A 71382-nucleotide genomic window follows, 5' to 3' on the forward strand; every position below is an offset into this window, starting at 1 on the left:
CAATTTATTTAACCAGAAGAAACAGAATTGAGAACAGAGAAGGGCAAAACGCGAAGAGCATGTGGCAGGCCAAGCTGAGAGCTAGACTGAAACTAGAGTTTAATTTTTATAAACAGACGGGGGATTTAGAAGGGTTTGATAGAGTGTGGTGTTTTAAAAAGATTTTATGCTCGGTAAAAGAAGACAACTTGCATCTTGCACATTTTTTATGAAATCATTTATTTTATTTTGAAGATTTTGCACATAAGCACTTTATTGTAACTACAGCCAATGTTTTGAAATGAAAAAAGTGTAAATAAAGTGTTTTTGTAAAAATCAAAAAAAATCTCTCACTCTCTCTTTCTCTTTCTCTCTCTCTCTCTCTCTCTCTCTCTCTCTCTCTCTCTCTCTCTCTCTCTGTGTGTGTGTCTCTCTCTCTCTCTCTCTCTCTCTTTGTGTCTCTCTCTCTCACTCTCTCTTTCTCTTTCTCTCTCTCTCTCTGTCTCGCTCTCTCTCTATTTTTGTCTCTCTCTCTCACTCTCTCTGTGTGTCTCTCTCTGTCTCTCTGTCTCTCTCTCTCTCTCTCTCTCTCTCTCTCTCTCTCTCTCTCTCCCCCCTCCCTCCCTCCCTCTCTCAGTCTTGTCACCCAGCATCATAAACAAGAATGAGAGCGCTGACCTACGCTCATGTTATACCCTGCATCTCTGAGATAATGACAAATGCAATCCAGGAATGGAGGAGGGAGAGGAGGGGAGGGGAGGGGAGGAGGGCTCATTACTGTTAATTCAGGCCGGGATTAAAAAAAAACAAAAGAAAGAGGAGGAAATCTTCTTCTTCTTCTTCTTCTTCTTCGGTGGTGGTGGTGGTACATTCACACATGAGTAAGGTGGCAGCTGTGGTCAGGCAGCCAGGTCGTTTATTCCACACAGATGAACGCTCCTCGCCTCATCTCAGCGCTAAATTGTGTGGGTTGATCCGCTTAACGGTCTGACGGAAGCCAGGATATTGGTATTAATTGCACGCCAAGGCTGCACACACACACACACACACACACACACACACACACACACGTAACCACACACACATTCATTCAACTTTATTGTCTTTAATTTTCTTTCTCTCGTACAAAACAACCAGAAGATACTCAGAAATCTTCTCTATTGAAGGCGAAGAATAAAAGATTTATTTTTATAGTCTGTCATTATGTGTTATCCTCCTCCTCTCTCTCTTCCTCTCTCTCTCCCTCTCTCTCTCTCTCTCTCTCTCTTTCTGTCTCTCTCTGTCTTTCTCTCTCCCTCTCTCTCTGTCTCTCTATGTCTCGCTCTCTCTCTCTCTCTCTCTCTCTCTCTCTCTCTCTGCCTCTCTCTCTCTCTCTCTCTGTCTCTCTATCCATCTCTCTCTCTCTCTCTCTGTCTCACTCTCTCTCTCTGTCTCCCTCTCTCTCTCTGTCTCTCTCTGTCTCTCTCTCTGTCTCTCTGTCTCTCTGTCCCTCTCCCTCTCTCCCTCTCTCTCTCTGTCTCTGTCTCTCTCTCTCTCTCTCTCTCTCTCTGTCTCCCTCTCCCTCTCTCTCTCTCTGCCTCTCTGCCTCTCTCTCTCTCTCTCTGCCTCTCTCACTCTCTCTCTCTCTCTCTCTCCCTGCCTCTCTCTCTCTCTCTCTCTCTCTGTCTCTCTCTCTGTGTCTCTTTCTCCCTCTCTCTCTCTCTCTCTATGTCTCTCTCTCTCCCTCTCTCTATCTCTCTGTCTCTCTCTCCCTCTCTCTCTCTCTCTCTCTCTCTCTCTCTCTCTACTCTCTCTCTCTCTCTCTCTCTCTCTCTCTCTCTCTCTCTCTCTCTCTCCCTCTCTCTCTCTCTCTCTCTGTCTCTCTCTGTCTCTCTCTCGCTCTCTCCCTTTCTCTCTCTCTCTCTCTCTCACACTCTCTCTCTCTCTCTCTCTCTCTCTCCCTCCCTCCCTCCCTCCCTCCGTGGTTGACTTTGTTCTGGAGGTGAAGGTTTCCTCTCGTCTCATTGTTTGTGAGCAAAGCGCCTCGTGGATAAACGATCATTACAAACCTCTGCTGCAGTTATAATTACACATATTTACAGTGTTGGGTTTTTTTGTACTCTTGTTTCTCTCAGTCGGAATAATTGCAATAACAGTTTCTTTGCAGGCAGAAAATAAATGAATATAAATGCTGGATTTACAGTCAGATGTGATGCAGAGACTAAAATATTAATGTACAAGGTCGACATTTACCAACATGTAGATAACAACTCTTGTTTTCTCAGTCCGTGAGGAAGGGAGAAAGGAAAAGAGGAAGGCAGGAAAGAAGGACAGAGGAAAGAAGGAAGGGAGGAAAGAGAGGACGGAAGAAGAGGGAGAGAGGGAGGAAGGAAGGACAGAAGGACTACATCTGCTTTTAATCCATTTTGAGAGAATATATTAGAGGATTATGGTAAAAATGTCTAGCTCTAGGGACGTGGAACGTCACCTCTCTGGTGGGGAAGGAGCCTGAGCTGGTGCGTGAGGTTGAGAAGTTCCGGCTAGATATAGTCGGCCTCACCTCGACGCACAGCAAGGGCTCTGGAACCAGTCTGGAACCAGTCTGGAACCAGTCTCCTCGAGAGGGGTTGGACTCTCGTCCACTCTGGAGTTGCCGCTAGTGAGAGGCGCCGGGCAGGGGTGGCAATACTTATTGCCCCCCGGCTTGGTGCCTGTATGTTGGAGTTTACCCCGGTAGACGAGAGGGTAGCCTCCCTCCGCCTTCGGGTGGGGGGACGGATCCTGACTGTTGTTTGTGGCTATGGTCCAAACAGCAGCTCAGACTATCCACCCTTCTTGGACTCCTTGGAGGGGAGGGTGCTCCCCCTGGGGATTCCCTCGTTCTGCTGGGGGACTTCAACGCTCACGTTGCCAGCGACAGTGAGACCTGGAGGGGTGTGATTGGGAGGAACGGCCCCCCTGATCTGAACCCGAGCGGTGTTCTGTTATTGGACTTCTGTGCTCGTCACGGATTGTCCATAACGAACACCATGTTCAAGCATAAGGGGGTCCATATGTGCACTTGGCACCAGGACACCCTAGGCTGCAGTTCCATGATTGACTTTGTAGTCGTGTCGTCGGACTTGCGGCCACATGTCTTGGACACTCGGGTGAAGAGAGGGGCGGAGCTGTCAACTGATCACCACCTGGTGGTGAGTTGGCTACGATGGTGGGGGAGTCTCCTATCAAAGAGAGTTTCAACTCCCAGGGGAAGGGAAGGATGAAGCGTGAGATCGACAGGCGGATCGGTGCGGCGTCTGCAGTAATGCGGACTCTGCACAGATCCGTTGTGGTGAAGAGAGAGCTGAGCCAAAAGGCAAAGCTCTGGATTTACCAGTCGGTCTTGGTTCCTACCCTCACCTCTGGTCATGAGCTTTGGGTCGTGACCCAAAGAACAAGATGGCGGGTACAAGCGGCTGAAATGAGCTTCCTCCGTAGGCTGGCTGGGCTCTCCCTTAGAGATAGGGTGAGAAGCTCAGTCATCTGGAGGGAGCTCGGAGTAGACCCGCTGCTCCTCCGCATCGAGAGGAGCCAGATGAGGAGGCTCGGGCATCTAATCAGGATGCCTCCCGGACGCCTCCCTGGTGAGGTGTTCAGGGCCCGTCCCACCGGTAGGAGACCCCGGACACGCTGGAGAGACTATGTCTCTCGGCTGGCCTGGGAACGCCTCGGGATCCCCCGGGAAGAGCTGGAGGAAGTGGCTGGGGAGAGGGAAGTCTGGGCTTCCTGCTTAGGCTGCTGCCCCCGAGACCCGACCAGGATAAAAGGAAGAGGACGAGACGAGAGACGAGAACTTATTTATTTCATAAAGGCTTTTTAGTGACATACACACACAGTGTCTGACAAATATGAACCGACTTAGTGTCTACCTGGTTTCTGCTAAATATTTTCTGTAGATCTTTTTTTAAATTTCTTTCTGTTCTCTAAACTGCAGCTCTTCAAAGTTCAGTGTTTAATCAGTCAAATGAACAAAACAACACAACATCAGCAGAGACCAAACATTTCTCTTCCAGCGTCTAAAGAAAACAGACGCACATAAAAAGATAATTAAAGTGCTTCTGGAGTGACATTTGAAAAGGAAACTAATTTATGAGGTTACATGTCAGGTCTGCTTCAGCTGGATGACATGTAACAGTCGCTCTGCTGTCTTTACATAAGCTACGCCAATTATGCACAATTATCCCTCTGGGTCATGCATTACTCAGTATTTATCTTTGCTCATTTATTGCTTTGGCTTCCTGTTATCTCAGCCTCGGCCAAATCCACCTGATTAAAGGCGAGTGCAGCAGCCTTGATGCTTTAACACTGAGCTGGGAGCAGACACACGTTGGAGAGTTTAAATTGATGTTTTCATTTTGCTTCACAGACTCTCTCAGCTTTCTCAACACTCCGCTGATTTCTGTGAAAACTTTAAGAAAAACCTCAGAGACCAAGAATGTGAGTTACTCTGTGAGGATGTGCTTAAGACAGAGCTGTGCTTCAAGCTCAATAACAACATGATGATGTTTGCATTAGAGGGAAGAGAGAGAACCATGGTCACTATAATCTAGCTGCTCATCAGCAGGTCTTTGTAGACATTTGGTCATAATGGAGCTGAACCTGGTCTATTAAAAGCATGACAACTGATTAACCATCCTGTTGTCCTTAGGTCAAGGAAGGAAGGAAGGAAGGAAGACAGGCAGGCAGGCAAGGAGTAAGGGGAGAGGGAGGAAGGCAAGGAAAGGAAAGGAGTAAGGAGGAAGTGAGGGAGGGAGGCAAGGATGAAGGAAGGAAGGAAGGAAGGAAAAAAGTGAGTAAGGAGGGAGGGAGGGAGGGAGGGAGGGAGGGAGGAAGGCAATGAGGAAGGAAGGAGTAAGGAGGGAGGGAGGGAGGGAGGAAGGAAAGGAAGGAGGAAGGGAGGGAGTATGGAAGGAAGGAAAGGAGTAAGGAGGGGGGAGGAAGGGAGGGAGGGAGGCAAGGAGTAAGGAAGAAGGAAAGAGTAAGGAGGGAGGGAGGAAGGAGGGAGCAAAGAAAGGGGAAGGAAGGAAGGAAGGAACAGTCAAAACAGACGGGGTCAATTTGACCCGGAAGGACGACAGGAACAGAACAGTTTCTTTCTCTCAAACAGGCATCGTGCACCAGGAGATACCGACTCTTTTTCCTTGAACTTGTAGAATTGAAGCTTGTTCTAAACGTTTTACTTTGATAGAAGTGATAAAAATCAGTTTGGAAACTAGTATTTATGATATTAATGACAAGGTAAAGCAAGAATGTATCACTTCTCTTTATCACATAAAGCATTAAATAGTTTTTACGATTATGGCCACAGGTATCCTGGTGGAGATACAACTCATAAAATCCAAAATATATTAAAACTATCTCTGGCAATGTTTTACTTTAGGTATATTTTTTACATTTCATTTTCCACTCTTGTCTCTTTAAGGGTTAAAAAGTATTTGTTCCAGGCCTGCGTGGCTCACTGCACATGGCCCACAGACTTTACAGTGTGATGATGTCACTGACTTTTTAAATCTCTTTTCTCGACTCGAGTAATGTCTTACAAATATAAAACCTCCATGGATCAATAATGTATAATATAAAGCGTCATAATTTACCTTGTCGACAGTTTTACAGATGTTTTTTTTACTGTATTGGGTGGTCGATAGGGGAAATACTTTTAGCTGCAGTACCGTGAGTGACCATTTACTGAGTGGGGGCGCCCTATCAGTTCATGTAAGGGCCCATTTATGCTCAATGGACTTTTCAAACCATGTTACCGTCACTGCTCACATACTTCCATGCGTCCTTTACGTTGGCATGATGTTAACCAATACATCCACCAGGGGGCAGCACAGAGTCAATACATCCACCAGGGGGCAGCACAGAGTCAATACATCCACCAGGGGGCAGCGCAGAGTCACACAATACATCCACCAGGGGGCAGCGCAGAGTCACACAATACATCCACCAGGGGGCAGCACAGAGTCACACAATACATCCACCAGGGGGCAGCACAGAGTCAATACATCCACCAGGGGGCAGCACAGAGTCAATACATCCACCAGGGGGCAGCGCAGAGTCAATACATCCACCAGGGGGCAGCACAGAGTCAATACATCCACCAGGAGGCAGCACAGAGTCAATACATCCACCAGGGGGCAGCGCAGAGTCACACAATACATCCACCAGGGGGCAGCACAGAGTTAATACATCCACCAGGGGGCAGCGCAGAGTCAATACATCCACCAGGGGGCAGCGCAGAGTCACACAATACATCCACCAGGGGACAGCACAGAGTCAATACATCCACCAGGGGGCAGCACAGAGTCAATACATCCACCAGGGGGCAGCACAGAGTCAATACATCCACCAGGGGGCAGTGCAGAGTCAATACATCCACCAGGGGGCAGCACAGAGTCAATACATCCACCAGGAGGCAGCACAGAGTCAATACATCCACCAGGGGGCAGCGCAGAGTCACACAATACATCCACCAGGGGGCAGCACAGAGTTAATACATCCACCAGGGGGCAGCGCAGAGTCAATACATCCACCAGGGGGCAGCGCAGAGTCACACAATACATCCACCAGGGGACAGCACAGAGTCAATACATCCACCAGGGGGCAGCACAGAGTCAAACAATACATCCACCAGGGGGCAGCACAGAGTCAATACATCCACCAGGGGGCAGCGCAGAGTCAATACATCCACCATGGGGCAGCACAGAGTCAATACATCCACCAGGGGGCAGCACAGAGTCAATACATCCACCAGGGGGCAGCACAGAGTCAAACGTTATGAGACAAACATGGCGACTGTGGAGGAGATATTAATAATGTTCCTCTTGTTCCATAAAAGACAAAAACGATATGTTTAAAGTTTCTAACCAACTCACACAACCTTTTCTCAAAAAAGTTCCTCCATTGTTATTTCTTCTTCGTTTCTCACTAGAGCTACGTATGGAGTAGTGACAGCAACACTGCCCCCCCATGGTTTCTGGTGGTACTGCTCCGTATCCGTAAGCTTTATGAGGTACTAGTACTTTACTGTAGTATTTCCATGTGATGCTACTTGCATACTACATCACTATAATACTGCAGTACTTTTACTGTAATACTGCATACTACATCACTCATAATACTGCAGTACTTTTACTATAATACTGCATACTACATCACTATAATACTGCAGTACTGTTACTGTAATACTGCATACTACATCACTATAATACTGCAGTACTGTTACTGTAATACTGCATACTACATCACTATAATACTGCAGTACTTTTACTGTAATACTACATACTACATCACTATAATACTGCAGTACTTTTACTGTAATACTGCATACTACATCACTATAATACTGCAGTACTTTTACTGTAATACTGCATACTACATCACTATAATACTGCAGTACTGTTACTGTAATACTGCATACTACATCACTATAATACTGCAGTACTTTTACTGTAATACTGCATACTACATCACTATAATACTGCAGTACTTTTACTGTAATACTGCATACTACATCACTATAATACTGCAGTACTTTTACTGTAATACTGCATACTACATCACTATAATACTGCAGTACTTTTACTGTAATACTACATACTACATCACTATAATACTGCAGTACTTTTACTGTAATACTGCAGTACTTTTACTGTAATACTGCATACTACATCACTATAATACTGCAGTACTTTTACTGTAATACTGCATACTACATCACTATAATACTGCAGTACTTTTACTGTAATACTGCATACTACATCACTCATAATACTGCAGTACTTTTACTAATAAGTAATAGGATTTTTCATGCAGGACTTAACATGGAGTATTTTTAGGTTGGTACAGCAGCTGAGAGAGAAGTATGTTATATAAGATCAGATAATTGAAGTGACATCCATGAAAAATGCTTTTACAGACAATGGCGGCAGATTATGACTCATCAGAAAACCGGGCCATTACTCGGTCACTTCTGGAAAACCTACACGTTACCCTCCATGACGTCGTGAGTGAGGAGAGAGCGTTAGTCTGTCCTCACATGAAGAACACACCGTGGTTGAGGTCGTAATTGAGGTTCTTTCTTTTTCATTTTTGGACAAATATTAGTTTTATGATCGTGTTTGAAGTCATTTTGCAAAACAGTGCAGCGGTGTGAAGTCTGCAGCAGAGAGGAATGAGATGTCAGGGTTTGGATTTATTCCCCACAACATTATATATACACACAGAGAGACACACACATACAGAGACACACACTATATACACACATACACACACACAGAGAGACACAAACACACATACATATATACACACACACACACACACACACAGAGAGAGAGAGACACACACACACACACACACACAGAGAGAGAGAGACACACACAGATATATACACACACACACAGAGAGAGACACACCAAGAGACACAACCACACACACACACACACACACACACACAGAAAGAGAGAGAGACACACACACAAACACACACACAGAGACACACACAGAGAGAGAGAGAGAGAGAGAGAGAGAGAGAGATACACACACGCACGCACACACACTATACAGACACACACACACACACACTAAACCCTAAACATTAGTGGTTTAAGTTATGGAGACTCGCTGTCCTCATAAGGTGTGTATTATTTCTCAACAACATGAAAAACACATCTACAAACACACACACACGTAAACACACACACACACACACACACACACACACAGAGAGACAAAACTGGAAGTGTTTGCTTCCCCCTGCTGACCCTTTTGGTGTAATATTACTGAGAAAGGAGCGTGACAGGCATGTGTGAATGCACTGCGGTGTGTGTGTGTGTGTGTGTGTGTGTGTGTGTGTGTGTGTGTGTGTTTACGTGTGTTTACGTGTGTGTGTAGGTGAGCAGTAATACATTTACAGAAAACATACAAAATATGCAGAAAAGACTATTTTAGAAAAACACTGAACTGAGTTTGTGTGTGTATGTGTGTGTGTGTGTGTGTGTCTGTGTGTGTGTGTGTGTCTGTCTGTCTGTCTCTCTCTGTGTGTGTGTGTCTGTGTGTGTGTGTGTGTCTCTGTGTGTGTGTGTGTGTGTGTGTGTGTGAAAGAGAGTGAGAGAGGGTGAACAGACAGACAGAGACTTGACATGTTCAGACAAGCTACAGCAGCTGTGGTGTCAAACACAAAAACACAACACACACGCTCAGACACGTACACACCCCATACACACCCCCCACACACACACACACACACACACACACACACACACACACACACACACACACAGGCATGCAGAGGTTCCACATACAGTACATACTCAGACACACACACACACAGGCTCAGCAGTGTCTTGTGATTTAAATATGTATTCCATGAAATAGACATTAGAGAGTTCAGACAGTAATAGACACACACACACACACAGACACACACACACACATACACACACACACACACACACACACACACACACAAAGGACATCACATTGAATAAATTTACCTTTACACCAAGTCTTAACCTTAATGTTAAGCAGACTTGGCTGGACCACACACACACACACACACACACACACACACACACACACACACACACACACACACACACACACACACACACACACACACACACACATGCACGGTCAGCAGAGAGGAGGGGTGAAGCTCTGTGTGTGATTGACAGCAGCAGGTTTTGCAGCACAGTGTGACCTCATAGAAAACTCCAGCGTGTGAAAATGTTCTGGGCAGCGAAGCCGCGTGAAATAAAAGAAGCTTAAACATCGAGGTTGAAACCAAACATGGAAACTAAAGTAGAGGAAACTTCAGGAGGTGTTGAATAAGTTGTCAGTCAATAAGATGAAACACACACACAAGTTCTTCTCACATCCCTTCCTGTGATTACTGTGTTTCTACAGCAGGCCGGGAGTTCCAGTCCTCTGAAATGAGGCCAACCAGGAAGTAACTTAGAGCTGCATTCTATCAAAAGGCCACCAGGGGGCGACCGTCTCTATACAAGTCAATGGAGAATTCACCAACTTCTCACTTGATTTCTAACCTCAGTAAACATTTTCAAAATGTGTTTATGGTCTCAATCGCTAGTTTAAAGCCTTCTTCAATGCAGTATGATGTTCATTTGGGACATTTTGGCCTCCCTGATTTTATATGTGACGATAAAGCAGGGTATGCATTAGGGCGTGGCTACGTCCTGATTGACAGGTTGATTGACCAATGTCCTCGAGATCCAGCCCTCGTAACCATAGCAACCTCCCCACTCCGCCCCGTGGCTCCGCCCATGGCCCCGCCTCATGCGCATATAAGTAGAATCCGTGTTTTTATTTTTCCCAGCATGCACCTGAAATTTTCAAGATGGGTTAGGGTTAGCCTCGGAGTTGCGCATCCGTGGTACTAATTAAAGAAAGAGGAAGGAAGGAAGGAACAGTCAAAAGACATGGGGTCAATTTGACCCGGGAGGACGACAGGAGGGTAAAAAAAAAGCCAGACGTAGACGTACTGTTTCACTTTATTCTTGAATATGATTTTACTGATTTTAAAAACAGTATTCATACAGCAATTGTCAAAAGCAGGGATTATACAGGATAAAATGAAAATAGAAAAATAAAATAAACATTCAACATACATGTTACGTTATAATTTTCACACATTAAACAGAAAAATGTACCCAATCTGAATATATTAATTAGGGCTGTCAAACGATTATTTTTTTAATCGAGATTAATCTCAGAATTTCCATAGTTAATCACGATTAATGGCGTTTTGAATTGCATGTTTAAAATCCTGTTATTTTCCATTTGAAGGCAGTTTTAAGCCCATAATGTAAAGCATTTCTTACCAGAGTGTCTTAACTGGGAATCAATCACGGCTCTGCTGCGACTCCCACACTCCAAAATGGTCCTTTGGTGGAGATGAGGCTGGCTTGGCTGCACCTGGGTGTTTAGCGTGGAGGTGCTAACTCAAACTCCACATACTCCGGTGGTAGTTAAACTCCGTTTGACACAGGTTGCATTTTACTTTTGACTTGTCAACTGAAGCGTCTGGAAGTGTTTTAAAGTTAAACAAGCCGTTCAAAAGTCCAGTAGCTCTCTTACTTTCCATCAGCGCGGTAGGTTTACTGCAGGAGGCCACTTCAAAGCATAGCGCTACAGCTAGAGGAGCCGTCTACGGGGGAGTAGAAGGGACAAAAAGGCTTGACACATTAAAATGCGATTTAAAAAAATTTACGCGTTATGGATTGCATTAATCTGATCGTGATTAACGCGTTAACGCTGACAGCCCTAATTACAATATAAAAGCTATTTGTTATATAATAGGTTTCAGAAGTGGATCCTATTTAACATTTACACTCTGCTGCAAAACCTGTATTAGTTTCAGACAGAGGCTGAACTGAGCGGCTGCATAAAGGACCAGTAGAAGATAAATAAGGAGTTTTTAACTGGAAATCATGTAAAGATATTCCAGTAGAGACTCACAATATTAATATAGAAGCTGAGAGATGTGCAGAATACAAAAGTTGTGTTTCCTGCTCTAAAAGAAACTATTTACTGCATTTAGTCAAAGGTGAAGCTACAAAGTGCAGATTGTGTTTTTTTTTACCTGGATTTTCTTTAGATTTGTTCATTTTTCATATCTGGACTGGTGGTGGTGGGGTTTTTTTTTTCTAACAGCAAAGCGGGCAGGAGCTTCAAAAAGAGCAGACACTGCCCTATATCTTTACAGTCAATACTAGCAATCAGACTTCATTATTGACTCAGCGTGGTGCCGGCAGCAGAGAAAGAAGTGTTCTTTAAGTCCTTTTTGTGCTTTGTTGCTGTGGCTGAATGTCCTCTGCTTTTATTATAGTTTCATTATCAGATTTTTTTTTTTTTTTTTTTGTGCCACTGGTTTTTTTCTGTGAAGTCAGTTGGGGAGAAATCTGTGCAAAAAAACACCAAACCCTGCTGTAAATACTAGTGATGTGATTTTAAAAGCCTTTCAGATATGATAATAGGGTTTGTACACATTTCATCTCAAAACTTTGATTTCCTTTCTTTTTGTACGTAATAAACAATAATGTGTGTTTGGCTTCATTTTGCATTTGGTCAACCTCTAAAATGTATAAGTGAGAATATGACTGTTTGCCACATCATGCACAACATATTCAACATATTCCTTATAATAATTAGTCCTGCTCTCAATTTATCTATTTTTGTTTTAGATTTACAACCTCATAAAGGATTTATAAATGTTTGTAAGTTATTAGATTGTGAACACTTTATAAACATCATACATCAATGTGGAGTCACTATTTGGGGAAATGAAGGTCGGCTATACTACTGCATTTTTATCCATCTAGGTTAAATAGGCTAGCAGATCTGACTGTTTTCTATTAGCATTAATTTATGAGTTATAGATATTTATAACTGCTAAAAAGAAGCTTTATAAAGTGTGAAACACATAAACTCTTATATTTTAAAATAAGTCTTCCTATTGGCAGTTTCATATATTTGTCCATTTATTTATTTATTTTTTGAGATGAAATTCTGAACTTTTTATTCATGAATGAAAATGGTGATGTCTTTTACACGCTTTACAATAAGGCTCCTTTTTAGTGTTAAAATAGTTTGTGACTTATAAATAAATGTTCATAATTGGACGCTAAGAAACAAATCAACAAACAATGGAAACCAACTCCTCTCATTAACTCAGGTAACTCACCACAGGTGCCTCGTTGGTCTAAATGAAAAACTGAATAATTTTGGTTTCATTACATCAAATGGAAAAGTATACAAATATTTAAATCATTACAAAGTTTATTTAATCAAACAGAAATATATGTTTAATGTTTGTAAACTTTATAATCTGAACTAGAGTTTAAAATAAAGAAAACATCAGAAAACATTTAAGAAATTTAAATGACACAGTTTCAAAAAAAAAAAAGTTCCTTTAAGAAATAAATGAGAGTAAATATAACAATCATCATCATCATCATCATCATCATCATCATCATCATCATCATCATCATCATCATCATCATCATCTCACAGAGACCTTCAGTGGAGAAATCTTCAGTTTACTCACAGTCTGAATGTATGGAAACAGTGTGTCAGTGAAAGTGTGTGTGAAGGTGTGTATGTGTGTGTTAGTATCAGGATCAGAGAACGACAGATTTCCTCTGTTCCAGTCCAGATTCACTCTGATCCTCTGGAGCTTCTTCTTCACTGGGAGATCAGTGAAGGGAGCTGGTGGTGAATATGCTGAGTATTTATCATTATAGAACTGTAATCTCCATAATCCAGACTCTATGCGTCCCTTCCTCTGAACAGACTCTGATAACACACCCAGTGACCAGTATTTATCGTCTCCAACCTCGACATCCCAGCTGTGAGTCCCTGAGTTAAAGCCCTCAGAGCCCAGGACAGAGGAGAAGAAGTTAAATCTCTCTGGATTATCAGGAAGCTGCTGTTTCTCTCCTTCGTATCTCACACTGGTCAGATCTTCAGACAGGATGAGTTCTGGATGAGCAGTGTTTGGATCCAGAATGACAGGAGTGTAGGAGACCATCTCCTTCATGTTGTTCCAGATGTTGAAGGCCAGGTTGCCCAGGTGTTTGGCCTGGTCTATCAGAGCTCCTGAGGGCAGCTGTGGATCATCCAGCAGGGGGCAGCGCTGGACTCTTTCCACTGCAGCCTTGTAGTTGTTCAGGAATGAGACGTCTTCAGCTCTCAGCTCCTCCTCTGTGGCTCTGACTGTGTGTGAAAGAGCTGCTATCTCTCTGCTCAGAGCCTCCATCTTCTCCTTCATCATCTGACTCTTCTGCTCCTCTTCCTCCCTCAGAGCAGCCATCCTGGCCTCCTCTTCCTCTTCTAGAAACTGGTGAAGCTTCTTAAACTGCTCCTTAATCTGCCTCTCTGTGTGTTGGGCCTGGACCTTAATGTGTTTTGCTGTTTGATCAAACTTCACTTTAACTTCTTCACAAACCTTTAACTTCTCCTTTAAGGGCTTCAGTATTTCCTCAAGTCCCTTCTTGTGTTGTGGTGCAGCTTCATCGATGGGTCTGAATCTGTGGTTGGTGTGTTTTTCTGAATGACTGCAGACGAGACACACTGGCTGCTGATGGTCCAGACAGAAGAGTTTGAGTGTCTCAGAGTGCAGACTGCAGAGAGCCTCTGAAGCTCTCTGATCTCTGTCCTGTAAGAAGGATTCACACAGGTTCTTTAACACCAGGTTTAGAGGTGGTTCAGGCTTTGAAGATCTTCTCTTACAAACTGGACACTCATGTGTTGGTTTCTGTCTCCACCAGCTCTTCAGACAGTCTTTACAGAAGCTGTGGCTACATGACAGAAGAACAGGATCTCTAAAGACCTCATGACAGACCGGACAGCAGAGATCCTCCTCTGATCTGGAAGCCATTTAGTCTCTGAGTGAAGCTGAAAACACAGCAGACAGAAAGTACAGTCAGTCATGGCTACCCTCCCTCCTCTACTAACTTCACTGACATTTACCATAAACACTGGTTTATAAGACGAACCTGTAACGCAATATTTTTTTCATTTAAAGTGGTGTGCGTCTTATTCACCTTTAAAATACTGAGAGGTTGGGTCTAGATATGATTATATGGATGTAAAAGGCTCCACAACAAGAACAATAACTATAACTATAAAGATAACGATGTGAGCGTACACACTATGAACTATAACGTCCTATAAACAGCTTTGTTTCCAGCTGTGTCTACAGCTAATGAAAATAGACTATTGATGAGCCGTTAATGTTATATGTTGTAGAGTAAAATGATTCAGTGTGTTGATCAGAAGTATTTCAGACACTCGTTGCTGTGATGTTTCAGTATTTACAGACCAAACTGATGTTGAAGTGTGACTCAGGTGCAGTAGTCTATTTACACACAGTGACAGCTCTGATGAAGAGTGTTTGGGACTCAGTGAGCACACAGCTACACACTTTATTAAATATGTAAAGTTACTGTATTAAATATATAAAGTTACTTTATTAAATATATAAAGTTACTATATTAAATATATAAAGTTACTGTATTAAATATATAAAGTTACTGTATTAAATATGTAAAGTTACTGTATTAAATATATAAAGTTACTGTATTAAATATATAAAGTTACTTTGATCTTTTAAAAGGTTTAATTTAAACTCAGCCTAACTGAACCTGGTCTGAGTTAATAAACCGGTCCAGTTCAGTGAAGCTAATCATTACTGGACCATTAACCATTAAAGCTGATGTCTGTAACTATTATTGTGTTATATTTGGTAAAATAGTGATTATGATGTGACAGTAGAATAAGATACAGATAAGCTGAGACTAAACCAGTGGTGGTGATGTGATGTACAAGAATCCATCGCTCCCGAGTCAAAACCAATCAGAGTCCACACAGCACATACTCTCACTCAGCAGTGTCTGCTGTGCTCTCACTCAGTTAAACAGGTTTCCTCTCTGACTGTGAGGACGAGTCTTCACGTGCGTGCAGCGTGCACGGCAGGTTCCTCTGTGGGAGGAGCTTAGAAGGCAGGACTGCAGCAGCAAAGAGGAAGAAGGAGGCTGTACTCGTTTGTTTTCTCATAACTACATACTGCAGCTTTAACCCGTCACACTGGTTAGAAATGAATATCTACTGATGCATTTCAATAAACCAGTCTTTAATAGAAAAGTGTTTTTCCCAGCATGACACTCCCCAAAATACACTGAGACTTCTACACCAGTGTTTACAGTACTTTCAGTGTGACTCCAGTTTTTAGTCAAACTCACCTTCAGTGTGTGGAGAGTCAGCAGGTTGAAGCAGCAGAGTTCTAGTTTTCCACTTTTCTCTCCTGTAGCTGTACTCACTCAGAGGAAGTTGTTAGTTTGGTCTGAAGGTGAATCTGATGCTCTGTTTTTCAGTCTGTGTGTCTCTTTAGAGACCAACAAGCTTTGTCAGATCTCTTCTGATAAATGTTGTAGCTTCACAGTGACACAGGGTGTGTTTCAGTCCAAAGTTCAACAATACACCAACCATCAGCTGTAAAGATGAATGATTAACAGGTTTTATGTGATTTAATGTGTACAGTACAGAACATCATGACCTGCATGAAGCTTATAAAATAAACTCTCATTCAGAGGAGAAGTTCTGTTCAGCTGTTAGTGTGAAAACTTTACAGGAACTATAGAAACACAAAGGAGTGAATATTGTTCTGGATGATTTATTTAAGATTTGACATATTACCAAAAACAAAAAGGACAGTACCAACACTTATAAGAAATGACGGCACACTGATGAACTTGTTGTGGTGCCCTCTGGTGGCACCGACAGTGTTTACTGCCACACACAGCAAGTCTTGCAGCATCAGATCGTTGCTGCTTTTGCTGCTTCAGCTTGTGACAGTTTGACTTTTTGTGTTTTTAAGGAGCCAGTCAGGTCTCTGTGCTGCACTTTGTACTCAGTCAGTAGTTTAGTCAGTTTACAAAGGATGCAGACTGAAGCAACAATACTTAAAGACTGTGTAAAGTGAATTCAGACATTTTCTTCTAAACACATTAAATAGGTCATAAATGTATTTCTAAAAAAGGTGTAAAAAGCATTTCAACCATTTAGATTTGAATTGTGGAGCTAGGATTAGCATAAACCCGCCCCTGCTGCTGTAGAGGTAGAAATACATTCAGCACACACTACTACTACTACAGTCTACAGTTAGCCAGTTAGCTGAGTTAGCCGCTGAGCTAGCAGCCGAATTAAGGCCCATTCATGCTCAACGTTAAATAACGTTAAATTCTGTCCGTGATCTGTGTTCATTTCCTCCGTATTTCTGCACGTTTCCATAAAGCTTGATCAAAATAGCTACACAACAGAACAACAGGATCTCTAAAGACCTCATGACAGACCGGACAGCAGAGATCCTCCTCTGATCTGGAAGCCATTTAGTCTCTGAGTGAAGCTGAAAACACAGCAGACAGAAAGTACAGTCAGTCATGGCTCCCCTCCCTCCTCTACTAACTTCACTGACATTTACCATAAAAACTGTTTTATAAGACGAACCTTTAACATATTTTTTTTTCCATTTAAAGTGGGGTGCGTCTTATAAACCAGTAAAATACTGAGAGGTTGGATCTGGATATTATTATAGGTCTGTAAAAGGCTCCACACTAAGAACAATAACTATAACTAGAAAATTCCAGGGAAACGTAGCCACGCCCTAATGCATACCCTGCTTTATCGTCAAATATAAAATCAGGGAGGCCAAAATGTCCCAAATGAACATCATACTGCATTGAAGAAGGCTTTAAACTAGCGATTGAGACCATAAACACATTTTGAAAACGTTTACTGAGGTTAGAAATCAAGTGAGAAGTTGGTGAATTCTCCATTGACTTGTATAGAGACGGTCGCCCCCTGGTGGCCTTTTGATAGAATGCAGCTCTAAGTTACTTCCGCGTTGGCCTCATTTCAGAGGACCAGAACTCCCCGCCTGGTTAGCACACAACACATTGTGTACAAATCACACACACACACACACACCCCATGCATGCCTGCATTTGAGCAGTAAGAATATCAATGTAATTCATATATATACAGAGAGAGAGTATCATTACTAGCTCGGTTAACTGGCAAAACAGACAGACAAGAATTAGCCAATCACAGAATAGTAGCTCAGTTTCCGCCCAGCAACAGGTTGCTAAGGGCAGCTAAGGCCCTATGGTTGCTAAGGGCAGCTAAGGCCCTACGATTGCTAAGGGCAGCTAAGGCCCTACGGTTGCTAAGGCCAGCTAAGGCCCTACGGCAGAGACATTATAATAAGAGGAGACATATCACTGAAAAAATTGCCCATTGAAATGCATGCTGGGAAACTACGTAACGCCAAGATGGCCGGTGTTTGCACATGTCCCGCCTCTTCTGGTGCCGTTGCTCCAATCATTTTGCTGGTCCTACGCGGTCACGTTTTTTGCGACACTTGGAAGTCATTTTCAACAGAGACATTTTAAAACACATGATCAGCAGTTTATACTACTTTGTGTACATATATTTTTTAATGCTTTATCCAAAATTGTGGCATGATCTGGGAAAGTTGAGTGTTGAGCAAACTGCTGTCTCTGCTGTGAGCGTGCGATGACGTCTTGCTGCCGTAAATGAAGACTGTCGTGAAGTATTGCGCATGCGCCGTCCAAGATTGCCTGTAAGGAAAAAGGCTTTTAAAACGTTAATTTGATACCAAACCATCAAACCCTTTCAGCGATTCTAGTTTGATTTTCATCGTGATTTCAAAACATGTGTTTTTTATGTCCCTTAGACCTCGGGACATGGAGATACAGCTCTCTCCCTATTCATTTAGATAGCCGGTTGGTCTTCCTTTGGCCAAATAGCTGCCCGGAGGCGTGGCCAATTTTGCCGCCGAGTGAGACGACTTGCCTTAGAAGGACTTTGCCTACGGTTGCTACAGCGATTTGAGAATCTGCTTAGAAATTCTCAAAATGCCCCCAGAATTTGGCTCCTGACAAGGTCCCGAACTATTGCAAACTTTGAGAAAACCGTAACTCCTGTCCAAAAACCGAAAACACTGTGAGAGACACAGAAGCCGGCAGATTAAAATGAGCGAGTAAGCTCAGTGTGAACACAGAGTGAGATTCTTTTGAAAAAATAAGACGATAACATTAGGGTCAATGGGGAGCGAGACAGGTATTGCTGCCGGTCTCAGCCCTCCCGTTTAAATTTTGTGCAGACCCCGCCTGTCAACGTCATATTTTATGAATCCCAAGACCTATGTCGACATTTTGACCAAAAATTATTTGTCTACTTTTTACGGTTTGGCCGTGAGCTCGAGTTAAAAATAAAAAATAAGGTCATTTTTTACTGCTTCTCACACTCTAGTTAACTGCCGCTTCCACTCTAACTTTGAAGAAAAAGTGATTTCCACTCCTCGTTTGACTGCTCATAGTTTGAAAAGTTTACATGTTATGAAAAAACAGTTTGGTATTTTTCCAGAGAGCACAAGTTTTCCTCCATTTTAAAGTTTGAATCACGTTTCTACATGCAGTTATGAGAGAGATAGGTGTCTCTGAAAAAAGGTGAAATTTTGAAGGTTTTAACCCCTTAGCATCCACCTGTTTTGGGTAATTTTCGCCTATTTGGCATACCCAAATGGAAAAGCTTATAACACAATAACTGCTAGTCCTAGATGCATGTATGATACCTCATTTGAAAGCTGACAAACTCTAGTTTCTGGAAATGTGCTTGTTCAGTATGTGGCACACACACAACCTAAACTACATCAGCTCAAACATGGCTCAAAAACATTTTTTTTGTCTTCGCCTAAACTATGCAATTTTTGAATAACAATAACTAGGCAATGCTTTATGCCAGGCATATACCACCATACCACATACCTTCTACATCTTGTCAACCACACCTGGATGAAGTTTCAGACCTCTAGGCCTAACCTTATGAAAGTTATGGCGTTTTTAGTTAGTGGTGTCACTGGCGCTCCCAAACCTCTCCAAAACGTCTCCAAATGGCCAAACTGTGCCAAATGCATTTACTCACTTCTGTGACACTGGAAACACTGCTGCAGCATTTTGGTGACTATAAAACCTTTCACCATGGTTCAAAACACATTTTTTTACATATTAATTTGATGGGTGGTTGGAGGGGTCTCCACATGTTTTTAGAGGGCTATATTGAAATATTGTCATGTGACAAGACACTACAGAATGCTAAGTAACAAAAAATGACAGACTATACTGAGCTGAATTTCAAACAAGGATTTTTTTAATTCTTCAAATGTACTAGTACTATATGTACAACTGTGCCAATATCAACAAAATATGAACAATGAATAAACTATACAAAATATACAGAATATGAACTAAATATGAACAACATACAAAAACTATAAAAAGTGTATAAAAGGAAAAAGTAATGCAAATACTGTTGGGTTTGGGGGTGCAGTGCAACATGAGGTGGATGGGTGGGGGTGGGATGTTGAAGCAGTCCTTGGTCCAGGTGATGCAGAAGAGGATCGTTGACACTTCTGACGACCGTCCACAGCAGGAGAGGGGGGTTGGGGGTCTGTCTGCCTCAGTCTCAGGCTCCCAATCTACATCACTGTCAGTCTGTGACCTACAAATCACAATGTAATGTACAGATGTAAACAAATTATAGTAAAACAATTACACAAAAACATCAGAAAAATAACTAATAAGAAGAATAATTGTATTGGGGTAATATACCCAGTGTCTGGGCATTCACAATAAATAAAAGCCTAATGTAAAGTCAATACAGTCCAAAAAATCAGTTCAATTTGTTTACAAGCTTGATAAGAAAAAATGTAAATAAAAGTGGAATTAGGGGCACACAAAGAAAGAGGTGGATTACATAACTTTAGTCCTACAGTTGAAACTACAGCTACCAGGAGACAATTTGCAAAGTATTGTGCTGTGTAGTTGTCATTTAGTGGCTGGCAGCCATTTTGTGAAACGCTACTGTATTTTACAGTCTAAATAAGTCTAAATAAGCAGACCCCCTCCCCTCCCCCACCACCCCTTGGCTTTACTGTGTTGTTTTGATTTAGTGGCTGGCAGCCATTTTGTGAAACGCTACTTTACTGTACTGTTTTCACTTTATTCTACTGTACTTCTGAATAAGCAGAGACCCCCCCACCCACTAACGTTAATTCAGCTTTCATTCATGGCTAAATTAATAAATAAATAAACAGATACAATCTATAAAGCATTATAAGATATATAAAGATACCGTTACTCACCGATCTAAGCTGGAGTGAAGTCCGTCAGTAAACATCTCCTCTTTCTCAGTCATATTCACTATCTTCACTTTCTTCAGATACCATAACCATCTCCAAAAGCCTCCAAAGCCTCTTCCAGTACATACTTGGTCATCTTTGTAGCTTTCGCGTCGAAAAATATCCAAAATAGCCGTAGAAAAAAGTTTAAATGTCCGGGCGACCGTGCGTCACTACTACGCTCATGCGCTATGCTCTGAGAAGTGAGACTGCAAGTTTGGTTACGCGGTGTCATAGTGTGGGTCATACTAACTCCCCCATGGACATGCCTACCATCGTTGGAAAGGTAAATTTATTGGCTACAATCCTGAATGATTGACATGTCGATAGCCAATAAGCCTAGGCTATACTATGGCTGCAAAGAAAAGAAGACCGAGCCTATTGGTCCTCCTGGCTGGGAGCGCTTGGTCTCTTTCACGGGGTGTACCGGGATGAAAACTCAACATAAAAAGATAGGGACACTTTTGTTTTGTAGGTAAGAAGATAAGGAAAACAAACATACCCAACAACACTATACAGGAACTAAGGAAAATATCGCTAAGGCTCGGGAAAGTTTGGATTTTATTTGACGAACAAAGACGCTGAACAATGGACTTTACAGGACAATATTCAGAAGCTGGAATAATTTTATGAAAAACCATTTTGATACTTTTGATCAGTGGAGTCTTATGAACAGAATGAATATAAACAATTGAGGAATGGACACATAATTGGGCTTCAAGACTGCTTCAAAGGTAGGGAGTCGCTGTTTATTTTATGTACCTCACGTTTACCATGCCTGTAAATATTAATGATTTATTGTTTGGTGCTCATGATTTCTGTAAAATCAACTGGATGGTTGCCTTGCGGAGACTCTAACCTTTCTAACGATGTATAGCATGTCCATATTGACGGAAGTTGAAGCTGTATATATTGCTGCGTATCATAATTTCTGCCGCGGGAGGGGCAAATCGCCCGCCGGCGGGCGAAGGATGTTAAGGGGTTAAAAAAAGATCCCATTCATTTCCAATGGAGAATTTTCCCGTTTTTTTTGGTAATAACTTTGGGAAAAATCGGAATTTCAACACCAAAAGTCATAGCACCTCTTTCCCAATCGAGCCGCACGTTTTGATGTATATGTTGCCAGTGTTTTCTCAAAGCTGCGGGACTAGCTACACGCGAGGGGTGCCTCGGGCTGCAGACCTGAAGCACTAATAAGGATTTCTGCTATTGATTGATCCATTTTGCCAGAACCACTTTAAAATAAGACATATAAACTTATTAAGGATTAATAAATGGTTGTAAGTGAGTTATTAATTAGATTGTAAACACTTTATAAACATCCTACATCAATGTGGAGTCACTATTTGGCAAGATGAAGGTCGGCGATACTACTGCATTTTTATCCATCTGGGTTAAATAGGCAGTCAGATCCAACTATTTTCTATGAGCATTAATTTATGAGTTAAAGATATTTATAACTGCTAAAAAGAAGCTTTATAAAATGTTAAACACATCATCATCTATTGATATTAATAGTTACTGATATTAACACTTACCATTTTTGACATGAAATTCTAAACACTCATTGGTCTCTGTTCTTAAGCAGCGTCAACTTCTCTTCAACTAAATAAAACCTTCTTCTGATTAAATAACAGAATTCAACTGATGAAAAACTAATAATTTTTATTTCATTACATCAAATGGAAAATTATACAAATATTTAGATTATTACATACAGTTTATATAATTAAACAGAAATATATGTTTAATGTTTGTAAACTTTATTTGAACATTGATTATTGGCTCCATACAAAGAAAACTTCAGAAAACATTTAAGAAATTTAAAAGACACAGTATCAATAAATCAAAACTTAAAACTGAAATAAAATCAACAACTTTTCCCTTTAAGAAATAAATTAGAGTAAATATAACAATCATCAATAATCGTCATCATCTATAATAATAATCATCATCATCATCTCACAAAACAGCAAAATACCCAAATTAAAAACTCTATTACTAGTTTTCCCTTCACATATAGTCCAGTTCAGTTCACTTTTTCCAACTAAAGTTTGTTTTCAGTTTAAATTAAAACCAAAATGATATCTGATTTTATCTGCGCAGAACAGAACAGAGCTTCATTTATGAGTTACTAATATTAACATTTACAATTCATGAATGTTATTAATTTGTTAATAAATGGTGATGTCTTTTACACGCTTTACAATACGGTTCCTTTTAATGTTAAAATAGTTTGTAACTCATAAATAAATAATTGGACGCTAAGAAATAAATCAACAAACAATGGAAACCAACTCTTCTCATTAACTCAACCACAGGTGACTCGTTGGTCTAAATGACAGAATTCAACTGATGAAAAACTGAATAATTTTAGTTTCTTCACATTAAATGGAAAATTATGCAAATATTTAAATGATTACAAAGTTTATGTAATTAAACAAGACATATATGTTTAATGTTTGTAAACTTTATAATCTGAACTAGAGTTTAAGTTTATGTTGTGTATTTATCATCATAGAACCATATTATCCATGATCCAGAGTCTATGATTCCCTTTCTCTGACCAGACTCTGATAACACACCCACTGACCACCATGTACAGTCTCCAACCTCGACATCCCAGCTGTGAGTCCCTGAGTTAAAGCCCTCAGAACCCAGGACAGAGAAGTAGGAGTCAAACCTCTCTGGATTATCAGGAAGCTGCTGTTTCTCTTCTTCATATCTCACACTGGTCAGATCTTCAGACAGGATGAGTCTTGGATGAGCAGTGTTTGGATCCAGAATGACAGGAGTGTAGGAGACCATCTCCTTCATGTTGTTCCAGATGTTGAAGGCCAGGTTGCCCAGGTGTTTGGCCTGGTCTATCAGAGCTCCTGAGGGCAGCTGTGGATCATCCAGCAGGGGGCAGCACTGGACTCTTTCCACTGCAGCCTTGTAGTTGTTCAGGAATGAGACGTCTTCAGCTCTCAGCTCCTCCTCTGTGGCTCTGACTGTGTGTGAAAGAGCTGCTATCTCTCTGCTCAGAGCCTCCATCTTCTCCTTCATCATCTTGCTCTTCTGCTCCTCTTCCTCCCTCAGAGCAGCCATCCTGGCCTCCTCTTCCTCTTCTAGAAACTGGTGAAGCTTCTTAAACTGCTCCTTAATCTGCCTCTCTGTGTGTTGGGCCTGGACCTTAATGTGTTTTGCTGTTTGATCAAACTTCACTTTAACTTCTTCACAAACCTTTAACTTCTCCTTTAAGGGCTTCAGGGTTTCCTCAAGTTCCTTCTTGTGTTGTGGTGCAGCTTCATCGATGGGTCTGAATCTGTGGTTGGTGTGTTTTTCTGAATCTCTGCAGACGACACACACTGGCTGCTGATGGTCCAGACAGAAGAGTTTGAGTTTCTCAGAGTGCAGACTGCAGAGAGCCTCTGAAGCTCTCTGATCTCTGTCCTGTAAGAAGGACTCACACAGGTTCTTTAATGCCAGGCTAAGAGGTGGTTCAGTCCGTGAAGATCTTCTCTTACAAACTGGACACTCATGTGTTGGTTTCTCTCTCCACAGCTCTTCAGACAGTCTTTACAGAAGCTGTGGCTACATGACAGAAGAACAGGATCTCTAAAGACCTCATGACAGACCGGACAGCAGAGATCCTCCTCTGATCTGGAAGCCATTTAGTCTCTGAGTGAAGCTGAAAACACAGCAGACAGAAAGTACAGTCAGTCATGGCTACCCTCCCTCCTCTACTAACTTCACTGACATTTACCATAAAAACTGGTTTATAAGACGAACCTTTAATGCAATATTTTTGTCATTGGTTCGTCTTATTTTCCAGTCCCATTCACCTTTAAAATACAGAGAAAGGTTGGATCTGGATATGATTATATGGATGTAAAAGGCTCCACACTAAGAACAATAACTATAACTATAAAGATAACGATGTGAGCGTACACACTATGAACTATAACGTCCTATAAACAGCTTTGTTTCCAGCTGTGTCTACAGCTAATGAAAATAGACTATTGATGAGCCGTTAATGTTATATGTTGTAGAGTAAAATGATTCAGTGTGTTGATCAGAAGTATTTCAGACACTAGTTGCTGTGATGTTTCAGTATTTACAGACCAAACTGATGTTGAAGTGTGACTCAGGTGCAGTAGTCTATTTACACACAGTGACAGCTCTGATGAAGAGTGTTTGGGACTCAGTGAGCACACAGCTACACACTTTATTAAATATATAAAGTCACTGTATTAAATATGTAAAGTTACTGTATTAAATATATAAAGTTACTGTATTAAATATATAAAGTTACTATATTAAATATATAAAGTTACTGTATTAAATATATAAAGTTACTTTGATCTTTTAAAACGTTTAATTTAAACTCAGCCTAACTGAACCTGGTCTGAGTTAATAAACCGGTCCAGTTCAGTTAAGCTAATCATTACTGGACCATTAACCATTAAAGCTGATGTCTGTAACTATTATTGTGTTATATTTGGTAAAATAGTGATTATGATGTGACAGTAGAATAAGATACAGATAAGCTGAGACTAAACCAGTGGTGGTGATGTGATGTACAAGAATCCATCGCTCCCGAGTCAAAACCAATCAGAGTCCACACAGCACATACTCTCACTCAGCAGTGTCTGCTGTGCTCTCACTCAGTTAAACAGGTTTCCTCTCTGACTGTGAGGACCAGCCTTCACGTGCGTGCAGCGTGCACGGCAGGTTCCTCTGTGGGAGGAGCTTAGAAGACAGGACTGCAGCAGCAAAGAGGAAGAAGGAGACTGTACTCGTTTGTTTTCTCATAACTACATACTGCAGCTTTAACCCGTCACACTGGTTAGAAATGAATATCTACTGGTGCATTTCAATAAACCAGTCTTTAATAGAAAAGTGTTTTTCCCAGCATGACACTCCCCAAAATACACTGAGACTTCTACACCAGTTTTTACAGTACTTTCAGTGTGACTCCAGTTTTTAGTCAAACTCACCTTCAGTGTGTGGAGAGTCAGCAGGTTGAAGCAGCAGAGTTCTAGTTTTCCACTTTTCTCTCCTGTAGCTGTACTCACTCAGAGGAAGTTGTTAGTTTGGTCTGAAGGTGAATCTGATGCTCTGTTTTTCAGTCTGTGTGTCTCTTTAGAGACCAACAATAAACTGTTTCCTGGTTTGTCTCAGGTGAGTCAGGTGAGGGGCGGAGCTTTGTCAGATCTCTTCTGATAAATGTTGTAGCTGCACAGTAACACAGGGTGTGTTTCAGTCCAAAGTTCAACAATACACCAACCATCAGCTGTAAAGATGAATGATTAACAGGTTTTATGTGATTTAATGTGTACAGTACAGAACATCATGACCTGCATGAAGCTTATAAAATAAACTCTCATTCAGAGGAGAAGTTCTGTTCAGCTGTTAGTGTGAAAACTTTACAGGAACTATAGAAACACAAAGGAGTGAATATTGTTCTGGATGATTTATTTAAGATTTGACATATTACCAAAAACAAAAAGGACAGTACCAACACTTATAAGAAATGACGGCACACTGATGAACTTGTTGTGGCGCCCTCTGGTGGCACCGACAGTGTTTACTGCCACACACAGCAAGTCTTGCAGCATCAGATCGTTGCTGCTTTTGCTGCTTCAGCTTGTGACAGTTTGACTTTTTGTGTTTTTAAGGAGCCAGTCAGGTCTCTGTGCTGCACTTTGTACTCAGTCAGTAGTTTAGTCAGTTTACAAAGGATGCAGACTGAAGCAACAATACTTAAAGATTGTGTTTTGACATTTTCTTCTAAACACATTAAATAGGTCATAAATGTATTTCTAAAAAAGGTGTAAAAAGCATTTCAACCATTTAGATTTGAATTGTGGAGCTAGCATTAGCATAAACCCGCCCCTGCTGCTGTAGAGGTATAAATACATTCAGCACACACTACTACAGTCTACAGTTAGCCAGTTAGCCACCGAGCTAGCCGCTGAATTAAGGTCCATTCATACTAAACGTTCAATACGAGCCTTCTGTCCGTGCTCTGTTCATTTCGTCTGTATTTCTGCACGTTTCCATAAAGCTTAAAGATACGGACCAAACGGAGCAGTACCACCAGAAACCATGGGGGGGCAGTGTTGCTGTCACTATTCCATACGTAGCTCTAGTGAGACATGAAGAAGAAATAACAATGGAGGAACTTTTTGAGGAAAGGTTGTGTGAGTTGGTTAGAAACTTTAAACTTATCGTGTTTGTCTTTTATGCAACAAGAGGAACATTGTCAATATCTCCTCCACTGTCGCCATGTTTGTGTCTTAACCGTTTTACTCTGTGCTGCCCCCTGGTGGATGTATTGACTCTGTGCTGCCCCCTGGTGGATGTATTGACTCTGTGCTGCCCCCTGGTGGATGTATTGGTTGACTCTGCGCTGCCCCCTGGTGGATGTATTGACTCTGTGCTGCCCCCTGGTGGATTTATTGACTCTGCGCTGCCCCCTGGTGGATGTATTGACTCTGCGCTGCCCCCTGGTGGATGTATTGACTCTGTGCTGCCCCCTGGTGGATGTATTGACTCTGTGCTGCCCCCTGGTGGATGTATTGTTTGACTCTGTGCTGCCCCCTGGTGGATGTATTGTTTGACTCTGTGCTGCCCCCTGGTGGATGTATTGACTCTGTGCTGCCCCTTGGTGGATGTATTGACTCTGTGCTGCCCCCTGGTGGATGTATTGACTCTGCGCTGCCCCCTGGTGGATGTATTGACTCTTTGCTGCCCCCTGGTGGATGTATTGACTCTGCGCTGCCCCCTGGTGGATGTATTGTTTGACTCTGCGCTGCCCCCTGGTGGATGTATTGACTCTGTGCTGCCCCCTGGTGGATGTATTGACTCTGCGCTGCCCCCTGGTGGATGTATTGTTTGACTCTGTGCTGCCCCCTGGTGGATGTATTGACTCTGTGCTGCCCCCTGATGGATGAATTGACTCTGCGCTGCCCCCTGGTCGATGTATTGGGTAACATCCATGCCAACATAAAGGACGCATGGAAGTATGTGAGCAGTGACGGTAACATCGTTTGAATAGGACGGATACATTTTCACAGGTACGTTGAGCATAAATGGGCCTTTAGCTGCCGAACTAGCAGCCGAGCTAGCCGCCGAGCTAACTGCAGAGTTACCCACCGAGCTAGAAGCCAAGTTAGCAGCAGAAAGCTCTTAGTCCTAGCGTCCATGTTTCTGGTAGAGGTGGTGACTTTGATTGACAGGTGACACTTGGTAGGGGGCGGGGCTTCAGCGTTTGGGAGCAGAGAAAGAGTTTAAACATAAATTTGAAGCCTAATTTCATATATTTGGCTTTTTTTTAATCATTCAAATTTGGCAGGGTGGTTAACAACACATTTTTCTGTGGTATGGCAAATTCAGAACACATATTTATTCTTATTTACACGGATTTTAACTTACTCCCATCACACTAAATGAACTTAAACATAAACATGTACAAAAATAAAATCAAGGTAAAAATCTTCATATATTTGAGCACATTCTTATAATCCCTGAAATCCCAAAGTGTCTGAAGAACAGTCCACAAAACAGCAAAATACCCAAATTAAAAACTCTATTACTAGTTTTCCCTTCAAATATAATCCAGTTCAGTTCACTTTTTTCAACTAAAGTTTGTTTTCAGTTTGAATTAAAACCAAAATGATATCTGATTTTATCTGCGCAGTACAGAACAGAGCTTCATTTATGAGTTACTAATATTAACATTTACCATTTTTGACATGAAATACTAAACTTTTTACTCACTTTTTATTCATTAATGTTAATAAATGGTGATGTCTTTTACACACTTAACAATAAGGCTTATTTTAGTGTTAAAATAGTTTGTAACTCATAAATAAATAATTGGACGCTAAGAAACAAATCAACAAACAATGGAAACCAACTCCTCTCATAAACTCAACCACAGGTGCCTCGTTGGTCTAAATGACAGAATTCAACTGATGAAGAACTGAATCATTTTAATTACATCAAATGGAAAATTATGCAAATATTTAAATTATTACAAAGTTAATTTAATCAAACAGAAATATATGTTTAATGTTTGTAAACTTTATAATCTGAACTAGAGTTTAAAATAAAGTTCAACATGCAGTCATTGATTATTGGCTCCACACAAAGAAAACATCAGAAAACTTTTAAGAAATTTAAATGTAAGTATAATAATAATCATCTGTCACAGAGACCTTCAGTGGAGTAATCTTCAGTTTATCATCAGTGTAAATGTATGGAAACAGTGTGTCAGTGAAAGTGTGTGTGAAGGTGTGTATGTGTTTCATCTCGACACTTTGATTTCCTCTCTTTTTATACGTAAAGGTGCAAATAAACAATAATGTGTGTTTGGCTTCATTTTGCATTTGGTCAACCTCTAAAATGTATAAGTGTATAAGTGAGAACATGACTGTGTTTGCCACATCATGCACAAATTATTCAACATATATATCATAACAATAATAATAATAATAAGTCCTGCTCTTAATTTATCTTTTTTTTTTTTAGACCTATACCCTTATAAAGGATTTATAAATGGTTGTAAGTGAGTTATTAATTAGATTGTAAACATCATACATCAATGTGGAGTCACTATTTGGTAGGGCTGGGCGATAAACCGAAAATGTATCGAGACCGAAATTAAGACGATAACCAACGTCATTTTGCCCATGTCGGTATATTCGGTTTTTAAAAAAAGAGAAAAGAAAAGAAAATATTTTTTTGTCTTTTGGCTGTGTGTTTATAGGTAGGCTGTGTTCATGTCCCTTTAAGACGCTGCACACGTAGCATGTAGTCACGTGGCTCCACTAGGCTCCGCCCCCTCCCAGCTGCAGCGCCGGCGGCGGAGGTACACCTGGTGGAGGAGGAGGAAGAGCAGCAGCTTGTTCCCAAGAAAAACGCGTCTTCAATTGTGTGGCAACATTTTGGTATCAAAAGGGAAGATACTGCTCAGAAAGATGTAAAATGTAAGTTGTGCAAAAAGACTGTCGTCACCAGCCAGGGCAATACATCTAACCTTGGAGTGGAGCAATTATGCTGCCACAGCCCCATCTAGTGGCCAAACTTTTTTTAGCGTACGGGGTGGTGGTAGTCAGAGCGATAGATGTAACATATGTTATATCTATTGCTCTGGTGGAAGTTATCGTCCATTTATCGTTATCGAGGTGAACTGCTCAATATATCGTGATATTGATTTTAGGCCATATCGCCCAGCCCTACTATTTGGCAAGATGAAGGTCGGCTATATTACTGCATTTATATCCATAGGTTAAATAGGCCGTCAGATCTGACTATTTTCTATGAGCATTCATTTATAATTTATAGATATTTATAACTGCTAAAAAGAAGTTTTATAAAATGTGAAACACAGAATCTATTGATATTAATAGTTACTGATATTAACACTTACCATTTTTGACATGAAATTCTAAATGCTCATTGGTCTCTGGTCTTAATCAGCATCAACTTCTCTTCAACTAAATAAAACGTTTTGATTAAATAACAGAATTCAACGATGAAACGATGAAAAACTGATCATTTTTATTTCATTACATCAAATGGAAAATGATACAAATATTTAAATTATTACATACAGTTTATGTAATTAAACAGAAATATAAGTTTAATGTTTGTAAACTTTATATCTGAACATTGATTATTGGCTCCACATAATGAAAACATTTAAGAAATTTAAAAGACACAGTATCAATAAATCAAAACTTAAAACTGAAATAAAATCAACAACTTTTCCCTTCAAGAAATAAGTGAGAGTAAATATAACAATCATCATCATCTCACAAAACAGCAAAATACCCAAATTAAAAACTCTATTACTAGTTTCCCCTTCAAATATAATCCAGTTCACTTCACTTTTTCCAACTAAAGTTTGTTTTCAGTTTAAAATAAAACCAAAATGATATCTGATTTTATCTGCACAGTACAGAACAGAGCTTCATTTATGAGTTACTAATATTAACATTTACCATTTTTTACATGAAATACTAAACTTTTTACTCACTTTTTGTTCATGAATGTTAATAATTTGTTAATAAATGGTGATGTCTTTTACACACTTTTCAATAAGGCTTATTTTAATGTTAAAATAGTTTGTAACTCATAAATAAATAATTGGACGCTAAGAAACAAATCAACAAACAATGGAAACCAACTCCTCTCGTTAACTCAACCACAGGTGCCTCTATTCCTGTTTCCCTTAATTACCTCATTGTAATGTTACCTCATGTAAAAGTATACAATTATTTAAATTATTACAAAGCTTATTTAATCAAACCGAAATATATGTTTAATGTTTGTAAACTTTATAATCTGAACTAGAGTTTAAAATACAGTTCAACATGCAGTCATTGATTATTGTCTCCACACAAAGAAAACATCAGAAAACATTTGAGACATTTAAAAGACACAGTATCGATAAAAAAAACTTAAAACTTAAATTAATTTAGCAACTTTTCCCTTTAAGAAATAAATGAGAGTAAATATCATCATCATCAGCCAATAACCTACAAAAAAACTAAGGAACTCATAATTGATTTCAGGAAGCGCTGCAGGGAACATCTTCCACTATTTATACGGGGTGAATGTGGGGAAAGGGTTCAGAACTTCAGATTTCTTGGCATCCACATCTCCAATAACTTCAGCTGGTCTGTTAATACCATAGCTGCGGTAAAAAGGACTCAACAACGCCTGCATTTTCCTGAGGCTTCTGAGAAGGGATGGTCTGAATACGCAGCAAGGTTATTATAGTTTTGAAATTTTCTTTTGTTTTTATTTTTCTTTTGTTTTTCAGTTTGCTTTTTTATTTCAGTTAGTTCAATAAGTGATTAGTAGTTTCAGTTTAGTTTTTTTTTTTTTTAAGATTTTGTTGGCATAGACGCCTTTATTTAACAGTAGACCGACAGGAAACATGGGAGTGAGAGGGGGGTGTGACATGCAGCAAAGGACCTCTGATAGGGATTCGAACCGGGGTCGGCTGCGTATATGGCATGCGCTCTAACCACTCGACCACCTGCGCGCCAGTTTAGTTTTTATTTAGTTTTAGTTTTTCAGGTTTTAAGAGAAAGCCCTGACTTGTAGAAGCTGAAAAGGATGAAAGTGATACCAAATATGTTTTATCATCAAGTCCTTTTAATTTCATTATTTAACCACGAAGCATAGCCGCTGCTGCAGGACAGGAAGTAACCGAGGGAGAAAATGAAACGAAAACGAAGCTGAATTTATCTGCAATACAGTTTAGTTTTAGTTAGTTTTACATTGTTCATTGTCGTTATTATTTAGTTTTCTTTTTTTTTTCAATTGTAGTTTTTATTTTAATATAAGTTTACTAAATTATTTTTTCATTGCTAGTTTTAGTTATAGTCTTAGTTTTCGTTGTCTATAATAACACTGATACGCAGCTGCTGGTGGTATTCTACCGTTCTGGCATTGAAAGCATACTGGCGTACTGCATCACAGTCTGGCATGCTGGCTGTTCTGCAATGGACAAGAAGGTTCTGCAGACAGTAATAAATACTGCCCAAAAAATCAACGGCTTCTATCTCAGCAGAGCCTCAGCCATCATCACAGACTGGATGCATCCTGGTCACCATCTGTTCCACCTTCTGCCCTCTGGGAGGCGCTACAGATCACTCAAAACCCGGACTACCAGATTCAATCACAGCTTTTATCCTACAGCAATACGCACCCTGAACGGACTCAAGTAACACAAGTCATGCTCCTTCCGTGCAATACAATAACTCAATTAAACTCTTCTTCTCCACGTGCAATATTCTTGTTTTTATTTTATTGATTGATTTTATTTTATTTATTTATGATCTTTGTTTGAGCGTGATGTAAATCCACTATTTGTGGCACCTAACAGAGCAGCACTTTTAATTTTGTTGTATTATTGTACAATAAAGACACTTTGACTTTGAATAATCACTATCATCATCATCATCATCATCGATTCACTGTCACAGAGAATTTTAGTGGAGAAATCTTCAGTGGGAGTTTATTCACAGTGCTAATGTATGGAAACAGTGTGTCAGTGAAAGTGTGTGTGAAGGTGTGTATGTGTGTGTTAGTATCAGGATCAGAGAACGACAGATTTCCTCTGTTCCAGTCCAGATTCACTCTGATCCTCTGTAGGTTTTTCTTCACTGAGAGAAGTGTGGCGGGAGTTGGTGGTGAATATGTTGAGTATCTATCAAAATAGAAATGTATTGTCCATAATCCAGACTGTATGAATCCCTTCCTCTCAACAGACTCTGATGACACACCCACTAACCAGTCTGTATTGTCTCCAACCTCGACATCCCAGCTGTGAGTCCCTGAGTTAAAGCCCTCAGAGCCCAGGACAGAATAATAACAACCAAACCTCTCTGGATTATCAGGAAGCTGCTGCATCTCTCCTCCACATCTCACACTGGTCAGATCTTCAGACAGGATGAGTTCTGGATGAGCAGGGTTTGGATCCAGAATGACAGGAGTGTAGGAGACCATCTCCTTCATGTTGTTCCAGATGTTGAAGGCCAGGTTGCCCAGGTGTTTGGCCTGGTCTATCAGAGCTCCTGAGGGCAGCTGTGGATCATCCAGCAGGGGGCAGCGCTGGACTCTTTCCATTGCAGCCTTGTAGTTGTTCAGGAATGAGACGTCTTCAGCTCTCAGCTCCTTCTCTGTGGCTCTGACTGTGTGTGAAAGAGCTGCTATCTCTCTGCTCAGAGCCTTCATCTTCTCCTTCATCATGTGACTCTTCTGCTCCTCTTCCTCCCTCAGAGCAGCCATCCTGGCCTCCTCTTCCTCTACTAGAAACTGGTGAAGCTTCTTAAACTGCCCTTTAATCTGCCTCTCTGTGTGTCGGGCCTGGACCTTAATGTGTTTTGCTGTTTGATCAAACTTCACTTTAACTTCTTTACAAACCTTTAACTTCTCCTTTAAGGACTTCAGAGTTTCCTCAAGTTCCTTCTTGTGTTGTGGTGCAGCTTCATCGATGGGTCTGATTTTGTGGTTGGTGTGTTTTTCTGAATCTCTGCAGATGTGACACACTGGCTGCTGATGGTCCAGACAGAAGAGTTTGAGTTTCTCAGAGTGCAGACTGCAGAGAGCCTCTGAAGCTCTCTGATCTCTGTCCTGTAAGAAGGACTCACACAGGTTCTTTAACACCAGGTTACGAGGTGGATTATCCTTTGAAGATCTTCTCTTACAAACTGGACACTCACGTGTTAGTTTCTGTCTCCACCAGCTCTTCAGACAGTCTTTACAGAAGCTGTGGCTACATGACAGAAGAACAGGATCTCTAAAGACCTCATGACAGACCGAACACCAGAGATCCTCCTCTGATCTGGAAGCCATTTAGTCTCTGAGTGAAGCTGAAAACACAGCAGACAGAAAGTACAGTCAGTCATGGCTCCCCTCCCTCCTCTACTAACTTCACTGACATTTACTTTCAGTGTGACTCCAGTTTTTAGTCAAACTCACCTTCAGTGTGTGGAGAGTCAGCAGGTTGAAGCAGCAGAGTTGTAGTTTTCCACTTTTCTCTCCTGTAGCTGTACTCACTCAGAGGAAGTTGTTAGTTTGGTCTGAAGGTGAATCTGATGCTCTGTTTTTCAGTCTGTGTGTCTCTTTAGAGACCAACAATAAACTGTTTCCTGGTTTGTCTCAGGTGAGTCAGGTGAGGGGCGGAGCTTTGTCAGATCTCTTCTGATAAATGTTGTAGCTTCAAAGTAACACAGGGTGTGTTTCAGTCCAAAGTTCAACAATACACCAACCATCAGCTGTAAAGATGAATGATTAACAGGTTTTATGTGATTTAATGTGTACAGTACAGAACATCATGACCTGCATGAAGCTTATAAAATAAACTCTCATTCAGAGGAGAAGTTCTGTTCAGCTGTTAGTGTGAAAACTTTACAGGAACTATAGAAACACAAAGGAGTGAATATTGTTCTGGATGATTTATTTAAGATTTGACATATTTCCCAAAACAAAAAGGACAGTACCAACACTTATAAGAAATGACGGCATACTGATGAACTTGTTGTGGTGCCCTCTGGTGACACCGACAGTGTTTACTGCCACACACAGCAAGTCTTGCAGCATCAGATCGTTGCTGCTTTTGACTTTTTGTGTTTTTAAGGAGCCAGTCAGGTCTCTGTGCTGCACTTTGTACTCAGTCAGTAGTTTAGTCAGTTTACAAAGGATGCAGACTGAAGCAACAATTACTTAACTTCCTGTCTTCACACTGAATCAACACAAACATGAACAAACATAAAATCTTAAGCCAAAAATATTTATATATTTGAGCGTATTTTTATAATCCCTGAAATCCCAAAGTGTCTGAAGAACAGTCCACAAAACAGCAAAATTCCCAAATTAAAAACTCTATTACTGGTTTTCCCTTTCAAATATAATCCAGTTCACTACAGTTCTTCCACCTAAAATAAAGTTAGGTTTGTTTTCAGTTAAATAATAACACAAAAAAAGACAATTTTACTCACAGTAGTCCGTACGTCTGAAGGTGAATCTGATCTGTGTCTGCTTTTCGCTCTGTGTGTCTCTTTAGAGACCAACAATAAACTGTTTCCTGGTTTGTCTCAGGTGAGTCAGGTGAGGGGCGGAGCTTTGTCAGATCTCTTCTGATAAATGTTGTAGCTTCACAGTAACACAGGGTGAGTTTCAGTCCAAAGTTCAACAATACACCAACCATCAGCTGTAAAGATGAATGATTAACAGGTTTTATGTGATTTAATGTGTACAGTACAGAACATCATGACCTGCATGAAGCTTGTAAAATAAACTCTCATTCAGAGGAGAAGTTCTGTTCAGCTGTTAGTGTGAAAACTTTACAGGAACTATAGAAACACAAAGGAGTGAATATTGTTCTGGATGATTTATTTAAGATTTGACATATTTCCCAAAACAAAAAGGACAGTACCAACACTTATAAGAAATGACGGCACACTGATGAACTTTTTATGGCGCCCTCTAGTGGCAGCGACAGTGTTTACTGCCACACCCAGCAAGTCTTGCAGCATCAGATCGTTGCTGCTTTTGCTGCTTCAGCTTGTGACAGTTTGACTTTTTGTGTTTTTAAGGAGCCAGTCAGGTCTCTGTGCTGCACTTTGTACTCAGTCAGTAGTTTAGTCAGTTTACAAAGGATGCAGACTGAAGCAACAATACTTAAAGATTGTGTAAAGTGAATTCAGACATTTCTTCTAAACACATTAAATAGGTCATAAATGTATTTCTAAAAAAGGTGTAAAAAGCATTTCAACCATTTAGATTTGAATTGTGGAGCTAGGCTTCACAAACTGTGTTTCAACATTTCTGTGTTCAGGATTTAGTGATTAGCATAAACCAGCCCCTGCTGCTGTAGAGGTATAAATACATTCAGCACACACTACTACTACTACAGTCTACAGTTAGCCAGTTAGCTGAGCCAGCCGCCGAGCTAGCTGCCGAATTGAGGCCCATTCATGCTCAATGTTAAATAACGTTAAATTCTGTCCGTGCTCTGTGTTCATTTCCTCCGTATTTCTGCACGTTTCCACAAAGCTTGATCAGAATAGCTACATGACAGAAGAACAGGATCTCTAAAGACCTCATGACAGACCGGACAGCAGAGATCCTCCTCTGATCTGGAAGCCATTTAGTCTCTGAGTGAAGCTGAAAACACAGCAGACAGAAAGTACAGTCAGTCATGGCTCCCCTTCCTCCTCTACTAACTTCACTGACATTTATCATAAAAACTGATGTATAAGACGCACCTTTAACAGATTTTTTTTTCCATTTTAAAGTGGGGTGCGTCTTATAAACCAGTAAAATACTGAGAGGTTGGATCTGGATATGATTATAGGTCTGTAAAAGGCTCCACACTAAGAACAATAACTATAACTAGAAAATTCCAGGGAAACGTAGCCACGCCCTAATGCATACCCTGCTTTATCGTCACATATAAAATCAGGGAGGCCAAAATGTCCCAAATGAACATCATACTGCATTGAGGAAGGCTTTAAACTAGCGATTGAGACCATAAACACATTTTGAAAACGTTTACTGAGGTTAGAAATCAAGTGAGAAGTTGGTGAATTCTCCATTGACTTGTATAGAGAGGGTCGCCCCCTGGTGGCCTTTTGATAGAATGCAGTTCTAAGTTACTTCCTGGTTGGTCTCATTTCAGAGGACCAGAACTCCCCACCTGGTTAGCACACAACACATTGTGTACAAATCACACACACACACACACACACACACACAACCCATACATGCCTGCATTTGAGCAGTAAGAGTATCAATGTAATTCATATATATATAGAGAGAGAGAGTACCAATACTAGCTCAGTTAACTGGCAAAACAAACAGACAAGAATTAGCCAATCACAGAAAAGTAGCTCAGTTTCCGCCCAGCAACAGGTTGCTAAGGGCAGCTAAGGCCCTACCGTTGCTACGGCAATGTGTGAGAATCTGCTTGGAATTTCTCAAAATGCCCCCACATTTTAGCTTCTGATAAGGTCCCGAACAATTTCAAACTGTGAGAAAACCGTAACTCCTGTCCAAAAACCGAAAACACCATGAGAGACACAGAAGCCGGCAGATTCTGACAGTGTTTATTTTATTCAGATATTCCTTAAAATGAGCGAGTAAGCTCAGTGTGAACACAGACTGAGATTCTTTTGAAAAAAAAAGACGATTACATTAGAGTCAATGAGGAGTGAGACAGGTATTGCTGCCGGTCTCAGCCCCCTCGTTTAAATTTTGTGCAGACCCTGCCTGTCAACATCACATTTTATGAATCCCAACACCTATGTCTACATTTTGACAAAAAAATATTTGTCTCCTTTTTACGGTTTGGCCGTGAGCTCGAGTTGAAAATAAAAATTAAGGTTATTTTTTACTGTTTCTCGCACTCAAGCTAACTGCCGCTTCCACTCTAACTTAGAAGAAAAAGTGATTTCCACTCCTCGTTTGACTGCTCATAGTTTGACAAGTTTACATGTTATGTAAAAATAGTTTGGTGTTTTGGAGAGAGCACACGTTTTCCTCTGTTTTAAAGTTTGAATCACATTTCTACGTGCAAGTATGAGAGCTAAAAAAGGTGAAATTTTGTAGGTTTTTTAAAAAATTCCCATTCATTTCCAATGGAGAAATCTCCCGTTTTTTTGGGAATAACTTTGGGAAAAATTGGAATTTCAACACCAAAAGTCATAGCACCTCTTTCCTGATCGAGCCGCACGTTTTGATGTATATATTGTCGGGGTTTTCTCCTCTTCAGCATTACTGCTGTAGAGGAGTGCCTCGGCACTAATAATAATGATTCCTGCTATTGATTGATCCATTTTGCCAGTACCACTTTAAAATAAGACGTATAACCTTATAAGGATTTATAAATGGTTGTGAGTGAGTTATTAATTAGATTGTAAACACATTATAAACATCATACATCAATGTGCAGTCCCTATTTGGCAAGATGAAGGTCGGCTATACTACTGCATTTATATCCATCTGGATTAAATAGGCCGTCAGAACTGACTATTTTCTACGAGTTATAAATATTTATAACTGCTAAAAAGAACCTTTATAAAATGTGAAACACATCATCATCTATTGATATTAATAGTTACTGATATTAACGCTTACCATTTTTGACATGAAACTCTAAACGCTCTTTGCTCTCTGTTCTTAATCAGCATCAACTTCTCTTCAACTAAATAAAACCTTCTTCTGATTAAATAACAGAATCCAACTGATGAAAAACTAATCATTTTTATTTCATTACATCAAATGGAAAATTCTACAAATATTTAGATTATTACATACAGTTTATGTAATTAAACAGAAATATATGTTTAATGTTTGTAAACTTTATAATCTGAACATTGATTATTAGCTTCACACAAAGAAAACATTTAAGAAATTTAAAAGACACAGTATCAATAAAGGAAACTTTAAAACTGAAATAAATTCAGCAACTTTTCCCTTTAAGAAATAAATGAGAGTAAATATAACAACCATCAATAATCATCAATTATAATCATCATCTCACTGTCACAGAGACCTTCAGTGGAGAAATCTTCAGTGGGAGTCCATCCACAGTGCTAATGAATGGAAACAGTGTGTCCGTGAAAGTGTGTGTGAAGGTGTGTATGTGTGTGTTAGTATCAGGATCAGAGAACGACAGATTTCCTCTGTTCCAGTCCAGATTCACTCTGATCCTCTGGAGCTTCTTCTTCACTGGGAGATAAGTGTCTGGAGCTGATGGTGAATATGCTGAGTATTTATCATTATAGAACCATATCGTCCATAATCCAGACCATATGCTTCGCTTCCTCTGAACAGACTCTGATAACACACCCACTGACCAGTATTTACTGTCTCCAACCTCGACATCCCAGCTGTGAGTCCCTGACTTAAAGCCCTCAGAGCCCAGGACAGAGTAATCATCAAACCTCTCTGGATTATCAGGAAGCTGCTGTTTCTCTCCTTCACATCTCACACTGGTCAGATCTTCAGACAGGATGAGTTCTGGATAAACAGTGTTTGGATCCAGAATGACTGGAGTGTAGGAGACCATCTCCTTCATGTTGTTCCAGATGTTGAAGGCCAGGTTGCCCAGGTGTTTGGCCTGGTCTATCAGAGCTCCTGAGGGCAGCTGTGGATCATCCAGCAGGGGGCAGCGCTGGACTCTTTGCACTGCAGCCTTGTAGTTGTTCAGGAATGAGACGTCTTCAGCTCTCAGCTCCTCCTCTGTGGCTCTGACTGTTTGTGAAAGAGCTGCTATCTCTCTGCTCAGAGCCTCCATCTTCTCCTTCATCATCTGACTCTTCTGCTCATCTTCCTCCCTCAGAGCAGCCATCCTGGCCTCCTCTTCCTCTTCTAGAAACTGGTGAAGCTTCTTAAACTGCTCCTTAATCTGCCTCTCTGTGTGTTGGGCCTGGACCTTAATGTGTTTTGCTGTTTGATCAAACTTCACTTTAACTTCTTCACAAACATTTAACTTCTCCTTTAAGGGTTTCAGAGTTTCCTCAAGTTCCTTCTTGTGTTGTGGTGCAGCTTCATCGATGGGTCTGAATCTGTGGTTGGTGTGTTTTTCTGAATCTCTGCAGACGAGACACACTGGCTGCTGATGGTCCAGACAGAAGAGTTTGAGTTTCTCAGAGTGCAGACTGCAGAGAGCCTCTGAAGCTCCCTGATCTCTGTCCTGTAAGAAGGACTCACACAGGTTCTTTAACACCAGGTTACAAGGTGGATCTCTCTTTGAAGATCTTCTCTTACAAACTGGACACTCATGTGTTGGTTTCTGTCTCCACCAGCTCTTCAGACAGTCTTTACAGAAGCTGTGGCTACATGACAGAACAACAGGATCTCTAAAGACCTCATGACAGACCGGACAGCAGAGATCCTCCTCTGATCTGGAAGCCATTTAGTCTCTGAGTGAAGCTGAAAACACAGCAGACAGAAAGTACAGTCAGTCATGGCTCCCCTCCCTCCTCTACTAACTTCTCTGACATTTACCATAAAAACTTGTTCATGAAACGAACCTTTAACACAATATTTTTTTTTTCCATTTTAAAGTGGGGTGTGTCTTACAAACCAGTAAAATACAGAGAAAGGTTGGATCTGGGTATGATAATAGGCCTGTAAAAGGCTCCACACTAAGAACAATAACTATAACTAGAAAATTCCATGGAAATTTTGAGTGCCACGGGGCTACTGCCGGGACGAGTACACGATTTATTTTTTCCTTTATTCTCAACTTAACATCCCTGAAAATATTTAGTGAATGTTAATCATATCTAAGAATAAATAATATTTTCCACAGACAGGAACATCACTGTTATGAAATCATTAAGTAAATCTTATCATTAAGAGAGTAGATTTTATTATACTTTTTATTTTAAATTACTTGGTTGTATGAAATTATATTACTCATTATAATTATGTACATTTTGTTCATCTTCTATTGATAAATGTTGAATCTTTTTATATACCACAAATCATATAACTACAATACAAAACAATAAAACTATTTATTGTGTCCACAGTAAACATGAATTAATCCATTCAAATGAATTAGCTCAGTTAACTGGCAAAACAGACAGACAGGAATTAGCCAATCACAATAAAGTAGCTCAGTTTCTGCCCAGCGACAGGTTGCTAAGGCCCAGCTACGGTTGTTAAGGGCAGCTAAGGCCCTGCGGTCGCTAAGGTCAGCTAAGACCCCAAGGTTGCTACGGCGATTTGAGAATCTGCTTGGAAAAATTCTCAAAATTCTGAAGAATTTAGCTTCTGACAAGGTCCCGAACAATTACAAACTGTGAAAAAACCGTAACTCCTGTCCAAAAACCAAAAACACTGTGAGAGTCACAGAAGCCGGCAGATTCTGACAGTGTTTATTTTATTCAGATATTCCTTAAAATGAGCGAGTAAGCTCAGTGTGAACATAGAGTGAGAGTCTTTTTTTAAAAAAAAAGATGATTACATTAGGGTCAATGGGGAGCGAGACAGGTATTGCCGCCGGTCTCGGCCCCCCCGTTTAAATTTTGTGTAGACCCTGCCTGTCAAAGTCACATTTTATGAATCCCAACACCTATGTCTACATTTTGACAAATAATTATTTGTCTCCTTTTTACGGTTTGGCCGTGAGCTCGAGTTAAAATAAAAATTAAGGTTATATTTTACTGCTTCTCTCACTCAAGCTAACTGCCACTTCCACTCTAACTTTGAAGAAAAAGTGATTTCCACTCCTCGTTTGACTGCTCATAGTTTGAAAAGTTTACATTTTATGTAAAAACAGTTTGGTGTTTTTCCACAGAGGACAAGTTTTCCTCCATTTTAAAGTTTGAATCACGTTTCTATGTGCACGTATGGGAGAGCTAGGTGACTCTGAAAAAAGGTGAAATTTTGTGTTTTTAAAAAAAAATTCCCATTCATTTTCAATGGAGAAATCTCCTGCTTTTTTTGGGAATAACTTTGGGAAACTTTGATGAAAATAGACTATTGATAAGCCGTTAATGTTATATGTTGTAGAGTAAAATGATTCAGTGTGTTGATCAGAAGTATTTCAGACACTAGTTGCTGTGATGTTTCAGTATTTACAGACCAAACTGATGTTGAAGTGTGACTCAGGTGCAGTAGTCTATTTACACACAGTGACAGCTCTGATGAAGAGTGTTTGGGACTCAGTGAGCACACAGCTACACACTTTATTAAATATATAAAGTTACTGTATTAAATATATAAAGTTACTGTATTAAATGTATAAAGTTACTGTATTAAATATATAAAGTTACTGTATTAAATATATAAAGTTGCTTTATTAAATATATAAAGTTAATGTATTAAATATATAAAGTTACTGTATTAAATATGTAAAGTTACTGTATTAAATATATAAAGTGGCTTTATTAAATATATAAAGTTAATGTATTAAATATATAAAGTTACTGTATTAAATATGTAAAGTTACTTTATTAAATATATAAAGTTACTTTGATCTTTTAAAAGGTTTAATTTAAACTCAGCCTAACTGAACCTGGTCTGAGTTAATAAACCGGTCCAGTTCAGTTAAGCTAATCATTACTGGACCATTAACCATTAAAGCTGATGTCTGTAACTATTATTGTGTTATATTTGGTAAAATAGTGATTATGATGTGACAGTAGAATAAGATACAGATAAGCTGAGACTAAACCAGTGGTGGTGATGTGATGTACAAGAATCCATCGCTCCCGAGTCAAAACCAATCAGAGTCCACACAGCACATACTCTCACTCAGCAGTGTCTGCTGTGCTCTCACTCAGTTAAACAGGTTTCCTCTCTGACTGTGAGGACGAGCGTGCACGTGCGTGCAGCGTGCACGGCAGGTTCCTCTGTGGGAGGAGCTTAGAAGGCAGGACTGCAGCAGCAAAGAGGAAGAAGGAGGCTGTACTCGTTTGTTTTCTCATAACTACATACTGCAGCTTTAACCCGTCACACTGGTTAGAAATGAATATCTACTGGTGCATTTCAATAAACCAGTCTTTAATAGAAAAGTGTTTTTCCCAGCATGACACTCCCCAAAATACACTGAGACTTCTACACCAGTTTTTACAGTACTTTCAGTGTGACTCCAGTTTTTAGTCAAACTCACCTTCAGTGTGTGGAGAGTCAGCAGGTTGAAGCAGCAGAGTTCTAGTTTTCCACTTTTCTCTCCTGTAGCTGTACTCACTCAGAGGAAGTTGTTAGTTTGGTCTGAAGGTGAATCTGATGCTCTGTTTTTCAGTCTGTGTGTCTCTTTAGAGACCAACAATAAACTGTTTCCTGGTTTGTCTCAGGTGAGTCAGGTGAGGGGCGGAGCTTTATCAGATCTCTTCTGTGTTGTAGCTTCACAGTAACACAGGGTGTGTTTCAGTCCAAAGTTCAACAATACACCAACCATCAGCTGTAAAGATGAATGATTAACAGGTTTTATGTGATTTAATGTGTACAGTACAGAACATCATGACCTGCATGAAGCTTATAAAATAAACTCTCATTCAGAGGAGAAGTTCTGTTCAGCTGTTAGTGTGAAAACTTTACAGGAACTATAGAAACACAAAGGAGTGAATATTGTTCTGGATGATTTATTTAAGATTTGACATATTACCAAAACAAAAAGGACAGTACCAACACTTATAAGAAATGACGGCACACTGATGAACTTGTTGTGGCGCCCTCTGGTGGCACTGACAGTGTTTACTGCCACACACAGCAAGTCTTGCAGCATCAGATCGTTGCTGCTTTTGCTGCTTCAGCTTGTGACAGTTTGACTTTTTGTGTTTTTAAGGAGCCAGTCAGGTCTCTGTGCTGCACTTTGTACTCAGTCAGTAGTTTAGTCAGTTTACAAAGGATGCAGACTGAAGCAACAATACTTAATGACTGTGTTTTGACATTTTCTTCTAAAAACATTAAATAGGTCATAAATGTATTTCTAAAAAAGGTGTACAAAGCATTTCAACCATTTAGATTTGAATTGTGGAGCTAGGCTTCACAAACTGTGTTTCAACATTTCTATGTTCAGGATTTAGTGATTAGCATAAACCCGGCCCTGCTGCTGTAGAGGTATAAATACATTCAGCACACACTACTACAGTCTACAGTTAGCCAGTTAGCTGAGTTAGCCACCGAGCTAGCCGCTGAATTGAGGTCCATTCATGCTCAACGTTAAATAGGAGCCTTCTGTCCGTGCTCTGCGTTCATTTCGTCCGTATTTCTGCACGTTTCCATAAAGCTTACGGATACGGACCAAACGGAGCACTACCACCGGAAACCATGGGGGAGCAGTGTTGCTGTCACTACTCGATACGTAGCTCTAGTGAGAAACGAAGAAGAAATAACAATGGAGGAACTTTTTGAGGAAAGGTTGTGAGAGTTGGTTAGAAACTTTAAACATATCGTTTTTGTCTTTTATGCAAGAGGAACATTATCAATATCTCCTCCACAGTCGCCATGTTTGTCTCATAACCTTTTGACTCTGTGCTGCCCCCTGGTGGATGTATTGACTCTGTGCTGCCCCCTGGTGGATGTATTGTTTGACTCTGTGCTGCCCCCTGGTGGATGTATTGTCTCTGTGCTGCCCCCTGGTGGATGTATTGTATGACTCTGTACTGCCCCCTGGTGGATGTATTGACTCTGTACTGCCCCCTGGTGGATGTATTGACTCTGCGCTGCCCCCTGGTGGATGTATTGACTCTGTGCTGTCCCCTGGTCGATGTATTGTTTGACTCTGTGCTGTCCCCTGGTCGATGTATTGTTTGACTCTGTGCTGCCCCCTGGTGGATGTATTGTTTGACTCTGTGCTGCTCCCTGGTGGATGTATTGTTTGACTCTGTGCTGCCCCCTGGTGGATGTATTGTTTGACTCTGTGCTGCCCCCTGGTGGATGTATTGACTCTGTGCTGCCCCCTGGTGGATGTATAGTGTGACTCTGCGCTGCCCCCTGGTGGATGTATTGACTCTGTGCTGCCCCTTGGTGGATGTATTGACTCTGTGCTATCCCCTGGTGGATGTATTGTTTGACTCTGTGCTGCCCCCTGGTGGATGTATTGACTCTGTGCTGCCCCTGGTGGATGTATTGACTCTGTGCTGCCCCTGGTGGATGTATTGACTCTGCGCTGCTCCCTGGTGGATGTATTGACTCTGTGCTGCCCCCTGGTGGATGTATTGACTCTGTGCTGCCCCCTGGTGGATGTATTGACTTTGTGCTGCCCCCTGGTGGATGTACTGGTTAACATCCATGCCAACATAAAGGACGCATGGAAGTATGTGAGCAGTGAGGGTAACATCGTTTGAAAAGGACGGATACATTTTTGCATGTATGTTTACCATAAATGGTCCTTTAGCCGCTGAGCTAGCAGCCGAGCTATCTGCCATGCGAGCAGCTGAGTTAGCGGCAGAAAGCTCTCAGACTTAACGTCCATGTTTTTGGTAGAGGTGGTGAATTTGATTGAAAGGTGACACTTGGTAGGGGGCGGGGCTTCAGCGTTTGGGAGCAGAGAAAGAGACTGAGTTTTAAACAACTTTGAAGCCTAATTTCATATATTTGACGATCTTTTTAATCATTCAAATTTGGCAGGGTGGTTAACAACACACTTTTCTGTGGTATGTCAAACTCAGAACACATATTTATTCTTATTTACACGGATTTTAACTTACTCCCTTCACACTAAATGAACATAAACATAAACATGTACAAAAATAAAATCAAGGTAAAAATATTCATATATTTGAGTATATTCTTATAATCCCTGAAATCCCAAAGTGTCTGAAGAACAGTCCACAAAACAGCAAAATACCCAAATTAATAACTTTATTACTAGTTTTCCCTTCAAATATAATCCAGTTCAGTTCACTTTTTCCAACTAAAGTTTGTTTTCAGTTTAAATTAAAACCAAAATGATATCTGATTTTATCTGCACAGTACAGAACAGAGCTTCATTTATGAGTTACTAATATTAACATTTACCGTTTTTTAACATTAAATACTAAACTTTTTACTCACTTTTTGTTCATGAATGTTAATAATTTGTTAATAAATGGTGGTGTCTTTTACAAACTTAACAATGAGGCTCCGTTTAGTGTTAAAATAGTTTGTAACTCATAAATAAATAATTGGAGGCTAAGAAATAAATCAACAAACAATGGAAACCAACTCCTCTCGTTAACTCAACCACAGGTGCCTCGTTGGTCTAAATGACAGAATTCAACTGATGAAAAACTGAATAATTTTGGTTTCATTACATCAAATGGAAAATTATACAAATATTTAAATTATTACAAAGTTTATGTAATTAAACAGAAATATATGTTTAATGTTTGTAAACTTTATAATCTGAACTAGAGTTTAAAATAAAGTTCAACATGCAGTCATTGATTATTGGCTCCACACAAAGAAAACATCAGAAAACATTTAAGAAATTTAAATGTAAATATGACAATCATCATCATCATCTCACTGTCACAGAGACCTTCTGTGGAGGAATCTTAAGTGGGAGTCCATCCACAGTGTGAATGTATGGAAACAGTGTGTCATTGAAAGTGTGTGTGAAGGTGTGCATGTGTGTGTTAGTATCAGGATCAGAGAACGACAGACTTCCTCTGTTCCAGTCCAGATTCACTCTGATCCTCTGGAGCTTCTTCTTCACTGGGAGATCAGTGAGGGGAGCTGGTGGTGAATATGCTGAGTATTTATCATCATAGAGCTCTATTATCCATAATCCAGACTGTATGCTTCTCTTCCGCTGAACAGACTCTGATAACACACCCAGTAACCAGCCTTTACTGTCTCCAACCTCGACATCCCAGCTGTGAGTCCCTGAGTTAAAGCCCTCAGAGCCAAGGACAGAAGAATAATAATCAAACCTCTCTGGATTATCAGGAAGCTGCTGTTTCTCTCCTCCATATCTCACACTGGTCAGATCTTCAGACAGGATGAGATATGGACCAGCAGTGTTTGGATCCAGAATGACAGGAGTGTAGGAGACCATCTCCTTCATGTTGTTCCAGATGTTGAAGGCCAGGTTGCCCAGGTGTTTGGCCTGGTCTATCAGAGCTCCTGAGGGCAGCTGTGGATCATCCAGCAGGGGGCAGCGCTGGACTCTTTCCACTGCAGCCTTGTAGTTGTTCAAGAATGAGACGTCTTCAGCTCTCAGCTCCTCCTCTGTGGCTCTGACTGTGTGTGAAAGAGCTGCTATCTCTCTGCTCAGAGCCTCCATCTTCTCCTTCATCATCTGACACTTCTGCTCCTCTTCCTCCCTCAGAGCAGCCATCCTGGCCTCCTCTTCCTCTTCTAGAAACTGGTGAAGCTTCTTAAACTGCTCCTTAATCTGCCTCTCTGTGTGTTGGGCCTGGACCTTAATGTGTTTTGCTGTTTGATCAAACTTCACTTTAACTTCTTCACAAACCTTTAACTTCTTCTTTAAGGGCTTCAGAGTTTCCTCAAGTTCCTTCTTGTGTTGTTGAGCAGCTTCATCGATGGGTCTGAATCTATGGTTGGTGTGTATTTCTGAATCTCTGCAGACGAGACACACTGGCTGCTGATGGTCCAGACAGAAGAGTTTGAGTTTCTCAGAGTGCAGACTGCAGAAAGCCTCTGAAGCTCTCTGATCTCTGTCCTGTAAGAAGGACTCACACAGGTTCTTTAACACCAGGTTACAAGGTGGACGTTTCTTTGAAGATTTTCTCTTACAAATTGGACACTCATGTGTTGGTTTCTCTCTCCACCAGCTCTTCAGACAGTCTTTACAGAAGCTGTGGCTACATGTCAGAATAACAGGATCTCTAAAGACCTCACGACAGACCGGACAGCAGAGATCCTCCTCTGATCTGGAAGCCATTTAGTCTCTGAGTGAAGCTGAAAACACAGCAGACAGAAAGTACAGTCAGTCATGGCTCCCCTCCCTCCTTTACTAACTTCACTGACATTTACTTTCAGTGTGACTCCAGTTTTTAGTCAAACTCACCTTCAGTGTGTGGAGAGTCAGCAGGTTGAAGCAGCAGAGTTCTAGTTTTCCACTTTTCTCTCCTGTAGCTGTACTCACTCAGAGGAAGTTGTTAGTTTGGTCTGAAGGTGAATCTGATGCTCTGTTTTTCAGTCTGTGTGTCTCTTTAGAGACCAACAATAAACTGTTTCCTGGTTTGTCTCAGGTGAGCCAGGTGAGGGGCGGAGCTTTGTCAGATCTCTTCTGATAAATGTTGTAGCTTCACAGTAACACAGGGTGTCTTTCATTCCTGCGCTCAAACATACACATACCATCAAGTTTAAAGATAACAGATTAACAGGTGATTTAATCTGTGCAGTAGAGAACATCATGACCTGCATGAAGCTTATAAAATAAACTCTCATTCAGAGGAGAAGTTCTGTTCAGCTGTTAGTGTGAAACTTTACAGGAACTATAGAAACACAAAGGAGTGAATATTGTTCTGGATGATTTATTTAAGATTTGACATATTACCAAAAACAAAAAGGACAATACCAACACTTATAAGAAATGACGGCACACTGATGAACTTGTTGTGGTGCCCTCTGGTGGCAGCGACAGTGTATACTGCCACACCCAGCAAGTCTTGCAGCATCAGATCGTTGCTGCTTTTGCTGCTTCAGCTTGTGACAGTTTGACTTTTTGTGTTTTAAGGAGCCAGTCAGGTCTCTGTGCTGCACTTTGTACTCAGTCAGTAGTTTAGTCAGTTGACAGAGGATGCAGACTGAAGCAACAATATTTAAAGACTGTGTAAGGTGAATTCAGACATTTTCTTCTAAACACATTAAATAGGTCATAAATGTATTTCTAAAAAGGTGTAAAAAGCATTTCAACCATTTAGATTTGAATTGTGGAGCTAGGATTAGCATAAACCCGCCCCTGCTGCTGTAGAGGTATAAATACATTCAGCACACACTACTACTACTACAGTCTACAGTTAGCTCTAGATAACATTGTCCTCATACAGTTAACAAGTTAAGCTATCTTAGTGAGCTACGCTAATGCTAATGCTAAGGTTATGTATACACTTCATCGATAATTTCACATCCCGTTTATTTAAAGTAACATTTCCAATACATAAACCGGTAGGCCTACATAAATGCTTGCTTATAACTTCTGAGTGTTTATGAAGCGCTTTAATGAACTTGTTGTGGTGCTGCGTGAATGTGTGTATTAGTATATTAACTTTAATGGTAGAAGTTCTGACAGCATACGAATGACTGCATATAATGCTGCGCTATGTAAATAGACTATAATGTTACACTTTACGAACATTAATTGAGTACAATTCAGCATTCAAAGATTAGATAAATGTAGATAAATGTGTGCTTACCTGATATGGATTCAGAAATGAGATGTGCAGAAACATTGGTCTAACACATGATGGTCTCCCGGTCAACTATTATTCAATGACTTTTCAATCATCTTTCCCAGTCAATTATAAATCAATGTTATTTCAACGTCGCTGTTATCAACTTTGGGTTTCATCGTTATTGTGACAGTGGTTCAACATTGATTTAGCACTGAGATTTCAATATCAACCATTCTGATGATTCAGATGGAAAATCAACATTGTTTCAATGACTCTTTGCTATCTGGGTACTCCATACGTAGCTCTAGTGAGACACGAAGAAGAAATAACAATGGAGGAACTTTTTGAGGAAAGGTTGTGTGAGTTAGTTAGAAACTTTAAACATATCGTTTTTGTCTTTTATGCAAGAGGAACATTATCAATATCTCCTCCACAGTCGCCATGTTTGGCTCATAACCGTTTGACTCTGTGCTGCCCCCTGGTGGATGTATTGACTCTGTGCTGCCCCCTGGTGGATGTATTGACTCTGTGCTGCCCCCTGGTGGATGTATTGACTCTGTGCTGCCCCCTGGTGGATTTATTGACTCTGCGCTGCCCCCTGGTGGATGTATTGGTTGACTCTGTGCTGTCCCCTGGTGGATGTATTGACTCTGTGCTGCCCCCTGGTGGATGTATTGGTTGATTCTGTGCTGCCCCCTGGTGGATGTCTTGACTCGGTGCTGCCCCCTGGTGGATGTATTGACTCTGTGCTGCCCCCTGGTGGATGTATTGACTCTGTGCTGCCCACTGGTGGATGTATTGACTCTGTGCTGTCCCCTGGTGGATGTATTGTTTGACTCTGTGCTGCCCCCTGGTGGATGTATTGACTCTGTGCTGCCCCCTGGTGGATGTATTGACTCTGTGCTGTCCCCTGGTGTATGTATTGTTTGACTCTGTGCTGCCCACTGGTGGCTGTATTGACTCTGTGCTGCCCCCATGGTGGATGTATTGACTCTGTGCTGCCCCCTGGTGGATGTATTGACTCTGTGCTGCCCACTGGTGGATGTATTGACTCTGTGCTGTCCCCTGGTGGATGTATTGTTTGACTCTGTGCTGCCCCCTGGTGGATGTATTGACTCTGTGCTGCCCCCTGGTGGATGTATTGACTCTGTGCTGTCCCCTGGTGTATGTATTGTTTGACTCTGTGCTGCCCACTGGTGGCTGTATTGACTCTGTGCTGCCCCCATGGTGGATGTATTGACTCTGTGCTGCCCCCTGATGGATGTATTGGTTAACATCCATGCCAACATAATGACGCATGGAAGTATGTGAGCAGTGAGGGTAACATTGTTTGAAAAGGACGGATACATTTTCGCACGTAAGTTGAGCATAAATGGGCCTTTAGCCGCCGAGCTAGCAGCTGAGCTAGCAGCAGAAAGCTCTCAGACCTAGCGTCCATGTTTCTGGTAGAGGTGGTGACTTTGATTGACAGGTGACACTTGGTAGGGGGCGGGGCTTCAGCGTTTGGGAGCAGAGAAAGAGTTTAAACACAACTTTGAAGCCTAATTTCATATATTTGGCAGTTTTTTTAATCATTCAAATTTGGCAGGGTGGTTAACAACACATTTTTCTGTGGTATGGCAAACTCAGAACACATATTTATTCTTACTTTATACAGATTTTAATTTACTCCCTTCACATTAAATGAACTTAAACATAAACATGTACAAAAATAAAATCAAGGCAAAAATCTTCATATATTTGAGCACATTCTTATAATCCCTGAAATCCCAAAGTGTCTGAAGAACAGTCCACAAAACAGCAAAATACCCAAATTAAAAACTCTATGACTAGTTTTCCCTTCTAATATATAATCCAGCTCAGTTCACTTTTTACAACTAAAGTTTGTTTTCAGTTTAAATTAAAACTAAAATGATATCTGATTTTATCTGCACAGTAAAAGAACAGAGCTTCATTTATGAGTTACTAATATTAACATTTACCATTTTTTACATGAAATATTAAACTTTTTACTCACTTTTTATTAATGAATGTTAATAATTTGTTAATAAATGGTGATGTCTTTTACACACTTTACAATACGGTTCCTTTTAGTGTTAAAATAGTTTGTAACTCATAAATAAATAATTGGACGCTAAGAAACAAATCAACAAACAATGGAAACCAACTCCTCTCATTAACTCAACCACAGGTGACTCGTTGGTCTAAATGACAGAATTCAACTGATGAAAAACTGAATAATTTTAATTACATCAAATGGAAAATTATACAAATATTTATATTATTACAAAGTTTATTTAATCACAAAGAAATATATGTTTAATATTTGTAAACTTTATAATCTGAACTAGAGTTTAAAATAAAGTTCAACATGCAGTCATTGATTATTTGCTCCACACAAAGAAAACATTTAAGAAATTTAAAAGATAAAGTATCAATAAAAGAAACTTTTCCCTTTAAGAAATAAGTGAGAGTAAAACTATAATCATCATCATCTCACTGTCACAGAGACCTTCAGTGGAGAAATCTTCAGTTTATCCAAAGTCCAAATGTATGGAAACAGTGTGTCAGTGAAAGTGTGTGTGAAGGTGTGTATGTGTGTGTTAGTATCAGGATCAGAGAACGACAGATTTCCTCTGTTCCAGTCCAGATTCACTCTGATCCTCTGGAGCTTCTTCTTCACTGAGAGATCAGTGCGGGGAGCTGGTGGTGACCATGCTGAGTATTCATCATTATAGAAACCTATTGTCCATAATCCAGACTGTATTTCTCCCTTCCTCTGAACAGACTCTGATAACACACCCACTTCCCAGCTTTTATTGTCTCCAACCTCGACATCCCAGCTGTGAGTCCCTGAGTTAAAGCCCTCAGAGCCCAGGACAGAGGAATAATCATCAAACCTCTCTGGATTATCAGGAAGCTGCTGTTCCTCTTCTTCACATCTCACACTGGTCAGATCTTCAGACAGGATGAGTTCTGGACCAGCAGTGTTTGGATCCAGAATGACAGGAGTGTAGGAGACAATCTCCTTCATGTTGTTCCAGATGTTGAAGGCCAGGTTGCCCAGGTGTTTGGCCTGGTCTATCAGAGCTCCTGAGGGCAGCTGTGGATCATCCAGCAGGGGGCAGCGCTGGACTCTTTCCACTGCAGCCTTGTAGTTGTTCAGGAATGAGACGTCTTCAGCTCTCAGCTCCTCCTCTGTGGCTCTGACTGTGTGTGAAAGAGCTGCTATCTCTCTGCTCAGAGCCTCCATCTTCTCCTTCATCATCTGACTCTTCTGCTCCTCTTCCTCCCTCAGAGCAGCCATCCTGGCCTCCTCTTCCTCTTCTAGAAACTGGTGAAGCTTCTTAAACTGCTCCTTAATCTGCCTCTCTGTGTGTTGGGCCTGGACCTTAATGTGTTTTGCTGTTTGATCAAACTTCACTTTAACTTCTTCACAAACCTTTAACTTCTCCTTTAAGGGCTTCAGAGTTTTCTCAAGTTCCTTCTTGTGTTGTTGTGCAGCTTCATCGATGGGTCTGAATCTGTGGTTGGTGTGTTTTTCTGAATCTCTGCAGACGACACACACTGGCTGCTGATGGTCCAGACAGAAGAGTTTGAGTTTCTCAGAGTGCAGACTGCAGAGAGCCTCTGAAGCTCTCTGATCTCTGTCCTGTAAGAAGGACTCACACAGGTTCTTTAATGCCAGGTTAAGAGGTGGTTTTTCCTTTGAAGATCTTCTCTTACAAACTGGACACTCATGTGTTGGTTTCTCTCTCCACCAGCTCTTCAGACAGTCTTTACAGAAGCTGTGGCTACATGACAGAAGAACAGGATCTCTAAAGACCTCATGACAGACCGGACAGCAGAGATCCTCCTCTGATCTGGAAGCCATTTAGTCTCTGAGTGAAGCTGAAAACACAGCAGACAGAAAGTACAGTCAGTCATGGCTCCCCTCCCTCCTCTACTAACTTCACTGACATTTACCATAAAAACTGTTTTATAAGACGAACCTTTAGCACAATATTTTTTTCATTTAAAGTGGGGTGCATCTTATTCACCTTTTGAAATACTGAGAGGTTGGGTCTAGATATGATTATAGGGATTTAAAAGGCTCCACACTAATAACAATAACCACAACTATAAAGATAACGATGTGAGCGTACACACTATGAACTATAACATCCTATAAACAGCTTTGTTTCCAGCTGTGTCTACAGCTAATGAAAATAGACTATTGATGAGCCGTTAATGTTATATGTTGTAGAGTAAAATGATTCAGTGTGTTGATCAGAAGTATTTCAGACACTAGTTGCTGTGATGTTTCAGTATTTACAGACCAAACTGATGTTGAAGTGTGACTCAGGTGCAGTAGTCTATTTACACACAGTGACAGCTCTGATGAAGAGTGTTTGGGACTCAGTGAGCACACAGCTAAACACTTTATTAAATATGTAAAGTTACTGTATTAAATATATAAAGTTACTATATTAAATATATAAAGTTATTATATTAAATATATAAAGTTACTGTATTAAATATATAAAGTTACTGTATTAAATATATAAAGTTACTGTATTAAATATGTAAAGTTACTTTGATCTTTTAAAAGGTTTAATTTAAACTCAGCCTAACTGAACCTGGTCTGAGTTAATAAACTGGTCCAGTTCAGTTAAGCTAATCATTACTGGACCATTAACCATTAAAGCTGATGTCTGTAACTATTATTGTGTTATATTTGGTAAAATAGTGATTATGATGTGACAGTAGAATAAGATACAGATAAGCTGAGACTAAACCAGTGGTGGTGATGTGATGTACAAGAATCCATCGCTCCCGAGTCAAAACCAATCAGAGTCCACACAGCACATACTCTCACTCAGCAGTGTCTGCTGTGCTCTCACTCAGTTAAACAGGTTTCCTCTCTGACTGTGAGGACCAGCCTTCACGTGCGTGCAGCGTGCAGAGGCAGGTTCCTCTGTGGGAGGAGCTTAGAAGGCAGGACTGCAGCAGCAAAGAGGAAGAAGGAGGCTGTACTCGTTTGTTTTCTCATAACTACATACTGCAGCTTTAACCCGTCACACTGGTTAGAAATGAATATCTACTGGTGCATTTCAATAAACCAGTCTTTAATAGAAAAGTGTTTTTCCCAGCATGACACTCCCCAAAATACACTGAGACTTCTACACCAGTTTTTACAGTACTTTCAGTGTGACTCCAGTTTTTAGTCAAACTCACCTTCAGTGTGTGGAGAGTCAGCAGGTTGAAGCAGCAGAGTTCTAGTTTTCCACTTTTCTCTCCTGTAGCTGTACTCACTCAGAGGAAGTTGTTAGTTTGGTCTGAAGGTGAATCTGATGCTCTGTTTTTCAGTCTGTGTGTCTCTTTAGAGACCAACAATAAACTGTTTCCTGGTTTGTCTCAGGTGAGTCAGGTGAGGGGCGGAGCTTTGTCAGATCTCTTCTGATAAATGTTGTAGCTTCACAGTAACGCAGGGTGTGTTTCATTCCTGCACTCAAACACACCCATACCATCAAGTTTAATGACAGCAGACTAACAGGTTTTGTGTTTTTATTAGTTTGACTTTTTGTGTTTTTAAGGAGCCAGTCAGGTCTCTGTGCTGCACTTTGTACTCAGTCAATAGTTTAGTCAGTTTACAAAGGATGCAGACTAAAACAGCAATACTTAACTTACTGCCTTCACACTGAATGAACATAAACACAAACATAAAATCTTAAGGCAAAAATATTTATATATTTGAGCACAATCTTATAATCCCTGAAATCCCAAAGTGTCTGAAGAACAGTCCACAAAACAGCAAAATACCCAAATTAAAAACTCTATTACTGGTTTTCCCTTTTAAATATAATCCAGTTTAGTTCAGTTCCTCCACCTAAAATAAAGTTAGGTTTGTTTTCAGTTTAATAATAACCCAAAAAAAAGGACATGATTAAAAAAAGACAATTTTACTCACAGTAGTCGGTCCATCTGAAGGTGAATCTGATCTGTGTCTGTTTTTCAGTCTGTGTGTCTCTTTAGAGACCAACAATGGTTTTCTGGTTTGTCTCAGGTGAGTCAGGTGAGGGGCGGAGCTTTATCAGATCTCTTCTGATAAATGTTGTAGCTTCACAGTAACACAGGGTGTGTTTCATTCCTGCACTCAAACATAAACATACCATCAAGTTTAAAAACAGCACCACATCATCCGCAAAAAGCAGTGACCCAATCCTAAGGTCACCAAGCCGGACCCCCTCCATACCCTCGCTGCGCCTAGAAATCCTGTCCATGACAAAGGGCAGCCCTGGCGGAGTCCAACCCTCACTGGAAACAAGTCCAACTTATTACCGGCAATGTGAACCAAGCTCTGACACCGGTCATACGGGAACAGGCAGCCCGTATCTTGGGGTCCGGTACCCCGTACTCCCAGAGAACCCCCCACAGGACTCCCCGAGGGACACGTTTGAATGCCTTCTCCAAGTCCACAAAAGACCTGTGGACTGGTTGGACAAACTCCCATGCACCCTCAAGGATCCTGCAGAGGGTGAAAAGCTGGTCCACAGTTCCACGACCCGGACGAAAACCACATTCCTCCAGAATCGAAGGTTCGACTATCCAATGGACCCTCCTCTCCAGCACCCCCGAATAGACCTTACCAGGGTGGCTGATCCCCCTATAGTTGGAACACACCCTCCGGTCCCCCTTCTTAAAAAGAGGGACCCCCCCCCCCCCCCAGTCTGCCAATCCAGAGGCACTGCCCCCGATGTCCACATGATGTTGCAGAGTCGTGTCAACCATGACAGCCCCACAACATCCAGGGCCTTGAGGAACTCCGGGCAGATCTCATCCACCCCCGTGGGCCTTGCCTCCGAAGAGCTTTTTGACCACCTTGGCAACCTCAGCCCCAGAGATAGGAGAGCCCACACCCGAGTCCCCAGGCCTTGCTTCTTTACCGGAAGGTGTGTCGGTGGGATTGAGGAGGTCTTCGAAGTATTCCTTCCACCGATCCACAACGTCCCAAGTCGAGGTCAGCAGCGCACCGTCCCCACCGTACACAGTGTTGATGATGCACTGCTTCCCCCTCCTGAGCTGCCGGATGGTGGTCCAGAATCTCTTCGAAGCCGTCCAGAAGTCGTTCTCCATGGCTCCCCCGAACTCCTCCCATGTCCGGGTTTTTTGCCTCAGCGACCGCCGCAGCTGCACTCCACTTGGCCTGTCAGTATCTGCAAGCTTCCTTCGGAGGCCAAAAAGGTCCTATGGGACTCTTTCTTCAGCTTGACGGCAATTGCCGCCACGACAGGCTCCGACCACCTTGCGGCCACAGCTCCGGTCAGCCGCCTTAACAATGGAGGCACGGAACATGGCCCACTCAGACTCAATATCCCCTGCTACCCCAGTACATGGTCAAAGCTCTCCCGGAGGTGGGAGTTGAAACTCTCTCTGACAGGAGACTCTGCCAGACGTTCCCAGCAGACCCTCGCAATGGGTTTGGGTCTGCCAGGTCTGACCGGCATCCTCTGACCGGCATCCTCCCCCACCATCTGGATCATCATCGATGATCAGTTGACAGCTCCTCCCCTCTATTCACCCGAGTGTACAAGACAAGTCTAACGACACGACTACAAAGTCAATCATCGAACTGCGGCCTAGGGTGTCCTGGCCAAGTGCACATGTGGACCCCCTTATGCTTGAACAAGGTGTTCGTTATGGACAATTTGTGATGAGCACAGAAGTCCAATAACAGAAAACCGGGTTCAGATCGGGGGGGGGGGGGCGGCGTTCCTCCCAATCTCAATCATCAACATCATTTGTGATGAGCACAGAAGTCCAATAACAGAACACCGGGTTCAGATCGGGGGGGGGGCATTCCTCCCAATCACAATCATCAACATCAGTTATTGATGTTGATGAACTGTTGTCTGTATGTGAGGTAAGACCTTAATCAGGAGAGGGCAGTGTCAGTGATGTTGAGGCAGGATTCCAGATGGGAAAGAAGAATCGGGTGGCTGATGGTGTCGAAGGCTGCAGTGAGGTCGAGGAGGATGAGAATACTGAGGTGGCCAGAGGTCTGAGGAGAGGAGTAGGTCATTGGTTACTTTGAGAAGGGCAGTTTCTGTGCTGTGCTCTGAGCGGAAACCGGATTGAAATGGTTCGAACAGATCGTTAGAGGTGAGGTGGGTTTTGAGTTGGGTGGCGACAGCACGTTCCAGTATTTTAGACAGAAAAGGGAGGTTGGATATGGGTTGAAAACTGCTCATAGTGTCAGGGTTGAGTCCAGGTTTTTAAAGGATGGGGGTGACAGCGGCCAGTTTGAGTGTTTGGGGGACAGAGCCAGAGCTGAAGGAGGAGTTGATGATTTCTGTGATGAGTGGGGAGATAGCTGGGAGACAGTCCTTTACGAGGTTGGATGGAATTGGAGGCAGACATTTTGCTGGCAAGGGCTGCAGAGAGGGCAGAGGAGGGGATGGATTTGAGGTTTCTATTTATCATTGGGGATGGGTGTGGGAATGTTGATATCCATGGTGATTACCAGGTGGTCCGAGATGCTGAGGTTAAGGCTGAAGAGCTGATGCGGCGCACACAGTTGCAGCAGCTCAGTGGTTCACCAGTCGGAGCGTTTTTTGGATGTTGTTTTGTGTACATGTGTTTGTTTTGTGCACATTCTGCCGAGCGAATATCACCTTCAGCCGGCATGATATCCTGAAGATCGGATTATGTTACGAAGGGAAAGTAACACGTGAGTTTCTCCGCTCACACAAGATCCCGGTGGAAGTAGCGAGGAGCCCCGGCTCTCCGTGGATTACCATCCCGGCGGGGAGGAGGCGCAGGCGGCGGAGGGAGAGGAAGCAAAAGCGAGGCTGCAGGGCCGGAGCGCTAGTAAGGCTACGGAGGAAGCCATTCAAACCACCGCTTCCCAGCCTTTTCCTCTCCAACGCCAGATCCCTCGCGAGCAAGATGGATGAACTGAGGCTACAGATCAAGGCAAAGAACTGTGCCAAGGATGCATGCATTCTTCTCATCACCGAGACCTGGCTTCAACCATCCATCCCGGACCCGGCTATCGAGCTAGCGGGTTACACTACACAGCGCCATGACCGTACAGCTGACTCCGGTAAGAGCAGAGGAGGGGGGCTCTGTGTGTATGTAAACAACAGCTGGTGTACTAACACAGTGATCATGGAAAGTCACTGCTCACCGGACATAGAGTACTTGACTGTCAAATGCAGGCCCATCTACCTACCAAGGGAGTTTACTGTAGTCATGGTTACGGCTGTGTACATACCACCGGATGCTAATGCTAACTCAGCCATCGGACTGCTACATGCTAGCATTAGCCACACACAGAGCATATACCCTGACGCTGTGCAGGTCATAGCAGGGGATTTCAACCACGCAGACTTAAAGGCAGCACTCCCTAAACTACATCAGCATGTCAAGTGTGCTACTAGGGGAGTGAACACCCTGGACAAGGTCTATTCAAACATCAAACTGGGCTACAGGGCTAAACCACTACCACACCTGGGCCAGTCTGACCATCTGTCCGTGCTATTAATTCCTGCATATGCCCCCCTCAGGAAAACTGCTCCCATCATTTCCAAGACTGTTGTCACATGGCCGGAAGATGCCTCCCAGCAGCTGCAGGACTGTTTCGACAAGACCATCTGGGAAGTCTTCGAACATCAGGACCTGGAGCTGTTCACAGATAGTGTACTATGTTACATTAAAAACTGCATAGACACTATCACTGTGGACAAACAGATCCGCACCTACCCTAACCAGAAACCCTGGATGAACCGGGAGGTGCAGCAGCTGCTGAAGCAGAGAAACACCGCCTTCAGGTCTGGTGACAGCGAACTCTACAGCACAGCTCGAGCCAACCTGAAGAGAGGCATCAGAGAGGCTAAGGCGGACTATAGGAGGAGGATTGAGGACCACCTGGACAGCAACAACAGCCGGGAGGTGTGGCAGGGTATCCAGCACCTGACCAGCTACCGGACCAGCCCAGGAGCTGCGGTGGGTGATCTTACGCTGGCAGAGGAGCTGAACATTTTCTTTGCCCGCTTTGAGGTCACTGCACCTGATAGGGCCAACGCACACCAGGCCCACAGCAGCACCACCCTCACCCTGGAGGAACATCAGGTGAGGCGCACCTTGCGGTCTATCAACCCAAGGAAAGCAACAGGTCCGGACGGTGTCCCGGGACGGGTGCTGAGGGACTGTGCAGACCAGCTGGCTGGAGTCTTCACGAAGATCTTCAACCAATCCCTAGCACAGTCCACTGTCCCATCCTGCCTGAAGTCCTCCACCATAGTCCCCTTGCCCAAGAAGACTCACATCTCCAGCCTCAACGACTACAGACCAGTCGCACTCACCCCAGTGGTGATGAAGTGCTTTGAAAAGCTGGTCCGTAGTCACATCACAGAAGCCCTGCCCCACACCCTTGACCCCCACCAGTTTGCCTACAGAGCGAACCGATCCACAGAGGACGCAGTGGCCACAGCACTCCATGCTGCGCTAGCCCACCTGGAGCGGCAGGGGAGCTACGTGCGGATGCTATTCGTGGATTACAGCTCTGCCTTCAACACCATCCTCCCTCACAAACTGGTGGTCAAGCTGGGGGACCTGGGGATTCCAGACGACACCTGCACATGGATCAGCAGCTTCCTCTCTGACCGCAGACAGAGAGTCAGGGTGGGCCATCACACATCCACGGCCCTAAGCCTCAGTACCGGCTCCCCCCAGGGCTGTGTGCTGAGTCCCCTGCTCTATTCCCTGTACACACACGACTGTACCCCCGCCCATCACAACAACACCGTAGTGAAGTTTGCTGATGACACTACAGTGGTGGGGCCCATCTCGGGGGGGGATGAGTCTGCATACAGGGACGAGGTGGTGCAGCTGTCGTCATGGTGCAGAGACAATAACCTCCTCCTGAACACCTCCAAGACCAAAGAGCTGGTAATTGACTATCGTAGGAAAAAGACAGAGATTCCTCCGCTCATCATCAGCGGGGAGTGTGTAGAGAGGGTAGCCAACTTCCGGTACCTAGGAGTCCACATTGAGGAGAACCTGACCTGGAGTGTGAACACCTCTGAGCTGCTGAAAAAGGCCCAGCAGAGACTGTACTTCCTCAGGATCCTCAGGAAGGAGAACATCATACAGAGACTGCTGGTGTCCTTCTACCGAGCCTCCATAGAGAGCATCCTGACATACTGCATTTGCATCTGGTACACCAGCAGTACAGCAGCTCAGAGGAAATCACTCCAGAGGGTCATCACCACCGCCCAGAAGATCATCGGCTGCCCTCTCTCCACACTGGAAGACCTCCACCACTCCCGTTGCCAGAAAAGAGCACAAAGTATTATAGAAGACACTTCACACCCCGGACACTCACTGTTTGAACTGCTGCCATCTGGAAAACGATACAGACTCATGAAAACAAGGACAAACAGACTCAAACACAGCTTTTACCCAACAGCAATAACCACTCTCAACAAAAGTAGGAGCTGATGTGCAATAACAAAAATGATTGTATGTTGATGAATGTTCTTGTATTGTCCGTGTGCTGATGTATGTGTGGAGGGGTGAATGTGTCTAGCTATATATTTATTTTATTTTTATTTTTATTTTATTTTATTTATTATTTTATTTATTATTATTATTTTATTTTTATGTATGATGCACTGACTGGAGAGCACTTTTAAATTTCGTTGTACCTGGTGACAATGACAATAAAGATCTATTCTATTCTATTCAGTGTGAGACCAGTAGAGCAGATGAGATCCAGAATGTGGCCACGGGTATGAGCGGGGAAGTTGTTGTGTTGTGTGAAATTGAGGCATTGTAGCAGATCCAGGAACTCAGTGGCAGGTTTGCAGTTGGAGTTGTCGATTTGAAAGTTGAAATCGCCCAGGAGGAGAACAGAAGGTGAGATGGCACATAGCTGGGTCAGAAAATCAGAGAAGTCGGAGAGAAAGGAGGAGTTTGGCTTGGGGGGGGGGGCAATAGATGGAAGCAATGACTAAAGGAGAGGGACCAGAGAGTTTAAAGGCAATGTGCTCAAATGAGTGAGCGGCAGGGATGAAGACGGAAGTTGTTTTAATGTCCTTTCTATAAACAGTAGCAACACTGAGCTTTTTCAATGTATATGATAAATATGGGATCACTATTTGGCAAGCAGCTGGTCACTGCCGTTTTTTGCCATTGAGTTGTAACAGCTTATTAATTATATAGAAAGGGTTTCATGACATAATTGACAAGCCAATTATAAACCATTCAAAAAGCCTTTATAAGGAGAGACTTATTGTCAAGTGGTAGCATTTTGCCTGTTCCCTTCTTGTAGAGGGCCTCACATCGTCAGTCAGAAATTTGAAGAAAGTGATGAAGATTTTCCTTTTAACGTTATTTACTGATCCAAAACAGCCAGGATTAGCCACACTTCCACAGACTTGTTGTGCACCCACCTGTGTCCATGAATCACTCCTGAATCCTGCAGCTGAGCTTCATGAACTGGATGACATCCGCAGGAGCGTGAAAGTTTTTACGGTTGCAAAAAGTCTGTTAATCCCTTAAGAAATGTTTAAAGGATCTCAGAGATAATACAGCATTGTGCATAAAGTATATCCACATATCTTAGTCCAGGATCAAAATAAAAGCTTATTAAATCCAAGCGAGTCCACAGTGAGGATTTACACAAGATGAGGCATGAGGGGGATTCTGTCAAATTATTAAAACTGAGAGCATAATAATGAAAATACCAAACCAGACTGAGAGGAAACAGCCACAGAAACAGGCAGAGCAGATGACCCAGGGAGGCTGAGAGGTAAAGCAGGTCATCACCAATCAGAAGATCAGTGGTTCGATTTCCTGCTCCTCCAGTCCACATGTCAGTGTGTCCTTGGGCAAGACACTTAACCCCCAAATAGCTCCCAATGGTGCCATCAGTGTATGAATATGTGTGAATGGGTGACTGTGTAGTGTAAAAGTGCTTTGAGTGGTCAGAAAGACTAGAAAAGCTCTATAGAAGTACAGTCCATTTACCATCTTACCATTTAACTTTCATAAAGCGAGATGGAGACAGAAACTCACTTCTTATTGTACTGTGAGAAATATAAGGTTTTCAGAGAGGTTTTCTTTGACAAAATAATGATTTTATCCATCTGTCCCGACCCTCAGAAATGGCCCTATTTATAAAGGGGAGGGGAGTCGATGTGCAGCAATATCTGCAAAACATGTTCAGTATTGTGAAGCACTGAGAGAAACAAGCTCTGTGATATATCTGTTAAACCCTCACATACTGTTCATATTCTACATCTTCGCAGTTTGTTCTCTTCATAAAAAGTGTTTATACCAAATGTTGAAGCACAGATGTGTTTAGAAAGCATCAATAGTCACTTGATAATAATCTGACTGATCAATAAATGTGATTAAACCTTGATTCATGTGTCAGAGAGCAGAGTGTATTTTTTAGCTTTTACACTACTAAACATCTCCTATCATACAATATCATATATTTTACCTAACCTTCCTGTTGTCCTCGAGTCAAGGAAGGAAGGAAGGGAAGCAGACGGAAAGAAAGGAGGAAGGAAGGGAGGAAGAAGGAAGGGAAGGAGGGAGGGAGGTAAGGAAGGAGGTAAGGAAGGAAGTAAAGGAGGACAGAAAGGAGGAAGGAACAAGGAAGAAAAAGGGGGGAGGGAGGAAGGAGGGAAAGGAAAGGAGTCCATTGACTTGTATAGAGACGGTCGCCCCCTGGTGGCCTTTTGATAGAATGCAGCTCTAAGTTACTTCCTGGTTGGCCTCATTTCAGAGGACCAGAACTCCCCGCCTGACTATAAGCTTAATCAGAATAAAGACTTCATTAGAATTAAAGTACAACATTATGGTTCATATGCGTGTTTTGTTTACTTAACTTCCCTCCCAGTGCCACCCCCCCACTCCCCCCATCTTCCATCTGCACTCCCTCACACCTAACTCCCACTTACCCCCCCCTCCTCCCTACTCCCTCCCTCCCTCCCTCCCTCCTCTGTTGCTGGCACATCAATAGGAAATCGATGGCTGTCTGGGAGAGAAGGGGCGAAAGGTGGCAGCAGCAAAGCTATTGCTCCACCTGCTGAATGCGACGTGCCTGGAATTACAAAACCTGGAGAGTAAAGACAGAGAGAGGAGAGAAAAAAAAGAGAAGAGTGGAGGAGTTTGGGTAGAAAGCGAAAGAGAAAGAGAGAGAGAGAGATAGTGGGAAGTGAGAAAAGGGGGTAGAGAGCTTTTTTATTGACTGAAGAGGACATACTGTACATGGAGCAGAGATTATCTCGCCCTCTGAAGTCTTCTCATCTCCGCGTCTCGTTCCCACTGTTTGTCTTTCAGGGCCTCTCGCTCGCTCCGTCTCCACAGCTGATGGGGGGTATCAGAATTGGATTGTAGTGATCCCGGCGTGATACCATCTCTCTCTCTCTCTCTCTCTCTCTCTCTCCCTCTCTCTCACACTCTCTCTCTCTCTCTCTCTCTCTGCAAATAAAGAGGCATGCTGGAAGACAGAGAGGAGGTCGTTCAATCGAGGAGAAGCAAGGGAGACATGAGGAGATAAAGGGCATGTTGAGGGGAAAGCAAAGTGGGAGGGGGGTGGATGTGGGGGGGTAGTAATGGAAAAAGCAGGAAGGATGGAGAGGAGGTCAAGGGAAGAGGAAGAGTTGAAGGCTGCATCTTAAAATTAATTGTGCCTGTCTGTGTGGTATTTTGTAGCACAATTAAATGAGAGATTCAATCAAATTAAGCAGCATTTTTTTGTTGAAACAATTTTTGACATTGATGAAAATGGATTGTTTTGCATTGCATCTTACTGTTAACACATGTTCGGCAATAATGCTTATAAAGAGTGAAAATGAACCATTTTAATTAAACGCTCTTCTTTTAGTACACGAGTCAGAGATAAATAACTGTTGGTAAGATGATGAATTCATAAATGAGTTAAACTAGATTTAAAAGCAGCATCAGGTTAAAACAGCAGCAGATAAATTCAGACCTCCGCAGCAAGACATCATGGAGGTTACACCTCAACATCATTAATATATTAATACAAGATTTACATTTAGTACTTTTGTTGGTTTTATATCATTTAAATGACATTTAAACCATTTTTTACCAAAAGTCAGACTGAATGCTCCTGAAAAGGTCAAATGGTGTAACCACAAAAGAATGATAGATATTAAATATTGTATCAGCTACAGTGTGTTTAAGTGGACTTATACTAATAATGACTTCATTTAAAACATGTAAATGTTTCCTGATCTCCATGGTAACCAGATGAAATGTAATATTTAGAACAATAGTATTCCATTAGCTTTATTTAATATAAAAGTTATAATGTAAGATCATGCCAAACTAGCTGATATGGTGTTAGGTATGAAGGAAGGAAGGAAAGAAGGAAGGAAGGAAGGAAGGATGGATGTAAGATCATGCCAAACTAGTTGATATGGTGTTAGGTAGGAGGGAAGGTAGGAAGGAAGGAAGGAAGGAAGGTGTTTTATTGACTATTTACTGTTTTTAAGCAACGTTCAATTATTTGGTACAAAGTTTTTATGGTTACACCACTTAGACATTTTTGCCATAATCCTCTAATATATTCTCTCTAAATGGATTAAAAGCAGAAATTTGATGCTGGGTCCACAAAAAAAAGAATGTGTGAAGTTATTCATACGTTTATTTTCACATTTTAACCCTTTAAATTTAAACTAAACCATGTGGACACTGAAAAAACCTTCACTGACCCAGATACATTTAATCACAATAAAAATATAATGTTTGTAGTGATGGGGTTGAAGCAGGATTGTTAGTAAATCAGTCTCGTATTTATCTATAAACTTGATTTATTCAGTATTTGTCCTTCAGTTCATTAAACTGCTGCAGTATCTGAAGGCAGCAGGACGGATACAGGATGTGTAATCAGTGCTGCCAGATTCAGTGTGTTGTCTTGTCTTGTTTGTATTTTAATCTACTGGGAGGATAAAATGTGTTTGGGGCAGGTTGTGAAAATGCAGTTTGCCACTTTTTGTACCATTTGGTTTGTTTCCACTGACAAAAAGTTCGACTGTAGTCCAAAAAATCAGCGCCGCCTCTCATCTGAGAAGATATTGGCACAGTAATGAGTTCAGTCGGTTTAGCTCGACACAGAACAGCTGATTACGGTAAAAACCAAATATCATGAAGGTTTATTATAGGAAAGATGAAACAGTCTTATTATAATTATTATTCTCTTACTAACTAAATCTGTCAAATAAATGTAGTGCAGAAAATGTCACATCCTGCCTGAGCTTTCTATTTGTGTTTTTAGTTCTAGTTCCTATTTTATTTTGAAATATTTTCTCCTTCTGTCTGTTCTCATGTTCTCTTTACTTCCTGTGATTTCCCGCCTTAGTTGATTTCCTCATGTGCTTCACCTGTGTCTGGTTTAACTCCCCTGTATTTAAGTCTTGGTTTTCTGCTCTACTTCTGTTTGATTCAGTTTGTTCTGTTGAGTCTTGTTGAGTTTAGTTCTTCTTAAGCTTTGTTCTTCATCTTCAGTTCCTGTTTGGTTTTGTCAGTTCTTATCAATTTTGTTTACTTCTATCAGAATAAAGACACTTTTCTGAAGCCCTATGCGTTTGGATCCACCTGCTCTACATTCCTCTTGACAGAAAGTACAATATTTCTCTCTGAAATGTAGAAAGTAGCATCACAGAAAAGAGGGTAGTACTGCATGGCTTTCTTCTTCATGTACAAATATAACACTTCATCATACAGATACATGGCTCCTTTCTCATTCCCTTTCTCTGTCACATATCTCCTCAATAATTAGTAGGCTAATGAAAGGCCCTCTGTCTCCTTCAAGTGCCTTGTCGGACCCTCACACACACACATTCACACTTTTATTACCTCTTGAGGACCATGTGAAACGCTGATCTTGTTGGCACCAGTAGTCCTCATGAGGCAAAATGTATTTTCTAATATCCTGGTTTGTGTTTGAGTTAGGCTGTCCACAGTGAATGGAAGTCAATGCAACGTCCTCACAAGTATAGCTGCACAAACACACACACACACACACACTTTTGTTACCTCTTGGGGACCTTGTCAAACACCAAGCTTGTTGGGACCAAAATCCAGTCCTCATGAAAGCAAAATGTCATTTCTGAGGTCTTGGTTAAGATTTGGGTTAGACTGTGAATGGAAATCAAAGTCCTCACTAGTATAGTTGCACAAACACACACACACACACACACACTTTTGTATCTATTGGGGACCTTGTCAAACACCAAGCTTGTTGGGACCAGCAGTCCTCATGGGAACCAAAATCCAGTCTTCGTAAAACAAAATGTCACTTCTCAGGTCTTGGTTAAGATTTTGGTTAGACTGTGAATGGAAGTCAAAGTCCTCACTAGTATAGCTGTGCACACACACACACACACTCCCAGAGGAGAGTGAGATTTATCTGCGTAGGGTTTGCTGGTGTCACATCCAGATTCAAATGAACGGTGGTTTTAGCCACACAGAGTGAGAACGATCCTCGCTGGTGTCATTTGCAGCTTAACGACTCACATTTTTAGTGGACTAACAAGGAGGCGACGCAGGAAGTGTTGTACGGCGGCGTGCCTGCATAACCTCAGCTGTCCATTATTCTTACTATCTCAGCCGAAGCCCCAGAATGTAACTGCAGCACATTACTGTCTGTGCAAACATCCTGCAGAATGTAAAATATGCTTTTCCTTCCTGGCATCGATGCCTTTCTGACATTTCCCAGAGTTTAATCAATAGCTCCAAACCAAGCCCAGGTCCTCAAATTCACAGCAGTGGACGTTCATGTACTATTTAAACCCATCTTGTTTCTTGTGGGTAAAATGTCAGCAAGCTAATGTTACATATTTTGGAGACTTTTTGTCACTAAAATATTTTTGTGCTGTGCAGAAAGTTTCAGTGATCGACAACCAGGGGAGCTGAGTTTGAAACCTGATGAACTCAAACAGGAAATAGACGAGTTTCTGACATGTTGGAAAGCCAGTGATGGTTCTCACAGAAGAGCCAATGACAGAGATTACAGTGCAGATTATAAACTGTCCCTAAACAACCAATACATAGACAGAAACTACATTTTAAAATATCTTAAAGCTTGTGGGCTGGGATGTTGATTCTCAGTGAAATCTGCAATGTAATGTATATTTAGAGCAGAGGTGTCAAACTCATTTTCATTCAAGGGCCACATACAAACCAATTTGATCTCATGTGGGCCGGATTATTAAAAAGATGGAGGGAAGGAAGGATGGAAATAAGAAGGAAAGGGAGGGAAGACAGACAGACAAAAGGAAGGAGGGAAGAAAGGTAGGAAGGACAGATGGAGAGAAGGACAGAAGGAAGAAAGGGAGGAAGGACAGATGGAGAGAAGGACAGAAGGAAGAAAGGGAGGAAGGACAGAAGGAAGAAAGGGAGGAAGGACAGATAGAAGGAAGGAAGGGAGGAACAAAAGGAAAAAAGGAAGGTAGGAAGGACAAATGGAGAGAAGGACTGAAGGAGGAAAGGGAGGAAGGACAGATGGAAGGAACGAACGAACGAAAGGAAAAAAAGGAAGGTAGGAAGGACAAATGGAGAGAGGGACTGAAGGAAGAAAGGGAGGAAGGACAGATGGAAGGAAGGAACGAAGAAAGGAAAAAAAGAAGGTAGGAAGGACAGATGGTCCTTAGGTGGACAATATATATAGAAAATTGTCAGATTGCATAGCTACTGACCCACATTAGAAGCACAAAAATCAAGTTTATACAATCAGGCTGTTTAGTTGTGCTGCTACTACAGTAATTACGGTAGCTTAAACACACTCGTTAGGATTTGATTGAGCCGCCGTAATTACTGTAGTAGCAGTGCAACTTGATTTAAAAGGCAGATTGTTCTCCTAGAGTATGCTCCACTCCGCTGCTGTAACGCTCCCAGTGGGGTTGGAGCAAAACCCTAAACCTGCCCGTTGGAAACCTCGGGGTGATGGAGAACGAAAAGCGACAAAGGACATGTTTATGGTATTGCTTTAAACCCAGAATGTCACCGGGTCAAACCTGCACCAGAACTTTCTATCAATGGAAGATCAAAGCTGTTCGTTCAGTTGGACGTTGTTCACTGTGCAGAATGATTGAGAGGGAAGGAAAGTGCTCTCTGTGCTCACCTTAAATCTCCGTTTAACACCTGGATCTACCTGCAGGAGTCAGGACATTTCAATTAGTTTGGGGTCAGTCGTGGTCCAGTACACAAATTACACGGGTGTGATGCAGAAACCTGAGGATGGAGAAATATTTTATGTGGAAAATATCAGAGACTGTGGGAAAAATATACCTGACACAAGTCATGAGTAGGGCTCCCAGCGTTAACACGTTAACAGCGATTAGATTAATGCAATCCATAACGCGTACATTTCTTTTAATGGCATTTTAATGTTGCAAGCCTTTTTGTCCCTTCTACTCCCCCATAGACGGCTCCTCTAGCTGTAGCGCTATGCTTTGAAGTGGCCTCCTGCAGTAAACCTACCGCGCTAGTCAAAAATAAAATGCAACCTGTGTCAAACGGAGTTTAACTACCACCGGAGTACATGGAGTTTGAGTTAGCACCTCCACGCTAAACACCCAGGTGCAGCCAAGCCAGCCTCAGCTCCACCAAAGGACCATTTTGGAGTGTGGGAGTCGCAGCAGAGCCGTGATTGATTCCCAGTTAAGACACTCTGGTAAGAAATGCTTTACATTATGGGCTTAAAACTGCCTTCAAATGGAAAATAACAGGATTTTAAACATGCAATTCAAAACGCCATTAATCGCGATTAACTATGAAACTCTGCGATTAATCTCGATTAAAAAAATAATCGTTTGACAGCCCTAGTCATAAGTCTTGAGGGAATCTTTAAGTGTCTCACAGTAAACAGCTGGCAACAGATCTGCATGTATAACGTGCAACTGTTACACCTGCACATATAAATATAAAGTATGAGCAGCTTGTTCTATTAGTTCACATCCAAATCTACATCAGTGTAAAACATGATCACGGGACATAAGTCCAGTGTGATACAGCAGCCCTCAGCAGAACTGCAGCTGAACGACAGCTGCCAGAGCTGCTGAGTCGGCACTTCACCCCTGAAGTGTCAAGTAATGACCATCAAATGACGCATATCAGGTCTTACACCTTGTCCGTACAGTTAAACCTGTTCCAGTAATGAGACATGAAGGTGAGGAACAGAGGGAACACGCAAATGTCTTCCCTCTAGAAATTAAATCTGGATTCCCTGCAGCTCCGACTTTCCCCGTGATTGTTAATACATCTGAACTGCTGAGTGGGCCGTTCGGAGCCGGCGGGGGTTAAGCTTCCCTTTGGCCTAGTCCGACTCAGATTGGAGGTGAAGTTGTAAATTATTGAGTGAGAAGCAGCGAGGCTAAAGTGTGAGTGCAGAGTCAGCGGATTGCAGGGTGTGTGTGGTCTGTGATCAGAGCTGAATGGATGAAGGAGGAGAAGGAGAGCCGCTGCGTTACATTATTGATAGAAAAGGATCTCGCTTGTTGAACACAGACATGAACGACACACCTGCACCTTTCTCCACATCATGCAACTGAGGTTTTTGGTTTTTTTTACTCCGAGCAGATCTACCCTTCTTCCCTTCCTTCCATCTTTCCATCTTGTTTTTTCTTTCTTTCCTTCCTTCCTTCCTGCCTTCCTTCCTGTCTTCTTTTCCTTCCTTCCTTCTCTTCCATCTTTCCTTCCTGTATTCTCTTCCTTCTCCTCCTTCTTTTCTTTCCTTCCTTCCTTCCTTCCTTCCTTCCTTCCTTCCCTCCATCTTTTTAATGAACCGGCCCACATGAGATCAGATTGGTCTGTATGTGGCCATTGAATGAAAATGAGCCAGGACTTTTTTAAATGGGGCAGTACGTCACCCACTCTGGTCCCAGGAGTACCTCTGAATAACATCATGTTTCTCGTTGTGACGGCTGTCCGACTCTGAGTCACGGAACCGAAGAGGAAGGTAAAGATGGAAGGAAGGGAGGAAGGACAGCTGGAAGGAAGGAAGGAAAGAAGGACGGAAGGAAAGATGAAAGGGAGGAAGGAATGGAGGAACCCCCCTCCCTACCTCAGCCCAACACACATGGATCCCTGTAGAGCATCCTGTGCATCGGTAAACCAGATCATTCCTGTCTACTCTTGTCCTCCTTCTTTCCTTCCTTCCTTCCTTCCTTCCTTCTTGTCTTCTTTTCTCTTCCATCTTTCCTTCTTTTCCTTCTCCTCCTTCTTTACTTTCTTTCCTTCCGTCCTTCCTTCCTTCTACCTTTTTTTAGTTCCTTCCTTCCTTCCATCTGTCCTTCCTTCTTTCCTTCTGTCTGTCCTTCCTACCTTTCTTCCCTCCTTCCTTTTAATGATCCGGCCCACATGAGATCAGATTGGTCTGTATGTGGATCTTTCTTTCCATCCTGTCTTCTTCTCCTTCCTTCCTCTCTTTGTTCTTTTCCTTCCTTCCTTCCTTCCTTCCTTCCTTCCTTCCCTCCAGCTTTTTAATGATCTGGCCCACATGAGATCAGATTGGTCTGTATGTGGCCGTTGAATGAAGATGAGTTTGACCCCCCCCCCCCCCCCCCTACCCTCAGCCCAACACACATGGATCCCTGCAGAGCATCCCGTGCATCGGTAAACCAGATCAAAAGAGAGCGGCCCATAATTTGATACGTGCTTTCAAGTTCCTCATGAAACTTTATCCCCTTGATGTCGACTGATGTTGCAGCACATCAACGAGACTCACATCTGGTGATCTGTAAAAAAAAATTATATAAAAAAAAGGAGATGTTTTGGATTGATAGACTTTACTCTGCTCATTTTCTCAAGTTTGTGCAAAGTTTTCCATTAGACCCCCATCAAACCACATCCATCACATCCACCAGCTCATGTCATTACTGTAAAATAGTGACGCTACATTAGATCTCTCTCTCTTTATCTGCCTCTCTCTCTCTCTCTCTCTCTGTCTATGTCTCTCTCTCTCTCTCTCTCCCCTCTCTCTCTCTCTCTCTCTCTGTCTCTCTCTGCCTCTCTCTCTCTCGCTCTCTCTCTCTCTCACCCCCTCTCTCTCTCTCTCTCTTCCTCTCTCTCTCTCTCTCTCTCTCTCTCTCTCTCTCTATGTCTCTCTCTCTCTCTCTCTCTCTCTCTCTCTTCTCTCTCTCTCTCTCTATGTCCTCTCTCTCTCTCGCTCTCTCTCTCTCTCTCTATGTCTCTCTCTCTCGCTCTCTCTCTCTCTATGTCTCTCTCTCTCTCTCTCTCTCTCTCTCTCTCTCTCTCTCTCTCTGT

At 41.9% G+C, this 71382-nt stretch overlaps 5 protein-coding genes across 5 annotated transcripts; all 5 read right to left on the bottom strand.

The window, feature by feature from the left end:
* Positions 1-13018: 13018 nt before the first annotated feature.
* LOC128355415 (E3 ubiquitin-protein ligase TRIM39-like) lies at positions 13019-14416 on the bottom strand. The gene has a single exon (XM_053315654.1). The coding sequence runs from the start codon at positions 14393-14395 to the stop codon at positions 13019-13021; it is 1377 nt and encodes a 458-aa protein (XP_053171629.1). The 5' UTR covers positions 14396-14416.
* An 18330-nt stretch (positions 14417-32746) lies between these two features.
* LOC128355416 (nuclear factor 7, ovary-like) lies at positions 32747-34138 on the bottom strand. Its single transcript, XM_053315655.1, has one exon. It carries the CDS (start codon positions 34136-34138, stop codon positions 32747-32749), a length of 1392 nt encoding a protein of 463 aa, XP_053171630.1.
* Positions 34139-38819: 4681 nt separating this feature from the next.
* On the bottom strand, positions 38820-40273 carry LOC128355417 (nuclear factor 7, ovary-like). The gene has a single exon (XM_053315657.1). The coding sequence runs from the start codon at positions 40203-40205 to the stop codon at positions 38820-38822; it is 1386 nt and encodes a 461-aa protein (XP_053171632.1). The 5' UTR covers positions 40206-40273.
* A 5974-nt stretch (positions 40274-46247) lies between these two features.
* LOC128355651 (zinc-binding protein A33-like) lies at positions 46248-47814 on the bottom strand. Its single transcript, XM_053315975.1, has 2 exons — positions 47763-47814; positions 46248-47653 (listed from the first exon to the last, which is right to left on the bottom strand). The coding sequence occupies exon 2, from the start codon at positions 47634-47636 to the stop codon at positions 46248-46250; it is 1389 nt and encodes a 462-aa protein (XP_053171950.1). The 5' UTR covers positions 47637-47653; positions 47763-47814.
* A 3769-nt stretch (positions 47815-51583) lies between these two features.
* Positions 51584-53034, bottom strand: LOC128355660 (nuclear factor 7, ovary-like). Its single transcript, XM_053315984.1, has one exon. It carries the CDS (start codon positions 52964-52966, stop codon positions 51584-51586), a length of 1383 nt encoding a protein of 460 aa, XP_053171959.1. The 5' UTR covers positions 52967-53034.
* Positions 53035-71382: the final 18348 nt, after the last annotated feature.

The sequence above is a fragment of the Scomber japonicus genome, chromosome 3 (genome assembly GCF_027409825.1).
Source record: "Scomber japonicus isolate fScoJap1 chromosome 3, fScoJap1.pri, whole genome shotgun sequence".
NCBI lineage: Eukaryota > Metazoa > Chordata > Actinopteri > Scombriformes > Scombridae > Scomber > Scomber japonicus.

Coding starts and splice junctions, on each gene's coding strand:
- LOC128355415 (XM_053315654.1), bottom strand. CDS start 14,395: ATGGCTTCCAGATCAGAGGAGGATCTCTGCTGTCCGGTCTGTCATGAG.
- LOC128355416 (XM_053315655.1), bottom strand. CDS start 34,138: ATGGCTTCCAGATCAGAGGAGGATCTCTGGTGTTCGGTCTGTCATGAG.
- LOC128355417 (XM_053315657.1), bottom strand. CDS start 40,205: ATGGCTTCCAGATCAGAGGAGGATCTCTGCTGTCCGGTCTGTCATGAG.
- LOC128355651 (XM_053315975.1), bottom strand. CDS start 47,636: ATGGCTTCCAGATCAGAGGAGGATCTCTGCTGTCCGGTCTGTCGTGAG.
- LOC128355660 (XM_053315984.1), bottom strand. CDS start 52,966: ATGGCTTCCAGATCAGAGGAGGATCTCTGCTGTCCGGTCTGTCATGAG.